Source organism: Callospermophilus lateralis, chromosome 4 (assembly GCF_048772815.1).
Source record: "Callospermophilus lateralis isolate mCalLat2 chromosome 4, mCalLat2.hap1, whole genome shotgun sequence".
Lineage (NCBI taxonomy): Eukaryota > Metazoa > Chordata > Mammalia > Rodentia > Sciuridae > Callospermophilus > Callospermophilus lateralis.
Window position 1 is genome coordinate 71,647,433 of NC_135308.1, and position 70,926 is coordinate 71,718,358.

Below are 70,926 nucleotides of genomic sequence, written 5' to 3' on the forward strand. Positions count from 1 at the left end.
ACTCCTGGAGGGATGTGGTTGAGTGGAGGATGTGGACCTGCAGTGTGTATGTGGGGGGATTCTGGATGCCCATGTCACAGGAGTTTTGAGGGACTGAGCCCTTTTTAGCATGGGTTGGATAGCCACTCTGGAGGCCTACAGCTCCTGAGTCAGGACCTCTGACAAGACTGCACTGAGGAACACTGAACTGACAAGAACACCAAGGACAGTCCTGTGGGGAGCGGCTTGGACATGCACTGTGAACTCAGAGAACCAGGATACTTAGAAGACCTCATGACCTAGGCAATGTGCAAGTACACACAAACATGTTCCTGTGCTTTGGGGAGGGATGCGCAGGATCCAGTGGCATGCAGAGCCTCTGCTAGGTGGCTTTGAAAAGTAAAGACTTTTCATTCCCCACTCTGCTGGGGACATCTGTGGAGAGGCTGGGCAGGGAATATACTATTAGTCCAATTCTGAGTTCTTTTCCAAATTCACTCCAGGGCATGTGGTAAGATTAATAGCACAGGCCTCCTTCCTTGCCAGAGCCCCAGTAATTCTCATATGCGTAGGGGACCCAGCCATTGCAGGAAGAGAAGACAAGGGTGTGCATCTGTTGAGGGCCAGGGACTTTCCACCCCTCCACCAGGCTCTGTTCCCACCCACATATTGAGAAATGTCAGAGAAGACTCTCTGACACTTGCTCTATAGGACTTTTATTCTGAAAGAACCAAGGCCCCTGGAGACAGGGAAGAGGTCAGGCTGGAGCTGGCCCTGACCCTCTACCAGCTCCGCCCTTCTGGGCAGTCTCCCAAGTCAGGGGACCCTTGGGGAGGGGCCTTGCTGTCTTCAGCTCTCTCCCTTGTTTGCTGGTCTTCAAGCAGAGATTGCTTCAGCCACTTCTGCTACTGTTACTTGCACACCTGCATGTTTTCCTCATCTCTTTATCCCTTGGCCTTGCATCCTCCATCTGTTTCCCTTTTCTTTTTTTTTAATATGTATTTTTTAGTTGTAGGTGGGCACAATATCTTTATTTCATTTTTATGTGGTGCTGAGGATCGAACCCAGGGCCTCACGCGTGCTAGGCTCTACCACTTGAGCCACAACCCTAGCCCCTGCTTCCCTTTCCAGTCCTTCTTGCTGCCTGTCTTTTCCAAAGTAGACACAGAGGCCAGGGCACTATTTGGAAGCTCCCAGACTCCCCATCACTGGCCAAAAGTCTCACCGGGTCCCATCCCTTTTCCCCAACATGTGGGGGGAAATGGCCAGGATGTCTTCAGATGTCAGTAAGCTGGATCCGTGGGACTGAGTGGTTGAGGCCATGCCTCTGACTGGGTTCTGTTGAGTACTTGAGGCTTTCTTGAGAATAAAGACAAAGAAACAAACAAGAAGTCTCTAACAACGGAGTACATTTAAACTCTTGAGCCAGTCACGGTTTTCCAAAAGATCCACCCGGATAGAATTTTCAAGAACATTTGAATGCCCAAAGTTTAGATTTTTTTTTTTCTTAGATGGAAAATAAGAGGCCAAATTAACTATAGAATGGAGGTAAGTTACTCTCAAGAGTCCTTTCCCCTTTGCCTTCTTCTGCCATCCAGGAGGCCAGACCTTGAACTGGAAGCGGGGTCATTATTGAGCAGTGGAGTGTGTGAGAAAGAAGACTTTGACCTGGGGGCTGCAGGTTACCGATTAACATGGGGTGAGGAGGGACCCACAGGGAGGATAGTGGCCGAGATGGGGATGCTGACCTGGCACAAGCTGGGCTTGAAAAGGGCACAAACAAGAGGGGCTTGGATGGGTGCTGTCGGGAGGGCCTCGGCTCCTCTCTGGCTATCTGACCTTCCTGAAGACCTGCTTGCACACCGCATCCCTCGCAGTCAGTTCCTGGGGGTAAAGGAGGACAGTGAAGAGGAGCGGGTTCTCACCAGCTGGGACTCCGACTTTCTCACAGTCCCTGACCTCACTTAATCCCTCAGGATACAGCAGCTAAAGCATTTGATGTATGGGGAATTGTATCATTGTTTCAAATCCTCAGTTTTTCACCCCAGAGGAAGGAAGGTCGCCGGGTCAGGGGATGAAATGGTGGTTTCCATATCTGCAGTGATGATTTGTGGGTATTCATCTGATTTTTAGCCAGGACCCACCTTGGCCACTCTGTATCTTTTTTTCCCTACTCTTACAAGTGCCCCACCCTACTTCCTTGGAGCAGACAGTGAGGGTGGGTTGGGGTGGAGGAATAGACTTTCTGGTTTTGGACAAGAGGACGCATCCTTGCTGGAGGTCCCTCTCCCAGCATCCCCCGCCCTGCCAACTTACCAGATGCAACTTCTCTCCCTCCAGCCAGTGTCTCCAGCCCCGGTTGGGGACCTCCCCCTTCTGCACACACACCAGCTGCTCCTCCTCCCAGGTTACTATGGTCTATAGGGGAAGGCAGGAATAAAGGAAAATTGGGGGGGAAGGACACCCAAAGACTTCTCAACTTACTCTGTTTTCTCTGGTCCCTTCATTCTGAGACAGATGCTCTGATTCAGCAGGACTCAGCCCCCTGATCCTAAAAGCCTTCAGAGAGGTTCACAGTTATCTATGGCAACCTTTGGTGGAGAGCAGGGGAGGAGGAGGATAACTAGGGTGAAACTGGGGAGGGCGTGATGAAGAATGGAAACTTTGTTCTCTGGATACCACTGACTTACCTTTTCAGAAAGAAGAAAGATTGGTTGAGAGTTACTCCTAGGTACTCTCCTTTCTTCTCATTCTTAGTTAACCTGTCCTTAGCACTGAAGGATCATCCCCTGTAGGCTTGGGCATTTCATCAAGATTTATGGAGCCTTCCCAGAGGATAGGTCTGCTAAACAAGGAATCTATTACCTGAGGATGGAAGAGGGAGGGAAAAGGCAAATCTTCAAGGAAGTTAGGAGTTAAGTAGATTAGAGGTAATGGGAAATTTCTTCCAAGGAAAGAAATAGCATAGAATTAAGAACGGAGGGCAGATAGTTCTCAAGGGCCCTAACTCCGTACATGGGAAAGCAATGAGGAGCTGGTCTGCTCTGTGAAACGTGTGGGCTTTATCTGAAATGTAATAGATCAGCACCAAAGGGTTTAGTCAGGGAGAGACATGGTCATTTTTACATTTTAGAGGATCCTGTGACTATAGTACACAGAATGGCTTCGAGGGGGTTTAAGATCGGGGACTAATTTGGGGCATCCAGTGAGAAAATTAAGGTGCTGATAGTGAGAAAGACTAGGAGGGAATGGATGAGACACATTTAGAAGAATGATGTACAACAGAAATAAAATGCCATATTTAATGCCAGGCATGGGTGGCATACACCGGTAATCCCAGCAGCTCAGGAGGCTGAGGCAGGAGGATTGTGACTTCAAGGCCAGCCTCAGCAAAAGTGAGGCACTAAGCAACTAATTCAGTGAGGCCCTGTTTCTAAATAAAATATATTAAAAAGGGCTTGGAATGTGCTCAGTGGTCTAGTGCCCTGGAGTTCAATCCCCAGTACTAAAAAAAAAAAAAAAAAAAAAAAAAGCCACATTTGCAAAACAATTATCAATTATGTGAGACTTATTAGGAAAAATTAATTAATTACTTTCTGCAGAACTGGGGATTAAACCCAGGGCCTCAGGCATGCAAGTCTAGTGATTTATCACTGAGCCACACCTCCAGGCCTTTTTGTTTTACTTTGAGACAGTGTCTTGCTAAAGTGCCCAGGCTGGCTTTGAATTTGTGATCCATCTGCCTCAGCCTCTTCAGTAGGCCTGCTCAGAATTGCAGGAGTACATGGCCATACCCAGCTAACTTAAATTTAAAAATATTTTATTTAATCTAAAATATTCAAAATGTTATAATTTCAGCATGTTATCAATAGTAAAAATATTCTGAATCTGGGCATGGTGGTACATGCCTGTAATCTCAGCAATTCATGAGGCTGAGGCAGGAGGATCAGAAGTTTGAAGCCAGTCTCAGCAATTTAGCAAGGCCCCGTCTCTAAATAAAATACAAAAAAGGGCTGGGGATGTAGCTCAGTAGTTAAGCACTCCTGTATTTAATCCCTGGTATAAATATGTGTGTGTGTGTGTGTGTGTGTGTATTTTGAGATGTTTACATTTTTTTAATATTGTTTTAAAATCCAGTGTGTATTTTGCACACATGGCACAATACTTGGTCTATTTCCATGTTAGTGTGCAGAAGTTATATGTAATTAGTAGCTACTATATTGGACAGTGCAAAAAAGTTATAAAGATTTATTTTTAAAAACAATTTTTTTGTAGTTGTAGATGGACAGAATTTTATTTGTTATTTTTTATGTGGTTCTAAGGATTGAACCTAGTGCCTCACATGGGCTACAGCCCCAACCCTGTAAAGTCTTCTTGATGTGGAGGTTGTGGGTTTGGGGGGCATAGGAGTAAGGAAACAAGAGACATCAACTGCATCTCCTGATTGACTGGTTATTGCCATTAACAGAGAAAGTAAATATAAAAGTGGAGTAGGTTTGGATAGGAAGATAATGAATTCGAGTTTGACCTTGAGGCACACAAATGGAAATGTTTTGCAGGCAGTTAAAAACATCGCCCTGGATCTCAGGAGATGGCTCTGGCTGGAAATGAATGTCAAGGACAGTTTATAGATGGTAGCAGAAAGCTTGGGTGTAGGTGATTTAGCCCATGGATGGTGTACAGGTAAGAAGGTCAAGAATGAAACACTATGAGGAAAACCCCAGTTTAAGGGATAAATAAGGAAACTAAGGGGACCAAGAAAGACCCTGGAAGAAGTAGGGAAAGCCACAGAAGACTAGGGTTATAGAGAAGAGACTGTGATGACCCACAGTGTCACAGGATAGAACAAATGTTTGCTTACCCTTGGGTGGCTTGCTCTGTTTTCCTCTGGGAGATGATAAGAGGGAGCAGGGAAGAAGGACGGAATGAGGGAAGGAGCAGAGTGTTCTAGTCCCAGAGCCTGGTATCCTAGGACCCCATGGCCTGCTGTGGTGGTCATTTTCCCTGGCTCTGATGTCTGAGAGAGGACCCTTTGTTTTGGTTCACATTATTAGGAGGCATCTGCTTGTCCTTCCTCTCCCCCTTCAGCCCGAGAGAAAGTACCTGGCATTTTCGTCCATCCACGATCCTTAAGTCCTCTTCAAACTCAACTCCCACCTCAAATTCCATGACATAGTTGCGGAAGGTGCTGAGCGTCTTCACTATTATGCGGTCGCCCTGGTGGTCAATCTCCTTGTCTGGCTTCAACAGCAACACTATTTTCCGCAGGGCCACGTTGATGTCTGTGGGGGTTAAGTCTTAGCAAGGTACCTGCCACCCAGCCAGGTACTCCCCTGCTGTAGCAGCGCCCGGCCTGTGGCTTTGAGCACTCCCTTAGTAGAGTCTGGCACTGGGGATTTACCCACCCGGTGTCGGAAACGAATCTCAAGTCAGCTGCCACTTGACAGAGCCTTTCCACAAAATCCAACCCCAGTGTGCCCCCTTCTTAGGGGGACCTAGAAGTAGCAAGGGAGAGAGAAGGAAAGTGAAAGAGGTATGGGAGGTGAGGTCATTACTTAGGGCCTGCAGGTAATCCTCCAAGTTCTTCTGGGAGACAAAGCGGTAGTAGCCAGTGAGGTTGGGAGGCATTGTTCCACTGGTCAGAACGGAGATCAAGATTTCAGGAGAATACAGGAGACACAGGCAGGCGGGTGAAGAGGCTAAAGAGTGCTGACAGACTTTGGCCAGTCCTCCACAAATACACAGGAGGGTGGAAAGGTCCCCTGGCCAGGGGTTTTATAGGGCTGGGCCCTGTTGCAATAAGAGTCTTTACCAGCCTTCCCTCCCCCATGACGAGTTGGGGGCTGGTGTCTATAGCTTGATGGAAAGTCTGGGACTTGGCAAAATTGAGCCTGAGCTCAGCTTTTCCTGAGGAAGGAACTTGGGGCAGGATTTGGGACTGTCAATCATCTAAAACTTGAGCCTTTCCAAAAGTCATTTTGGCTTCCACCCCATTTCTAGCAGGCTTTGGAACCTTCTTGGAATCCTGAGAGAGCAGCCTTCCCCAGAGGATGCAGCCATGGCTGCCCTGACTCAGTCAGATGGGGATAAATGAGTTCTAGGAGTATCCTGAGATCCTGAGACTGAGTCAGGGATATTGAAAGGTATGGGGGGAGGAGGGAGGGAAAGAGCCAGCTGGCCAGGAGCCACAGTGGAGAAAGCCCTGGAGCCCTAGTCTCACAGCTCCCTCAGACAGTTGGCTGAACTGGGACCCCAAATTGGCATTCTAGGATCTTGGTCCTGTTAGGTTGTAGAGAGGGTGGCAGAGAAACTGGCGGTCAGCATCCTCATGGGTATTGAGTTCAAGGTCTGGAGCAGGTGTGGGAGGGATTTGTCTGATTATTCTGAAGAAATTTATCCTCTTTGGCTTAAGACCCAGAATTTCTGTCTTGAGTTGCCAATGATACCACACCGCCCTCCCCCCACCCCGCCCCCCCCCCCCGTTGAAAAGCTTATTTTTACCAAATGTGTTCGCATAATGGTGTAGAGGACCCCTAAATTATTGTATGTTCCACCCCCAACTGCACATTTCTCTCTCAAACCTGCCAAATTCCCTGGCTTCAGAATCTCCTGGGCTGTTCTATCATGGCTTAAGTTGGGAAATTTGGAGAGGGAGGTAGAGAGAGTAGGCAGTACAAAAAGCTGCTGACGAACTGTCCCAACAGGGGTGTGAGTGTTGGGAGGCATGCACAAACCTCTCATTCTTGCTCCAGTCCCAGGGAGCTTTTCATGACCCTGACGACTCTCCTATGGTTTCTACAGAGACCTGGACTGGGACTTAAAATTTCTAGGATTTCTCATGTTCAGACTGAAGATTTTACTTAGCAGTTCCCAGAAGCACACAGCAGGGACTTGCTGATGGAAAGTGCTGTGAAAAGAGGTTAATGCAGAGTTGGGGGTGTGGTGATGTGGGTACCGCCCCTTCTGGCCACCTCGGGTCTCGGTGGATGTCTCCCTTCCCCATCCCTGGCTTCTAGCTTTTCCTTTCTCTCAATGTCCCCCTTATCTCCCATCCCCTGTATGGCTTTCCTGCTTCCTCCCCAGCCCCCGCAGTTCCTCTGCTCCCCCAAATTGCAGTCACGGGAAAAAGCCCTAACACATTCTCCCGCCCCTGCTCCCCAGTCCTATTGGTTCCCTCCCCCCCTGCAGCACCTGGCACCCCCAGTCACGCGATTGGCCAGCAGCCTCATCAATCCTTGCCTGGCTGTGCTGACGTCATCCTGCAGTAGCGGGGATGGGGTGGGAGTGAGAGAGTGAGGACGCTGGGCTCAAGAGGGAAGAGAAGAAGCCACTGCAAGTCCCCCATCTCAGCCACTGAGACTGGGGTCTGCCAGCGTGTGCTTTATGGACTAGCGTGGGCAGCGGGCTCCTTTCTGTCACTGCCTGCTGCCCTCCCCTCTGTGGAGAGCCCCGACATCTCTCCTCTGAGGTGGAATTAGCAGACTTGAGTCTCCCAGGGGACAGCGATCGCCTGGCCTGGCCCTGCCCCACACCCACACCATGACCTTCCTGCTGCTGCCCCTCTTGCTGGCCTTTCTGCTCCCACCCAGCTCTGGGAACAAAGGTGAGTGAGGTGGGGGTGGGGGCTCTGAATGAAGGGTATCAAGCAGAGCAATGTGGGGGTGGGGTGGGAAGAAGGTGTTGAGACTCTCTGGCACCTGACAGGTGGCCCTTCCTCTCTGACCATTCCTGTTCTTATCCATTTTCTCAGACCCCTTTCCTACCCCTCCGTCTTACTTCCCAGAGCCACATCTTCCTCTCTAACCCATCTCTACCCATGTGCTTCTCTTGCCAGTCATCCTGCTCCTATTTGGTTACCATTCCTGTCTGAGGGGGGGTCTCTTGCTTCTCTCCTCTCTCCCCCAATTTCTCCATACTAGTAGATATCTTAGGTCTCAGAAAGACTTGCCCCGAGGGGTGGTATACTTATCTCAATGATTTTCCTTTCCCACTGGGGTGTGCACACGCTAAGGGTGTGTGGCAGATCCATCTGGTTCCTTTCCATCCCATCCTGGGGAAAAACTGTTGGTTGCAGCTCAGCAATTCCGAGCACGTATGTTTTTGCGTGTTGCTCTGCATCCCTACCCTGTGCCTGCATCCGCTGGGCTGTGGGTTACCAGAGCTGCCCTCTCTGGCAGACAGCAGATAAATTCAGCTGGGTGAGGCTGTCAGAGGGATGGAGAGAGGGTGGGAGGGAGGGGTTGGGGCAGAGGGCTCAGGTAGGTGGAAGGAAGGGAGAAAGGCAGGGAAGGGCAGAAGTGGGTGTGTGGGGGTGCCAAGTGAGTGGTGAGAAGGAAAGCTGAGGTGGAGGAGAGGGAGGTGAGATGTGGGAGGAGGAGAAGAAGGGGATGGAAAAGGGTAAAGGTAGAGGCAGAAGAAAGGGAGGAATGAAAGGAAAATCAGGAAGAAAAGTGAGAAGAGAGGAGGCACACAGCCAAAGAGTCAGGGAGCCTAAGAATGAGTGACAGGGAAGGAAGGAAGGAAGGAAGGGAGACGGAAGGTGACCAAGAAGAGAGCAACAGGGGAACAGAGGCTCAGGGACCAGGAGGAGATGCGGGATTGGAGGGGTGAGGTCTGGAGAGGGTGCCCAGCCCTGCCCTTGCCATGCCTCAGTCCTTCCATCTGCTCTTTTCTCTCTTCAGGACCTCAGCCTGGCTTCTGAGCCTCCTGCCACTTCCTGTGCGGCCTTCAGTGCACCATCTTGTGGCTTTCTCTTCAGCCATTAGGGAAGGGGGTTATGGTGGTTATCAGCAAGAAAGGGGCAGGCATTCAGGTACCAGGAAGTGTGTTGAGGTGTGGTTGGAGGGGAGAGTAGAAATCAGGATTTCTTGCTCACCCACATTACTGGGGGTGAGATGCCCTTTGGTGACTCAGTTTCCCTCAGATGACACATCCTCCCACACACGTGTCCAGCCAATATGCCAAAGTGAATGGGCCTTTAAATCCTGGGTGTTTGCTTGACAAGATTAGATAGAATAAGCTGTGGAGGTTGGGGATGGGGGGTGAGGGAGAGGGGGAAGGGAACATGCTGAGCTCAAGGAACATGCTTCGGTTTCCCCACAGCTCCTTGCCAGGCCAGTGGGAGATTGGTCCTGCGAAGGAGATGTGATTTAGCTGAGCCTGGTAGGAGATGGGGAGAAGTGAGTCTGGCTGAATCTCACATTTATCCTGAATTGGCTGGTGGATGAAAGAAAGTGGGCTGGGGTAGACAAGAATTGGGATTAAATCATGGGTCTGTATAAAAAGTTGAGTCTGGGCTAGAGAAGTAGCTCGGTGGTACAGTGTTTGCCTAGCAAGAACAAGACCCTGGTTTGATCCCCACCACAGCAAGAAAAAGTGGGGTCCAGGGAGTGTGGGGTTTGGAGGCCTTATAGAGGACATAGAGATGTGCTGGTTGTAAATGTTCTCTTGGGTGTGGGGATGGGAAACAGGGAGGGGATTTGGCATTTTTCTAGGCCACCTCCATAATCCCTTAGGATGTCAGCTCTGCTGGTCCTGTCATTTGGCATTGATTCCTCTGCTCCATCCCTGCCCCTCTCTGTCCCCCTCCCTCTGTCCTATATATCTTCTCTTCTTTCCTTTCTCTTCTTCCTCTGCTCTGAGAGAGTGGCCTGAGGTTGGGGTCTGACTGGGAAAAGTGCAGAATGAAGGGATCAGGATAGAAATGGGGTTTGGAGTGTGTGTGGGAGGATAAACAATCAGGATGTTAGGAAACTTCTAGATTTTCTCTTTCTAGTCTTAACTCTGCCTGTAATTTATCCCTTCCCTTTCCAGGACCTTCTGAGGGCTCACTATTGCTTCCCGAGTCCCCAGTCTCCATCCTCTAAACATAGGAGGTCCCTAAAGAAGATTCTCCATCTCTAACTATGGTTCCCAGGGGAGATAGTGACCCCCTTCCCCCAGGGCAGGCAGTTGCCATGGAAACAGTCCAACTTGCCATGGGAGAAGGCTCTGATCTCCCACAGACCTTCTGACTTCTATAGTTGATTTCTTGTCTTTAGTCCTCCCTTTTGTAAGGTCCTCCAGCAGGGAAGGAGAGGGCGATGATACTGCAGTGTGAGTTGCTGGGATGGGAAGGGTTTGGGTGGGAATGGTGGTCCTACTCACAGGTGTTTCCTCTCCTCTCCCTGGGGTGGGACCAGCCAACAAGCACAAGCCATGGATTGAGGCGGAGTACCAGGGCATCGTCATGGAGAATGATAACACTGTCCTACTGAACCCACCGCTTTTTGCCTTGGATAAGGACGCCCCCCTGCGCTATGCAGGTAATTGGGGCTGGGGATGGCAATGCAGGGGCAGGACAGAGAAAAGTGGGTGGGAGAGCAGAGCGCAAGGGAGGGAGGGAAGAAAGTGGGGAGGAGGTCTGGGGAAAGTGGAAGTGGGCTCAAGGAGGGGCATGGGCTCCACTGAAGACGGAGATGGAGTAAAGGGTGCCAGAGTAGGTCATGGACAGGCAGGGGTTAAGCACATTCCAATTTTGCCAGAACTCAGGCCTGGTGGCTCTGAGAGGTGGCCGCTTGGAGAAGCTGGGATTGGAGTTGTATGTCTGATCACTGATGCTTTCCCAGGAGTTTGGGAGGACAGATGGTACTGGATCCACCTGATGTGTCAGTGTGTCTCAGGTGGGGAGGCTGAGGGCAGCAAGAAGTACCAGGTAGGGCAGGAGCCTCACCCCGTCTCTTCCCCACTTGGCCAGGTGAGATCTGTGGCTTCCGGCTCCATGGATCTGGGGTGCCGTTTGAGGCTGTGATCTTGGACAAGGCGACAGGAGAAGGGCTGATTCGGGCCAAAGAGCCGGTGGACTGTGAGGCCCAGAAGGAGCACACCTTCACCATCCAAGCCTATGACTGTGGCGAGGGTCCTGACGGCGCCAACACCAAGAAGTCCCACAAGTGAGGAAGGCCTTGTCCCCCACCCCATGTGCTGTGGGGACCCCCTTCCTGCTCCCAAGCCCCTCACCATCCTCTATCCATGACTCATTGAAAGTCTACCCCAACCCCCACTATTCAAAAGGTCTAAGGCCCATCAGTATGGCAGAGTTTACTGGGATAAAATTCTTTTGCCTCTTATGAACTTGGACAGTTTAGCTTTTTTGGACATGCTTTTTCTTATCTGTAAAATGGAGGGGAGTTGCTGTGAGGATCAATGGAGGTGGTTTGTGAAGAGGAAGAGAACAAGGTGAAGAGAATGAACACATTTAGCAAACATTAAAGTCCCTTTCAACTGCCCCCTCCAGTTTTTTTTGCAGTGTGTGCCATGCACACAATTCATAATACACAGACAGCCTTAGGTGAGAGGAAGGGGCAGGGGGTATTTAGAGCGGTAAAGAGGTTTGGGTCCCAGATAGCTACATCTGTTTCCAGTTCACTTCTCATTTGAGAATAGGAGAAAGAGCAGCAGTCAGGATTCCTGGGCCACTAAGAGGTATTAGAGATAAAATGCTCTTTGTGACTTAGTTTCCCATTTAGAGATAGGACCTTTTCCTCTGGGTCTGGATCCTGAGGAGGGCAGGGCTCAGCTTGTAGGACCTAGACCCAGCTCTGCTTGCCCAGGTAAGCGCATGAGTGAAGAGGGGCCACGGCTGACACACACATTTCATGCACATGCGGGAAGGCAGTCCATGGCTCACATGTACTATGTAGATATGTCAGGTGACTTACGACTTTTGTTTTTTATTTTGGTACTGCGGGTTGAACCCAGGGGTGCTTTACCACTGAGTCCTTTTCATTTTTTGAGACAGGGTCTCACTAAATTGCTGGGGGTCTTGCTAACTTGCTGAGAGGATGGCCTTGAACTTGTGATCCTCCTGCCTCAGACTCCCTAGTCACTGGGATTATAGGCATTTGCCATTGTACCCAGCTGATTTATAACTTGTACAAATGCCACTTCTCTTCTTTTGGCTGGTTTTAATTTGGCTTTTACTGTGCTTTTTTTTTTTTTTTTCCGGTACCAGGGATTGAACTCGGGCACTCAACCACTGTGCCACATCCCCAGCCCTATTTTGCATTTTATTTAGAGACAGGTTCTCACTGAATTGCTTAGCACCTCACCATTGCTGAAGCTAGCTTTTGAACTTGCAATCCTCCTGTCTCAGCCTCCAGAGCCGCTGGGATTACAGGCACGTGCCACCATGCCCAGCTTTTCACTGTGTCTTGATTATCCCATTGAATCTGACTGCTGTGAAGGAAGGACCTGCTGGGCTTGAGCCACCTCTGGTCATGGCAACCTAACCCATAGAATTTTGTACAGAAGTCATCCAGCTTCACTCCTGGTGTTCCTTATCCTTCACTTCAGCTACCCTTTCCTTGGGCCCTCTTCCTTCTGTGTCCCTATCTCTGGCATGATTTTGGCATAGCCCTGTGCTCTTTGGGGCAGGGGTGAGCAGTCTCAGGGATAGACTGGCTCCCTTCAGCTCCGACTCCCCATTTGGATTTCTGCTTGTACCTTGCTTAGCGTACAGAGACTGGCTAATACTTCCTTGTCTCTCCTCCCACTCTGGTGCATGCAGGGCAACGGTGCACGTGCGGGTCAACGATGTGAACGAGTTTGCCCCAGTGTTTGTGGAGCGTCTGTACCGTGCTGCAGTGACGGAGGGGAAGCTGTATGATCGCATCCTGCGGGTGGAAGCCATCGATGGTGACTGCTCCCCCCAGTATAGCCAGATCTGCTACTATGAGATCCTCACACCCAACACCCCCTTCCTCATTGACAATGATGGTGAGTCCACGCTCCCTGTGCCCCAGCTGCCCAGTCCTGTGCACCCACGTCCCTCAGGACAACCCAGCACTGTGCTCTCTACTTCTGCCCCCTGAACCCTCACTGCATCCTTCTTCCAAAATGTGGAGCCATTTTCATGGGGCTCCTTTTTTCTACTTTCTGCTGATAAATGCAGCTGCTGCCTTAACTTCCCCTTGCCCTCCTGGGCTTTCTGTAGTGCTCCTAACCCTATTTGTCCTCCCCCACTCCTGTGCCCCAGGGAACATTGAGAACACAGAGAAGCTGCAATACAGTGGTGAGAAGCTCTACAAGTTTACAGTGACAGCTTATGACTGTGGGAAGAAGCGGGCAGCAGATGATGCTGAGGTGGAGATCCAGGTGAAGCCCACCTGTAAACCCAGCTGGCAAGGTGAGGTGCTCAGCTCTGTGACCTGTCTTGTGAATTTTCTTTCACCTTAGCTTCTCTTTTTTGTCCCTCTTACATCTAAGGGGACTAGGCTAGGGGTTGGGGGACCTATTTGCAGCCAGACATGTACTCCAGCCAAGCCATTTTCCTAAAAGCCTGAGATTATTTAGTAGATATGGCGGGAGGGGAGTGGGTAGGAGAGGCTGCCTTACCTTCTCTCTCTCCACTGCTCTCTTTGTGTCTGTCATGCAGGCTGGAACAAAAGGATTGAATATGCACCAGGCGCTGGGAGCTTGGCTTTGTTCCCTGGTATCCGCCTGGAGACCTGTGATGAACCACTCTGGAACATTCAGGCTACCATAGAGCTGCAGACCAGCCATGTGGCCAAGGGCTGTGACCGAGACAATTATTCAGAGCGGGCACTGCGGAAACTGTGTGGTGCGTGTGCCCCCTCCCCCAGCAGTCCTCAGGCCTGTCCTTTCCCAACCATCTGCACCTCCTCTGTTGCTTTCCGAAGAATCCCCTTATGTTTCCTCTGGCCATTTGCATGTGGATATTCCCACGGGAGTTGTGGTATGGAGTTAGCTCTTGTGGGCTAAGGGTAGTAGCCATGTCTTTGGCAAAGATTATAATGGTTGCACTAGTCACCAGATATATTATAGAACAATGGTAGGGAGAGATGAAGAGGTGGAGGCTGGGTTGAGTTAATTGGAGAGCTATCCCCAGAAGAAAGGTCCATTCCTCTCTTGTCTTTCAAAGTTCACAAGAGGGAGTGAGACTGGTTGTGGGAAATCTTTTCCCATCAGTCCCTCTTTCCCTGCTTCCTTCCAGTTTCCTTATCTGCTGTCCCTTATCTAACACTTGTACCTCCTGGGGCCCCTGCAGGTGCTGCCACTGGGGAGGTGGATCTCTTGCCTATGCCAGGCCCCAATGCCAACTGGACGGCGGGACTCTCGGTGCACTACAGCCAAGACAGCAGCCTTATCTACTGGTTCAACGGCACCCAAGCTGTGCAGGTGCCCCTGGGTGGCACAGCTGGCCTGGGCTCCGGGCCCCAGGATGGCCTCAGTGACCACTTTACCCTGTCCTTCTGGATGAAGCATGGTATAACTCCCAACAAGGGCAAGAAAGAAGAGGAAACCATTGTGTGTAACACAGTCCAGAATGGTGAGCCTTCCTCAGAGCATGGGACTGAGAGTGAGAGACTAGCTTCTTGTCCTCAATCTGTCACTGTCCAGTGTTTGACTGTGGATAGGCCACCCCCTCTCTCTTCCTTTATGACACGCTTTGATAAAAGTGCTAGCTTTCACATTTGCTGAAATTCTGTGATTTATCCCCAACATGGCATGCTGAGATTCTACTGCTCTGAGTGTCATGGGACTCCTCGTGACCACTGCCATTCTCATTTGTAGTTACTCGATCAATCCCTCTGCATCCCCGATAGTTGACTGCCCCCATCTCTACTCCCATGAGCCATTGCAATGGAAAAGTTTGGGTAATGGTGTGCCCATTTCTTTCTCTTTATCCTCATGCCATCCTTCTCCTCCTCTAAGGCTAAGTGACTCTAAGGCTAAGTACCCCTCTTCCTCATCTGCAGTGGCACAGCCCCCTAGGGATTCTTAGCCTTGATCCACTCTTTTTTTTTTTTTTTTTTAAATATTTATTTATTTATTTATTTTTTAGTTTTCGGCAGACACAACATCTTTGTTTGCATGTGGTGCTGAGGATCGAACCCAGGCCGCACACATGCCAGGCCAGCGCACTACCGCTTGAGCCACATCCCCAGCCCCACTCTTTTTTTTCTAGCCACTTCTCTGGGCTCATTTTTCCTGATCTGAAAAGGGTTGTCACCCATGATGTGTGTATTAATCAAAGGACCAGTGAAGAGCTGGACCAGGGGTAGGAGCAGTTGGCCAGTGTTCCCCAACCAGTGCTTGAGAAGCTCTAGTCATCACTTGGACTGGAGTATGGGTGGGGAGAGGGGGAATTGTGGAGAGGACACTAGAGAGGGGCGAAATGAGAGCATATGAGAGGATCAACAGCATCCAGCATCTTCTTCCTACTGCTGTTCTTGCCTCTGGTCTTGACTCCTCTCCTCATTCTGTACCTTCAGAGGATGGCTTCTCTCACTACTCACTGACCGTCCATGGCTGCAGAATTGCCTTCCTCTACTGGCCCCTGCTTGAGAGCGCACGCCCAGTCAAGTTCCTGTGGAAGTTGGAGCAGGTGAGGCTGGTGCCCAGCTCCTGGGAGGGCCAGGTGGATGTAACTAATGTTCAGGGAGAGAGGGTCCCCTGGAGGGGTTGGCATGTTCTGGATTACCCTATGCCCCCTCTTTCACTCTTTCAATCATTCTACTCCTAGGTTCTTCTCCAAGGCTTGTGCCTTAGGAAAGAACTCCTAGATTCAAAGGAAATAGGCAACAAGTTACTACTAACACCAAGGTTGCCCCATTGTTTTATTTCATCTCTCTTAGGTAGAACCTTAGCAGTACATGTCCCTGACTCTCAAGAGTTACAACCAAGAAAATAAATAATGCCAAAGTACACAGATTAGTTTTGAGCCCTGTTGGGGTACTTGCTGGCTATCAAATCTTGATTAATATGTCTAAACTTTTGTAAGTCTATTATACAGAGATAAAAAGAATTCTATAGAGCTTGCCTAGCATGTGTGAAGCACTGGGTTTGATTCTCAGCCCCACATACAAGTAAATAAAATAAAGGTCCATCAACGACAAAAAAAAAAAAAAAAATTCTATATTCCAGGGTTGTTGTTGGATTAGATGATATAACAGAACTTTATAGATTAAAAAGCACTCCATACATGGTAATTCTCACTTTTTTGTCCAGAATTATGAGGAATTAATAAAAGTGAACAAAAAATTTAAATCCTCTCTTGAGCCAACAATTGTAGCTTTTTTTTTTTTTTTTTTTCTCTCTTGTGGTGCTGGGGATTGAACCCAGAGCCTTAGTGCATGCAAGGCAGGCACTCTACCAACTCAGCTACATCCTCAGCCCCATAGCTTTTTCTTTACTTAGTTTTTTCTCCAAGTTGAACATAAGGACCAGTGAAAACTAATTTGAGTTGCCATCTTCTATTTTTCTTGCAAGCCACAATAGAGTGCCTGAATAAGCACACGGCTTTTAAAAAAAGCAGAAAATAAGAGAGAGAGAAGAGAAATAAAGGCCTAGAAAATTTACAAACTGGATAATTCAGGGCATGTGCAAAAGCTTCGCTGTTGGTGGCACTCTTTTAAAGACAGTCTGCCATTGCTATTTTTTGATCTTTCCCCCACATTGCTAATAGTCTACTTTGCCCTTCCAATTCTTCTTTAATTTACTCTCACTTATTAAAACATCAATTAAGGGGCTGGGGTTGTGGCTCAGTAGTAAAGCGCTTGCCTAGAACGCATGAGGCACTGGATTTGATCCTCAGCATCACATAAAAAATAAAATAAAAATAAAAAATATGGGTATGCCCATTGTGGAAAATTCAGAAAATAAAAAGCATTTTTAAAAAAGTAATCAGTATTCAGATATAATCATGTAATCATTTAAAAAAAATCAATTAAGCTAGGCATGGTGGCACACGTCTGTAATCCTAAGGCTTGGGAGGCTGAGGCAGAAGGATCTCGAATTCAAAGCCAGCCTCAGCAACAGTGAGGCACTAAAGCAACTCAGTGAGACCCTGTCTCTAAATAAAATACAAAATAGGACTGGGGATGTGGCTCAATGGTCAAGAATCCCTGAGTTCAATCCCTGGTACTCAATTAAAAAAAATATATCAATTATGGGGCTGGGGATGTGGCTCAAGTGGTAGCCGGTAGCGCACTCGCCTGGCATGTGTGGGGCGCTGAGTTCGATCCTCAGCACCACATAAAAATAAAATAAATATATTGTGTCCACCGAAAAAACTAAAAATTAAGATATTTAAAAAAAAAACCAATTAGGGCTGGGGATATAGCAGGGTTGGTAGAGTGGCTTGCCTTGCAAGCACAAGACCCTGATTCAATCCCCAGCACCACAAAACAAAAACAAACAAAACAAACAAACAAAAAAAAAAATCAATTAAATGTCATTTAAGTTCTTGTTATTCTGCTGGATTCTGGGGATATAATGGAATAGAAAATGGAACTAAATCTTTGACTTCACTGAATTTACACTTGGTTGGGAGGATACATTTGTTTGTTCTTATTTTGCAGTGCTAGGGATGGAACCCAGGGCCTTGTGCATACTGAGCAAGTGATCTACCACTGAGCCATACCCCTAGACCCTTAAGAAGATAGGTTTTTAAAAACCAAATGGGGCTGTGTTAGCTCAGCGATAGGGTATGTATGAACTTAGAACGCCGAAGGGGCTGGATTTAATCCTCAGCACCAAACAAACAAAACCCACAAATCTAAAGCCATAAAAACCCATCAATTATGATAGATGCTGTAAAATTAACAGACAAGGACCTGGGATAGAATGTAGGGGAAGATAAGTGTGAGGAACTTAGATCGGATGTCTAGAGAAGGCCTGACTGAGGGGAAATTTTAGTTTGATGCTAGAGGAGAACTAGCTGACTTGAGAAGATAATAGGAAGTATTCCAGGTAGTGGGGGGAGCAGATACAAAGGTCTTGAGGCAGAAAAGAGGTGAGCATTTTCCAAGCTTGGAAGCAAGACGAGTGAGGCTGGGGCACAGTGAACAAGAGGGAAAGACTAGAGAGACGGGCAATAATCAGGTTGTACAGTAGACTTCATCCACTGGGGTTAGTGTAGATTTTGTCCTGTGAGAGATAGGAGGACTTTTTTGAAGGATTTAAAGGAGGAATGTCACCTGATCAGATTTACATTTCAACAAGATCCCTTTGGCAATGGTGGGAGGATTATACTGGAGAGAGAGTGAACAAACAGTCCCCACAAAGGGGCTGGGGAGTTGACTGGCACATGATAATGGAGATATAGAGACCAGCACAGGAATCCACAGCTGTCTGTTCTGTTTGGACCTGAGATCCACAGTAGCTGCTAATGGACTGGATGGGAGGGTGAGGGAAAAGAAAGTTGAAGCTGTCTCCTAGGCTACCACTTGGGCAACCAGTTTTACCACCTGGGGAAAACTGAGGGAATGGGGAAGGGGCATGGACTTCCATCCTCCACTTTACGTTCAGAGAACTGCGAGACATCCAAATGGAGACCCTAGGATGGGGATGAAGACTGGGGAATTATCAGCATAAACATGGTACTGTACCCATGGGGAATAGACAAGGTAAATCCTGGGAAGAGGGAGAGATCCTAGGTCTGAGCCTTGAGGGAACCTGAACTTTGGAAGTTGATAAGGCAGAGAACTCTCTGCTCTTCCTCTGCCATCCTCATCTGCAGCTGACTGACACTAGGAGAAAATGCAAAGGAGAGCAGTATTGGTCTCGGCAGTTCCTGTCGGGTTAGAAACTACCCTAGAGATTCTAGCGCCGTACATACACACATACATATTTTCTGGAAAAATTTATTCACAACATAGTTTTATATTTATAGTATTTTGAGATGAGATTTCCCTGTGTGGTCAGGCTGGCCTTGACTCCTGGGCTCAGGAGAGCTCCTCCTGCCTCAGCCTCTGGGACTCTGACTCTATGCATATATATTTAACTGCACTTCACTGAAATTTTATCGGTTACTTGTTGCTGTTGTAACAAATTACTACAAACTTAGTAGTTTAGGAAAACACAAATTGAGCCAGGTGTGGTGGCACAGGATTTAATCCCATTGGCTCCGGAGGCTGAGGCAGGAGGATCACAAGTTCAAAGCCAGCCTCAGCAATGGCGAGGCACTAAGCAACTCAGTGAGACCTTGTCTCTAAATAAAATACAAGATGGGATGGGGATGTAGATCAGGGGTTGAGTGCCCCTGAGTTCAATCCCCAGTACCCCCCCAAAACCACAAACAGTAAGATAATCATCTTACTGTTCCATGAGTCAGAAATCTGACAGAGTCTCCCTAGGCAAAGAATCAAGTGTCAGCAGAGCCTTCTTTCTGGAGGATGTCGGGAAAAAGTCATTTCCCTGACTTTTCCAGTTCCTATAGGCTTCCTGCGTTCCCTGGTGTGACCTCTTCCTGCATCTTCAAAGCCAACAAAGGCCAGCTTAGTCCTCACGGTATTTCACTCGCTGTAGTTTTAAAGATTTACTTGACTTAGTGGAATTTTCCATACTATGTTGGCTACCTGATAAGATTTTGGTCAATATTATTCCTTGACAGAAGGGAAGGCTGGGAAGGCAGCCCTGTTGGTAAAACTAAGAACATACTGGACTGTCCTCCTCAGAAGATGAGGTGGTTCTTGAGGTTAGTTCCCTGAAAAGGAAGTAACTGAGAGGTTCCTGCCCTCACCCTGCTCCCCCAGGTCTGTGACGATGAGTGGCACCACTATGCTCTGAACCTGGAATTCCCCACAGTCACTCTCTATGCTGATGGCATCTCCTTCGACCCTGCTCTCATTCATGACAATGGCCTCATCCACCCACCGCGAAGGGAGCCTGCACTCATGATTGGTGCCTGCTGGACTGGTAGGTCCCTCTGATCATCTCAGTGGTTTAGGGTTGGTGAGGGAGCATAGGCTGGTGAGGAGCAAGAGAGCAGCCTGACACTGCAGCTACGGCCATTTCCTGCATCTCCTTGCCATTGGGCAGGATGACTCTTAATGGTCTCTGCTGGAGGAGATCTTGACCTCCACATCGCCTCTAGTTCCATGGGTCATTACCTCTGACTCGGTGGAATTTCCTTCTGAGTGTCTCCAGAATCTCTCTTTTTGTGACTTCAGCCAGTTCCCACTTTGTTCCATTGAACTGACAGTGATTTCCATGCCCCTGCTGGAGGGCATTACCCCTCAGAGCCTCATCAATCTTCTAACTCCTAAGCCATTTCTTCCTTTTCTTTTTTTCTTCTGAGGGCACACATGTGTGTCTGACCAAGACCCTTGTGTTTCCCCAGCAATGTATTTGGGGGATGGTCTATAACAGAGGCCTGAAATTGAGACATGACAAAAGAAGAGGAAGACTCTCATTCTTCTCATCAATCTCTTCACAACCTAAGCTCACTGTCACTTCTTTTTTTTTTTTTTTTTTTTTTTTGTCCTCAGAGGAGAAGAACAAAGAGAAGGAAAAGGGAGGAGACAACAGCACAGACACCACCCAAGGTACTCCGTGTGTATGAACAGGAGGTCCAGCGAGTTCTCATTTTAGCTTTCGGATCTCTGTTCCCTTTTCCACCCAAGTCCTGTCCAGCCTGTCTAGTTGCTGCTTGACGGCCACCAGGGGGCAGAGCCGCAGAGAAATTCAGCAAGGCAGGGTCTCCCTGGAGCAATGAAGCTGGATGTAGCCTGCCTGGATTCTGTTTTTTCCTGCCCACAGAATGTAGGAAAGGGTTTCTCTTGCTGGTTTTTCGCATGGCAGAAAGGAGTGGCAGGAGTCAGACATGCAGAAGGGGAAGAGCTGGGCATCTGTGAAGTTCACACACATCCCTCCTGGTCTCCTTGCATGCCACTGTAAACACACCGTCTCTTGCAGTCTCCCTCTCTCCTTTCGGTTTTTCCACCAGCCACCCCCTCCTCCTGGTTTCCTTCTCTCTCTCTCTCCTTCTCAGAAGCTTTTCTCGTTTCCAGTTGCTTCTATTTTTTACCCTTCTTTCCCCCAGCTTCCTCCTGCTTTCATACTTGTGGTGCTGGGGATGGAACCCAGGGCCAGGCACATGCTAGGCAAGCTCTACCACGGAGCCGCACTCCCCTCCTGTCTTTTCTTTCATCTCTCTCCCTTCTCCATCCTGCCCCTTATCTGCACTCCTCTCTCCTCATTTCTTTTCTTTCCTTCTTTTCCATTTCCATATTTCTCCTTTTCATCTTCTTCCTCAAGTCTTCTGTTCACTCTCTTTCCCCTTTCTCTCAGCCCCTGTCCTGATTCCCTCCTCTTCTTTCCTCCTCTCACTGCCCGGCCTGCTCCTGTGTTCCTGCCCTAGGAGACCCCTTGCCGATCCACCACTACTTCCATGGCTACCTGGCTGGTTTCAGCGTGCGCTCAGGTCGCCTGGAGAGCCGCGAGGTCATCGAGTGCCTCTATGCATGTCGGGAGGGGCTGGACTATAGGGATTTCGAGAGCCTGGGCAAAGGCATGAAGGTATAGCCCCTTCCCCCGACCCTTTCCTTCCCGGCATGCCCCTGCCCCTCCCCTTGCCCACCTCTCTACCTTTGCTCCCTACCTCTCCTGCCTCCTGGTCCCGCTCTCAGCTGTGTCTGTGTCTGGGGCCCAGGTCCACGTGAACCCCTCGCAGTCCCTGCTCACCCTGGAGGGGGATGATGTGGAGACCTTCAACCATGCCCTGCAGCATGTGGCTTACATGAACACTCTGCGCTTTGCCACGCCCGGCGTCAGGCCCCTGCGCCTCACCACTGCTGTCAAGTGAGTGTTGGGTGGGCGGGGCAAATCATGGAGCGTAGTCAGAGAGTTCTCCGCTCCTGGGCCTAAGACGTCACCTAGAGTTAGTACCTCCCTCTCTGCCCCCACCTCCCCAGAGGACATTTGGTCTGCTGAAGGTCATATAGTAGTGTTGGTAAAAGAGTCTGGTCTAGATTCACAACCTATTCATTATTCTTTCCACTAAGCCACACTCTCGGGATTTTGAGGTTTTGTTCTTCTCCATACCTTTATGCAGATGCATTAAGTAGGAGCAAGAAGACTGGGAGCTGGGGACCTGACATTAATCATGACTCAACACTAATTGACTGGATGACCTTGGGCAAATAGTGAGCTCTAGTTGCTTCACTGAGCTCTTGCAAAGTCAAACAGGTTGATCCAAGCTAAGGGTTGGCAACCTGTGGACCCAGGTCAAATCTGGTCTGTTGTCTGTTTTGTAATAAAGTTTTATTGGAACACAGCCATACCCATTTATTGACATATTTTCCATGGCTGATTTCACAATAGGATGGTACTGCTGTGTAGTTGGAATTGAGACTATATGATTAAAAACTAAGAGAATATTTAGTATTTGGTACTTTATTGAAAAATTTTGCTGACCTCTGAATTATAAGTAAATTATTTTGAACTTCTTAAATGAATTAGATTATTTAAAGATTTAAGTACTTATTAGGAATTTGAAAATGAAGATTGAGAGGCAATGAAAACATAATAGTTAAGGACACTGGGTTTGTTACTAGCTTTTTAGCATTTGACAGACATTATAAAGTGGGGATATTAATAGAATCTAATTCATGGAATTGTTATGAGAATGAAATGATATATCCCAGATCAAATGCCTAGTAGAGCCTAGCAGAGTGCCTTCTGTAAATATTGACTATTATATGAAGGCGTTTTTACCCCTTATGGTCTATGGGGCAGTTTTGGGGAGATACTGCCATTTAGTGTGTGGATTTAGGAGTCAGGACTCCTGTGTTCTCACAGCTGCCCCTCAACTTCTCCATAAGCTATCTGAAGATCAACATCTCTGAGGTATCCTTATGTTGGTAGGGGCTGGAGGGGAGAGGGCTCTGTATTCTGCAGTGACTGGGCAAGATTATAACAGGCTTCACAATTAGAGCTGTAGAGAGAAGGCAGAGTCAATGACTTTGGGGAATTGGGCTGCTGGTCCATGGTGTGGTCATGGAAGGAGAAGGTTACGGGTCACGTGGCACAGATGAGAGAGCTGAGTGTGCACCCCACCATGCCCTAGTCAGCACTCTAGTTTGTTAAGAGCTGCCATCTGATTATGAAGGGCTTAATCCATCAGAGACCAAGGAATTGTCCCATTCCCTTCACTGTGCTCAGGAGCCATATCAGAAGGGAGGGCTGTCTTTTTGATCCAGGGTGGAGCTCTGCAAGCACAGGGGGAAGAATTGACATCCTTCTTGTTGACTGTCTTATTTGAATTCCTTCCACCTCTTTCATGTCTAGGATAGAGGCTTAGCCAAGGGCTTTGATCTCGACTTTGATTCTTCAGGAGAGGGAAGGGGCCTTGAGGTTAAGAATGAGAGCTCTTTTCTCTCCATTTCTAAGGCTACCACATGGTTGGTGCTATCCTTATACTTCCCTTGAGGGAGAAAAATTTGTGTATGTGTGTGTGTGTAACAGGGAGAGACAGAGCATAGCAGTGCCTCCCTTTCTTAGATGCATATGCTTATCCTTGCCCATGTGATTTCCCTAACTTCTAGTATTCAGTTCTTGGATCTCTGTCCATTTAAAACCAGATTTGTATGACTGGTTAATACTTAAATGCAACTTTCCTCTAAGATTAAATTTTTTTTTTTTTTTAATTTTGTTGCTTAAGGAGGCCTGTCGATTCATGGCCTGAGCCCTGGAACAGATGGAAACCAGATCTTTTCCTCCAACTTTGTCTTCTTTCCATATCTTTAGAATTTACACCTGCTTTCTGTAGCTTCTATCCAGATGATCTGCCAGCACCTCTACCCAAATGAGCTAGTGCTGAAAAAATGAACTTTAATTAATCATTGCCCAAAAGTAGCTACTCCCCTAACTTCTGTTTCTAAAGGCGTCTGTGCTTGACATAACCCAGGCTCGGAACCCCTTAGTCGTCTTTGGTCCCCCTGTCTTTATCCTCCACATGTCAGGTGGAGTTTCCAGAGTCATCTAGCGTGCTGGTGTTTGCAATCTGTTTTATCTTTTCCCCATTCTGTTCTCACCCCTCCCACTGAAGCTCTCCTAACCTCTCACCTGGCCTATTGCCTCCTAACTGACTAGCTCTAGTACACCCCGCACCCTGAAGCTAGGTAAGTGATCTTAAATCCAAATTTTGATGAGCATGCTCTCCTGATGAAAAAGATATTAATGACATTTTGTCCATGACATGAAGCTATAAACTGAATTCTTACCATGGCATTTAAGGCTCCGAGCCATCTGGCTCTGGTTTGCCTTCCTTGCCTCATGTCCCTCTGCTCCGGTGCACCATCCTCTCTACCTTTTGCATTGGCAAAGTCCAACCTTCTTTTAAAGCTAGCTCAACTAATTTTCCTGACTTATTCCTACCTTTCTTTTTCAAGTGCCCTACTCCATTCCCTTTCCTCTGTTGGTTTTTCCCCCCTTTGGTCCATTTGGGTCTAAGGTTTGTGTGCCATATCTAATCTCTTAACCAAACTGTGAGTACCTTTGGGTCAGAGACAGGCTCTTATTCTTATTTGGGTGCCCCAGAGCAGTAATGTACGACAGGGTTGCTCACTGCATTGGAGATGCCTGCTGGAGTTATTTTTCAGGTATGGGAACTCAGTAAGTTCTGGGCATTGGTAACTTCAGGGACTCTGGGCTAATCATACCTGTTGAGAGTATGCTTTTTTCATTTTGGCTCCAACAGCCAACCTGGGCATGCTCAGTAATACTGATAATTACAACCTCTCTGCAAAATCATTCCAATTAGTACAAGCATATGGAGTCCCTACACTGCCTTGTGAAGATTGCTTGTTCAAAGGGGAATGTCTTAATTTTGTGCTGCTATAACAAAATACCTGAGACTGGATAATTTATAAAGAATCGAGTTTTTTCTTTCTTTCTTTCTTTCTTTCTTTCTTTCTTTCTTTCTTTCTTCTTCTTCTTCTTCTTTTTTTTTTTTTTTTTTTTTTTTATAGTTTTAGAGGCTTGGAAGCCCAAGATTGAAGGGCCATCATCTGGCTAGGGCTCCTTGCTGCATCATTCCATGTTGGAAGGACAGTTGTGTGTGTGTGTGGGAGGGCAAGCAAGCGAGCAAGAGATAAAACTCACAGCCTCAAACCCTTTTATAATCAGCATTAATCCATTCATGAGAATGGAGCTCTCATGACCTAAAGACCTCCCATTAGGCCCCACCTCTGGACACTGCTTCTTTGGGGAGTAAGTCTCCAACACATATGTTTTGGAGGACGTGTTCAAACTATAGCATTCTGTCTCTGGCCCCCCATATTTGTTTTCCTCACATGCAGAATATATTCATGCCTTCCCAACAGCCCCAAAGTCTTATCTCATTCCAGTACCAATTCTAGAGTCTAAAGTCCAGAGTTTCATCTAAATCAGAGATGGGTGAGATTCAAGGCATGATTCATTTGCAGCAAATTCCCTTCCATCTGTGAACCTGTGAAATTAAACAAGTTTTCTATTTCCAAAATACACTGATGGGACAAGCATAATATAGACATTCCCATTCCAAAAGGGAGTAACAAGAAGGAAAAAGGGTAACTGGTTCAAACAAGTCCAAAAGCAAACAGGACAAACAACATTAAACCTTTAAGAATCCAGAATAGTTTCTTGACTCCATGTGCTGCCTCCTGAACACACTAGGGTGGGGATTCAGTTCCCAAGGCCTTGAGTAGTCCCACTCCCAGGGCTTTGCTGGGTCCAGCCCATGGGGAGCTCTTACAGCTTGGAGTTTCATGCCTGTGTTCTCCCAGGTTGTGTTGGAGGCAGGTAGCTCTGTAATTCTGGGGTCTCCATGGTGATTTCATTTCCATGGCTTTACTAGGTATGACCTTAGTAGGGACTCCTTGTAGGGGTGTTGAGATGCAATTCCACTTAGCTCTTTGTAGTGGCTTTATAGCTTCCTGAGTTCCCTGCCGTCTGGGACATGCTTTGACATATAGGCGAAGGAAGCCATGCCCCCGAAGCTCTTGCATTTTGAACCCCTGCAAAGTCAGCACCATGTGGATGCAACCAAGACTTATTGCTTGTGCCCTTTAGAGAAGTGGTCTGAGCTGTGTCTGGGATGGCTGAGCCACGGCCAAGGTGCTGCACCAACATGTGGGGAGCAAAGACATGTGGTGGCACAGAGCTGAGGGTGATGATTTCTCTTGAGTACCCTGGGTTGCTCACTTGGGGGCTGCCTCAAGATCTCTGAAATGCCTTTGGGGACATTCTCTCATTGTCTTGATGCCTAGCACCTTCTTTCTTTTATTTATTTATTTATTGGTACTAAGGATGGAACCCAGGGACACTTTTTTTTTTTTCTCACCCCCCCCCCCCCCCGCCAGGGACACTTAACCACTGAGCCACATGCCCAGCCCTTTAAAAAAATATATTTTATTTAGAGACAGGGTCTTGTTGAGTTGCTTAAGGCCTTGCTAAGTTGCTGAAACTGGCTTTGAACTTGAAATTCTCCTGCCTTAGCCTCCTGAGCTGCTGGGATTACAGGTTTATGCCATAGCACCTGGTTACCTTATTTCTTTCTATTCATGCTAATTCCTTTTTCAGAGGGTTACTTGGTCATACTTTTGCATTTACTTGGCCAGGCTGTGTATTCTTCAAATCCCTTAGTTCTTTTTCCCTTTTGATTATAAATTCCATCTTTATTTATTTGTTTTCTGGCACTAGGGATCAAACCCAGGGACACTTTACTACTGAGCTACATCTCCAGCCACTTAAAATTTTTATTTTGAAACAGAGGCCTGCTAAGTTGAGGAGGCTGACCCTGAACTTGCGATCTTCCTGCCTCCTCCTCCAGAGTTGCTGGGATTATAGATGTGCACCACTGCACCAGATTATAAATTCATCTCTAAACAATTTCTTTCTTTTCTCATTTTACTCTGTGTGGTTAAAAATAGTTACGCAACTCTTTCAATATTTAACTTAGGTATTTCTCCTGCCAGATATTTCAGTTCATTGCTTAAATTCTTCTTTCCACAAAACCTCAGGCATGAATACAGCTCAGTCAAATTCTTTGCCAATTTATAAGGATTACCTTTACTCCAGTTTCTAGTAAGATAGTCCTCATTTCGGTCTGAAATCTCATCCAAAAGGCTTTACTCTCCTACAAGCATTCTGATCAGGTCCTCTTAAATAATCTCTAAAAGTTCTATACTTTCCCTGTAGTCCTTCTTTCTGAACCCCCACTAGAATCACCCTTAATGCTCCATTCATAGCAATAAAGGCCTTTTTTCAGGATTGACTTCAAAACTGTCTCAGCCTCCACCCATTAGCTAGTTCCAAAGCTGCTTCCATATTTTTAGGAATTGGTTAAGCAGTACCCCACTTTTCTGTTACTAAGTTCCTTAGCTGATTCTGTGCTGCTGTAATGGAACAACTGAGACCAGGGAATTTATAAATAGTAGAGATTTGTTTCTTATAGTCCAGGAGACTGGGAAGTCCTAGATTGAGGGACTGGCATTTGGTGAGGGCTGTCTTGCTTCATCATCTTATGGCGGAAGGGAAGAAAGAGTGAGAGACAGAGGAAGAGATCAAATTTATAGTATGAAACCTTTTATAGTCAGCATCAATTTGCTCATAAGGATGAAGCCCCCCAAATTTAAACCCCTTCTGTTAGACTCCACCTCCTAGCACTGACGTACTGGAGATTAAGTTTCCAACACATACTCTTTTGGAAATATATGAAAACTATATTATGGAACTTCTTTATAAATAAATTTTGTTGGTGAAACTTGATCCCTAAATGATGGCTTCGGTTTAGTGGAAAGATCAGTGGACCTCAGTTTAAAATCTTGACTCTTAAACTGTCAAGTTTGTGTGGCCAGATGTGTGATCTAAGAGCTTAGGTGCCTTCTCCCTATTTTATGGCATTGAAGCCAAGTCTGTTATGAAAGACTGTGGGCAAAACGCTTAGAATCTGGCTAATGCTATGTGATTGTGAGGTGTCATTAATATTGGCAAAAGGAGGGGTTGGAGGTGCTCTGGGAACAGCTACTGAGCAGCTGTCCTGTAGTTTGATTTGGCTTGGCAGAGTCCTACAGGACTGAAGCCCAGGCTGCAGGGGGTGGATCTAGGTCCAAGGTCAGATTATTTCACCTCCCTGTCAGTTTCTCTCATATCAGGGAATGGAAGACACACCAAGGAAGAGGACATCCCTTGACAGATTTTTCCACCTTTCCTCATGTTTTATATTTCAGGGCACATATCTGCCAGATATTATACTGAACCCATGTACATTTTACCTCCCTGGTAAAGAACTGGGTGTGTATACACATTTTTATCAGTTCACTTTATTTTTCATTAAAATATAATTTGACAGACATTCCATAGTTTTGGGGCATGGCAAATTGATGATGTGATCACGCCCACAAGTTGGGGCCATCTCCCCTCTGTCCCTGACCTTTCCCTTCAGTGACATTCTATTAGGGAAGGAGACCTTCCCTCCGGCTTTGATGGGGGTTGGGGGCAGAGACACAATCCCTCCCCAACCCCTCTCTAACTTGGGTGCTCCACTGTAGAAGAGGAGGCCCAGAGGGGCGAAACAGAATATCGATTTTTAAAGGAGGGGGCATTGGGGTCGCCAGCTGCCTCTTTCCCTTTTCTCACACAGATGCTTCAGCGAAGAATCCTGTGTCTCCATCCCTGAAGTGGAGGGCTACGTGGTGGTTCTTCAGCCCGACGCACCCCAGATCCTGCTGAGTGGCACCACTCATTTTGCCCGCCCAGCTGTGGACTTTGAGGGACCTGAGGGGGTCCCTTTGTTCCCTGATCTTCAAATCACTTGCTCCATTTCTCACCAGGTGGAAGCCAAGAAGGACGAGAGTTGGCAGGGCACAGGTGAGGATGATCCAGGGAATGACATCATCCAGAAAAAAGGCCAATGTCTGGAACCAGAATAAGGGAACAAGTCTGGGGCTAGAAATGGAGAGTGACTTCCTTCTGTGTTTCTGTGGCTAGAATAACTTACCCTTAAGAAATAGAGCGATGAGGGGCCGGGGATATGGCTCAAGCGGTAGCGCGCTCGCCTGGCATGCGTGCGGCCCGGGTTCGATCCTCAGCACCACATACAAAGATGTTGTGTCCGCTGAAAACTGAAAAATAAATATTAAAATTAAAAAAAAAAAAAAAAGAAATAGAGCGATGAGGGGCTGAGGCTATAGCTCAGCAGTAGAGTGCTTACCTCACACATGCAAGGCACTGGGTTCGATCCTCAGCACCACATAAAAATAAACAAAGATATTGTGTCCATCTACAACTAAAAAATAAATTAAAAAAAAAAAAAGAAAGAAATGGAGTGGTGGGAGGCCCATGAGTATGAAGAAACTATTGTGGAATGATCATGAAAACAAAGGTTGACTACCCTCAAGGATGTCCCTTGGGGTGGGGGCAGTGGCCATAAGGTGATGACCCAACTCTGACCCAGACTCTGACTCTCTTCACCCAGTGACAGACACGCGCATGTCAGATGAGATCGTGCACAACCTGGATGGCTGTGAAATTTCCCTGGTGGGGGATGACCTGGACCCTGAGCGGGAAAGCCTGCTCTTGGACATGGCATCTTTGCAGCAGCGAGGGCTGGAGCTCACCAACACGTCAGCCTACCTCACCATTGCTGGTCAGTGGGGCCTGAGAGCCTCTCCCTGTGATTAAGCACTTAGGAAACCCAAAGGGTCCTTTTTCCAGGCCCAGGGATGTGACCAAGTGTCAGCTTGTACCTTCCCAGCTAGAAGATCTCTTGGCTTCCAGATTGCCCATAGGGAAAGTGAGCTGGGGTGTGAGCTCTAGCAATTTCTCTCCCCTTCTCCTCTCCATAGTCTAGGTCAGCTCTACTTCTGCTTCCACTTTCGTTTTCCTTCAGATCTCTTTTATCCCTCTCCTCCTCTGGCTCAGTCTTCCCAGACTAGCTTGCTCATCTAGCTGTTTCGTATCACCTTCTCTGTCTCATGCACACACTTAAGTTAAGTGCTCATCTCATATTGAATAGTGGGGAGTGATGATTTGGTCATTTGCAAAAGAAACCTCCTGTTCTCTGAAGGGCCCTCCTCAGGGAGAACGAGAGAAAGTAGCTATCAAGCATTTATTAAGCACCTATAAGGTACTAGCACTGTCTTAAGATGCTATTTGGGATATAAAATATTATAGGACAGATACAATACCAATTCCCTCCTCTTGTCATTCTCTCCCAGAGCCTCACGGAGGCTGTGTGTTCCCTATTTATTTTCTGTTGGCCTCCTCCCTTCTGTTTTTCAGGATGTCCTTATTTTCTCCTTTCCATTCTTATCCAGAAACCACTGAGTTACTTGAGAAGGGCAAAGCAGAAAACAGCTTTGGTTGCTTTACCCAAGTCCATCCAAGTAGGGTGGAAAGTGGGGGAGAATTTCTTCCCTGTTGAGGGATGGGGAGAACCCCTTCTATGGCTTTGTCAGCTGGTGGGAGTCCAAGAGAGGGGCCAGGCCCTGCACTGAGCCTCTTCCCTTGTCCCCAGGGGTGGAGAGTATCACTGTGTATGAAGAGATCTTGAGGCAGGCTCGTTATAGGCTACGGCATGGAGCTGCCCTTTACGCCAGGAAATTCCGTCTCTCCTGCTCAGAAATGAATGGCCGCTACTCCAGCAATGAATTCATCGTGGAGGTACCCAGAAAGTCTCTTTCCTTCCACAGCTTCTATCTCCTGGCAAGGAGCCAGGGTGGGATGGACTCAAGCCAATAGTGGTGAAGGGCCCTGAAGGCAGGACATGGCAGCATGAGGACTTCTAGACCTGGCAGTGGGTAGAGAAGGAGATGTGGGACAGCAGTTCAGAGATGGAGCTGGGCTCTAAAGGGGTGAGGAGGGGTCTGGGGAGAAGCATGGTGCCCATGGAGCCTTCCCTCTGCCTAGGTCAACGTCCTGCACAGCATGAACCGGGTTGCCCACCCAAGCCATGTGCTCAGCTCACAGCAGTTCCTGCACCGTGGTCACCAGCCTCCTCCTGAGATGGCTGGACACAGCTTGGCCAGCTCCCACCGAAACTCCAGTAAGTAAGGCTAAGTGGGTCCAGGCGAGAGTGGTGGGTGGCAAGTGAGGGTTGGGCACTAGCGTCTCTTCTACCCTTGGGAGGAAAGAAGGAAGAACAGTTGTTTCTGTTTCCTGTGGTACCTGTTTTAGTTGACAGCTGTGGACTAATCCCTTTATCCCACTGAATCATTAACTCCCTTGTGACAAGGGGTGCCCTGAATCATAAGTCAGTGTGTGGTATAGGTGTCTGTTATTCCTGCTGACCAACCTTCTCCCAAATTAGCTCTGGGCTTAGAGATCCTCTGCAGTGGAGCTGTCAAGCATTTATTAAGTGCCTACAAGGTATTCGCACTGTCCTAAGATGCTATTTGGGATATAAAATATTATAGGACAGATACAATTCCTGTCTTCAAGGAATAAGTTGGTACTTTTACATGTGTCATTATATGCTTTCTGTAAAGAAGTAAGAATATTTCTAGAACAAAATATGGAAAGTTTCACCTCCAGATGGGGTGTTGCCTTTAAAGCAATCTCAGTTCCTGACCATGGTCTTTTCCAGTGGTATGATTTTTACTTTCCAGTACAAATTGCTCAGCTGTAGAAAAACTAGAAAATACCAACATACAGAAGAAAAATCTGCCTTACTTTCATCCCAGAGAGAGGAGAACACTGTTAATATGGTGTATCATGTTCTAGTCCTTTTTTCTATGCCTATTTTTCTCTTTTTATAAAATTGAGATTGATCTATTTTGTAATTTGATGTTTATACTGGGATTACAGGTGTGCGCCTCTGCACCTGGCTATACTTAATACCCTAAAACAAGTCTTCATTACTGAAAAAATGAAAAATGATGCCGACATTGCCGAAAGTAATGTTTGGAATCCCTCTTTAGAATTTTTTTCAAAGCTCACTCAGGAGGTGCATTTATTTTTGTCACTTTTGGGGCACACTTTGCTTTTGGCCTGGTTCAGTATCATCCAACTTCATCATCTACTTTTGCCAGAGTTGGCTCTGGAGATCATTCTACTTTTTTAAGCATTAAAACCACTACCAAAGGCCACAGACTTGTCACTTTTGGAAAAATGTCAAAGGGTTGTATCACAGGCTCTGAAACCAACTCCCTAGGGAGTTCCATGAATGCCTTCTGGGGGGAAATTCAGGGTCACTGAACAGTACCATGAAGGCAAGCACTCATCTCAGTATTCGTAATGGTAATACCACAAACAGAGCTCTCACTGGGTTACTGGGTTTACATATATTAACTCATTTAGCCATTACAAACAAAAAACGAAATAGATGCTCTAACTGTTCCCTTTAAATGTAAGGAAACAGAGGCACAAAGAGGTCAGGTACCTTACCCAAGGGCACACAGCTAGAAAAAAGGTGGAGCTAGATTCAAATCCAAGCAGCATGATTCCAAAGCCTGTGCACTAACCATGGCCCTTAACATCCTCCTCAGGCTTCCCAGAATTTCTACCAAAGGCTAGCTACCCTGGTGCTCCCAGGGATTCATTCTGGTTTCCTCTCCTGTGCAATGGCCACCACCTACACAGTTTCTGTGTCTCTGGTTGTCTCCACAAACAACTGCAGAGTCCTTCCTGTCAGTTCTACTATGATTTGTTACAGCAAAGTAGATAGGAATAGAAGGGAGGAGGGGATATAAGGCATAATCAAGTTGCAAAGGTTCAAAGACCCTTCACATAGTATTTTAGATTTATTAGCAAATGAAACCTGTTTTTTTTTTTTTTTTTTTTTTTTGTGAGTGTGTGTGTTTAGGATTTTTTAAACACTTGGGGCTAACCATATATATCTCCCTGTGACTCCTTAGTTCTTTTCTTGGAATCATCCCACTCAATCTTTTCCCGGTTGCATATTGGATCCTGCTATTACAATTAGGCTCAAGATAGATCTGGGTATGCTTCTGGGCCTAGTAAGGTTCTTGATCTTTTTTTCCTTTGGTAGGAAGGCCCAGATGAGGGAGTCCTTGTTCTTTTTATTAGTTGTAGTTGGACACAGTACCTTTATTTTATCTATTTATTTTTACGTGGTGCTGAGGATCGAACCCAGGGCCTTGCATGCATGGTGAGCGTTCTAGCACTGAGTCACAACCCTGCACTATCCCAATCCTTGTTCTTAATGTTACAGAGCTTCCTCCCCAGGGTGTCCAGTTGCCCTGCAGTGACTGGTCCCATAAGCAGCTTTTCTCACCCACCATACCCCAGAGCTGCCAGGGGTGGGACTGATGTTTATAGATGTTAACTCCTTCTCCTCATGACAAAGCTTAGGCTCCCTGTCTTTTGTTTTGAGCCAGTGTCTAGGTCAGCTGAGCTTTCTGCTGGAGATTTGGGGTGCGGAGATACTGGGGATTGAACCCAGAGGCATTTTATCTCTCGGCCACATATCCAGCCCATTTTATTTATTTAATTAATTATTCTATTTTATTTTTTGGTACCAGGGATTGAACCCAGGGGTGCTCGACCACTGAACCACATCCCCAGTCCTTTTTTATTTTAGACAGGTTCTCACTAAGTTGCTTGGGGTCTTACTAAATTGCTGAGGCTGGTTTTGAACTTTCAATCCTTCTGCCTCAGCCTTGTGAGTGAGTAGCTGGGATTATAGGTATGCGCCACCACACCTGGCTCCTCTAAGATTTTAAATAGCGTAGCAGCCTGCCTTTCCTTCTTCCCTTATTTCCACCTGAATGGGCACAGGGTTCATAGTTTCCCTGGGGACATTGCCTGTGCTCCTCAGGTGACCTTTTCACATGCCTTTTCTGACTCCCCAAGGTGTTCCCTCCCTTTTACATCTCAAGTCCAAAAGTGTGTTGCAGAACTGTGGTTTCACAATATCAAACTATAAACATGCAGAAGCAGTTAGACATGTGATCTTAAGGCTCATTTCTCTGCAGCTCCTAAGATTGATGTGTATTGAGATAGTCAGGGAAGGTTTTATGGCATATGTAAAGTTTGAACTTGGACCACAGGAAGAAGAAGGTCTCCGAACTAGAGAAGCATGAGAGAGAATGCAAATTTGAGAATTTGGGAGGGTGATTAAGAGGGTTTATGGTTAGGAAGAGCAAGGTTGTCTGAGACAAGATGATGAAGACATTATTTATGTAGTTGTCCCAAACTTTGATGTATATCAGAGTCAACTGGGGAGCTTTAAAAACTTCTGGTGTTTATGTGGCATCCAACTGATGAGATCAGAGTGTCCAGGACTAAGAGCACCAGGTATCAGTGGATTTAAAGACCCCCACTTGAGTCCAGTGTGCAGCAAAGTCAGGAATTATTCTACTTTGTTTCCTCAAGTATCTGAAAGCTTGTTGAAAGACCCATGAAGAAATAGGATGAAAAAGAAAATGAGCCAGCATGGTGGCATTGGCTATAGTTCTAGCTTCTCAGGCAGCTGAGGCAGAAGGATCACTTGAATCCAGGAGTTCAAGGCCAGCCTGGCAGCAAAGTAAGACCATATTTCAAAAAACAAATAATACCAACTAACCAAACCAACCAACCAACAAACAAATAGCAACAACACAACGGGTGTGGTGACATGCCTGTAATACCAGCTCCTGAGGAGGTAGAGGCAGGAGGATTTCAATTTTGAGATCAACCTAGGCAACTTAGTGAGACCCTGTATAAAAATAAAATAAAAAGGGTTCGGGCTATAGCTCAGGGGTATAGCATTTGCTTAATATACATGAGGTCCTAGGTTTGATTCCCAGTACTGCAAAACAAAAACAAACAAAAAACCAACATGTAATAAAAAGGATACGAATTAGGCAATAAATAGAAAAGGATAATGATGAAAGAAGAATAAGATGAAATAAGAATAAAGTCAGTTCATAAAATACATACTACGAGAAACAGCACAATTGTAAGGGTAGGGCAGAATTTTGATTCTGAACTTCCTTGGGGCTAAAGCAAAAGGAAACCTGAGGAGTTTTGGAAGTCATAGAACAGGGGCCAATTGGTATTGCAAGGGAAATCCTGGGACTGAGATCAGAAGACTTCTCTACTGAGGCTTTTTCTTCATAGAAGGCACCATGTGGGGCTGCGGACAGGGCTTTCAACAGTGCCATTCTGATGACATGGGCCGTCTGCTAAAATACCCCTTAAGTTCAGCCACAGAGTGTTATGCTCGAATTCGGGACCCCCAAAGACCACCAGAGACCCAAGATCGATGTAAGCAGCAAAGAGGTGTTTATTGCGAGCTAGCTCGGTCCTCCGCGCACACACATAGCAACTGGTGACGCTGACAGGCCCCGAGCACAGGGTTTGCAGCAGTTTCATACATTCTTTGGAGAGGGCAGGGACTTCACATACATCATAGCAAATCATCACACACTGCGGGAAAAGCAAATGACAACTCTAAAACATGATTAGCACATTCACTGGAGGGAACAAGTTGGGTAGGGGTGATTGGTCAGTACAAAAGGGGTATTCATTTGAACTGATTGGTTTAAGCCAAGAGGGGTGTACATGCTGAACTACATGGTTTCCCAACTTGTTATCAACCACCATAAACTGCTGGGAGGGTTATCTGGCATTCCAGGTATTTCCCTGTCTCATGCTGATTGGTGGCTGCTAGGGGACTGCTATGGATCCCCACCTAGCCTGACTGAGTCAGGGACACCTGGCGCAGCAGATCTCTCCTGTAGATAAACAACTTAGCAGGATGGGAATGTGCCTAGGAGTGCTCTGTGGGTTTTTCCAAGGACAAAGGTCATGTCCCTTCCTTGGACAGGCTTTGCTCTGAGGTAGAGGCTGGTTTTTCAAGAGGCCATTCAAGGGCAGAATCTGCTAGGATCTAATGCAGCAAGAAAGGTTGGTTGGACTTCTTAAATGCTAATTTTTATCTGTAGCTAAAAATCCTCCCATCTTCCTGGTCTCGTGGTTTATCTTTTTTTTTTTTTTTTTTTTAGAGAGAGAGAGAGAGAGAGAGAGAATTTTATTTTAGTATTTATTTTTTAGTTTTCGGCAGACACAACATCTTTGTTTGTATGTGGTGCTGAGGATCCAACCTGGGCTGCACACATGGCAGGCGAGCGCTACCGCTTGAGCCATATCCCCAGCCCCTCGTGGTTTATCTTAACCTAATTAATCAGACTTGTCTGCCTACAGAGAAAAGTATCTACATTTTCTTTCTGGTGGTCATTTCTTACTTCTAGTAATTAACTTGTCATTTCCTTTACTAGGCCAGGAGCTCAGAGGGACAAATTTTATCTATCAATCTATTTATTTATTTTTATTTTTTGGTACTGGGGATTGAACCCAGGGGCACTTAACCACTGAGCCACATCCCCCACCCTTTTTATTTTTTATTTAGAGACAGGATCTTACTATGTTGTTTAGGTTTTCACTAAATTGCTGAAGCTGGCTTTGAATTTGTGATATTCCTGCCTCAGCCTCCTGAGCCTCTGGGATTACAGGACAAAAGCTTTTGATTAAGGTGCTCACCAGAAACTGTGGCTTGTTCTTGTTGTGGCCATAGTGCTAGTTGACCTGCTGTGGCCCCACTTTGAGGATAGGGTTGCCATTCCTTCTAGAGCCTGGGCTTAGCCACAGTGGGCATCTGCTGGTGGGGTCACGCTCCAATAGGTCTTTTCCTTTGACTTGGAGACCTGCGAGGCACTATTTGGGGCAGCTCTATCCCCTTTCCCTTCCTCCTTATCCCCAGCCAGATGGAATGCTGATCCAGCCAGGCTGATCTTTGCCTTGGAGCCAGCGCCCAGGGAGCCTACCAGCTCTGCCCCTGCAGAGCCAGCTGTATTTTGCAAGTGGCCCCAAGTAGGCTATGGGTCGGGTCAGGATGGGGATCAACTTGGTGGAGAGCCATCAGGGTGGCCTCAGGGAGGTCTGTGGGTGGCAGGCCTGCCTAGGCAGTATGTTTTCACTCACCTGGTTGGCCCTAAAGCAGGTGGCAGCAGGAGAGTTTGACTGCTGGTGAGGAGGGGTCTGCAGCAGGATGTGGTAGTGGTGGGGGGCTCTGGTGCCACATGCTTTTCTATGCTCTGTCCCTTCTCTTGACATGTTATGTGGGTAAATTTGAAATTGTGCTGGAATATAATTGTGTATGTGTGAGTCCATGCACCTCTAGGGGCTTGCTTATGTGACTGCTAATTGTGTGTGTGTGTTTGTGTGTGTGTGTATGTGTGTGTGTGTGTGTGTGTGTGTGTGTGTGAGACACACACATGGACTAAGCCCAGGGTTGAGCTGCCATGCAGCTGTGGGAATCCATGTGGCGTGTAGTGACCCAGATGCCCCCAAGGGCCCTGGGCCTGGTGTTGTGTCGGTGGGGTCTCTACCTCCACTTGCTGTCCCTGAGACTGTGGGCTCTCCCTCTTTTCTTCCTCATGCTTCTCCGAGTGCTGTGTGTGTGTGTACAGAAAGGAGGCAGAGTTGTATACAGGGCTGTTTGTTCTGCAGTCCTTCTGGTCCAAGTCTGTACTGTTTACATCTTTCTTCAGGGTCTTGCTTGGTCTGCTCAGCTGGCAGGGAGCTGGGTGACACTGCACATATGGCTCTTGTATGCCTTGCTGGAGACTCTGAGACGCATTCCATTAATTCTGCTGTGTGACCAGGCTGCCAGGTGGCTGGTGAGGGCAAGTGTGCAGGCCTGCAGAAGCCTGGCTCAGTTGAGGGGCATGGCAACCCTTGTCCTGCTGTGTGCCCACACACTCTTCCTGGGCATGTACCTATGCATGCACATCTTCTTTGCTACCATCAGCTCAAGGGTCCACGTGAAAGTGCTTGCGCCCTTCTGTTTCTCACTGCCTGTTAGGCTCCGTGTCCCTCTGGACCTGGGCATTAAAGTGAGGCTGCAGGGCCAGAGGCATGGGAGGGCCGAGGAGGAGGCAGTGAAGCCTCAGGGGGAGATGGTTGGGGAGAAGAAGAAGCCCCATACCTCCAGGAGCCTCCGGCCCTCAAGAAGACGGGAGCTGTCACCTGGCAGAAGGGAGCCCAGTCCAGGTGGGTAAGAGAAGGGGCCACTCCTTGTCCCTGGGACCTGTCCCCAGTCTTGGGGCCTAAACCTCCTTTCAAGCAGCTAGGCTAAGCTTCCCCTCTGCCCATCAAGCTCCTGTAGTGCTCCTCTCTGTCCCCTGTGGGTACTGGGCCATCTCTTTCTAGACTGAGTGATCTCTGTGTAAGGCACAGGCAGAAAGACCAGGCAGATCCCAGTCCTTGTCCCCTGTCTGTGCTGATGGTGGTTCATGGCAGTTCGGGGTCAGGAGCCTTCTTTTCCCCTGCCCTTGCCTCCCTTTTCCCACCAGTCCACTGTCCATGGCTCCCTTTGGCTCTTGCAGTAGCCATTCAGCTTCCTGCCCTCTCCTGTTTCTTGCCCTGCCTAGTGGGCTCTGTTTCTCTTCCAGTTTCTCAGTTTCTTCTTCTGGGCCACCATGGACGCTGTCTTGTCTTAACTCAGGAACTTCCTCTGCTGGGAAGCCTCTTCCCCCAGACCTCCCCCCACTCCTCCCTCGTGTGTCATTTCTGCTGACCTCCCCACTCTCCCTACTCTCCCCACAGTGGTCCCCAGTGCCGCGACCCTCATCATTGTGGTGTGTGTGGGCTTCCTGGTGCTCATGGTCATCCTGGGCCTCGTGCGGATCCACTCCCTTCACCGCCGCGTCTCAGGGACTGGCGGGCCCCCAGGGGCCTCCAGTGACCCCAAGGACCCGGACCTCTTCTGGGATGACTCTGCTCTCACCATTATTGTGAATCCTATGGAGGTGAGTGGCTCTGAGGAGTGGGGGAAGTCTGTGGAGTCAAGACGCTCCTGGAACATGCCCAGTAGAGACCCCTGGGTCCCGTGTGAAAGCTCGTGGTAGAGCTGTAATGAGCAGAGAGGAAGAAAGTTCTGACTGGGATGAGGTGGGGGGGGGGTAAAGGGACTGAGGGAGGCGTGGCTCCTAAAGGAGAGGCCCTGGGGTGTGACCCTTGTCCTCTGTGTGCCCACCCTCTCCAGTCCTATCAGAATCGGCAGGCCTGTGTGGCAGGGGCTGCCGGTGGCCAGCAGGAAGAAGAGGACAGCAGTGACTCAGAGGCAGCTGACTCCCCTAGCAGTGATGAGAGACGCATCATCGAGAGCCCACCACACCGCTACTAAGGCCCACATCCCGGACCAGAGAAAGAGAAAGAATTCTGCCCTGGTGGGACAGAGACGCCCAGGAGAGAAAGGAAGAAGGACATTCTGAGAGAAGAGAGACCAAGAGGGAGAGACCTCTCTCTAAAAGAGCTGTCCTTTAGTCTCAAAACCCCAGTGGACCCCACTGGAGTCACCCCAACCCTTTCCCCTCCCTCCTGCTCCTCCTGCCTCTGGGCAGTCACTCCCTGTGGCATCTGGGCTGGATGACTCTGTCTGTCCTTTCTGCCTCCCGTGGCAGCTGCCCCCTTAGCTCACCATGTCTTTGTCTCTCCCAACCAGTCATGCACTGAACTGGGGAGAGGGTGGCATTAGCCATGGCCGGGACAGGGCGGGATTGAGGGAGATCCTCTACTCTGTCCTTCTCTACTCTGTCCTGTCCAAGGGATGCCCTCCTCCCCTGGGCTCTGTGGGGGAGGAAGGCCAGGCCTTCTCTGGCTCTCTTCTGATCCCCTCTTCTATTTCCATTTCACTCTGGGGATCCCTGCTCCTCCTCCTCTCCTGATTTCCTTCCTTCATTGTCCTCTTTCCTCCTGCCTTTGCAGTCCTGAGGTCCTGCAGCTCCTGCCCCTTCCTTCATGACCTGCTTGTGGCTAGGTTGTGGGGATGGGAGAGAGAGTGAGGGCCCCGGGTGTATTATATATAATGTATATTTTTTCAATGTTGTCGTGAGCGCAGCCCCTGTGTTCCTGTGTGCAGCTCACAACCTTGTGTGTGTGTGTGTGGCATCGTCATGTCCTGGGGTGAGGGTAGGGGATGGGTGTGGTGAGGGAGGGGACACACCCTAGGGTTTTCAAATAAAATAAGAAAAAAGCTCCAGGAGCTGCCTTCTACCTGTCTGATCCTGTGTGGGCCTGGGTAGCAGGCTTTTGGTCCTTCAGGCTGAGTGAGGGGGCAGAACTGATTATCTCTTATACCCTGACAGATAAATCCCCAGGGTTCCAGGCTAGTGGGAAGGTCAGATGGGGGCAGGTGGCTTTCACTGTCTCTTTCCCTTAGCATCCCCATAAAAGAACAGACAACTCAAGGAATGCCACGGGCACCTTGAAAGATGCTGAGTGCTTTGTAGGGGACACTGTCAGCCCCTCCTCATCACTTGGAACATCCTGCCTGACCGCATGGGCTCCAAGCCCTGGAGTTCAAGGGAGAAGGCAGGCAACCCTGCTGTTTGGAGCTAAAAGAGATCTGCAGCTCTCTTTGCTGACCAGTTTGTGACCCTCAGCCCAGGGAACTTCTGCTTTGCCTCTGTTTACGTGGCTCTCCTGACATGGCTGCTGAGTGGCCTCTCTTCATGCTGACCTGGCAGCCCAGCCTGAGGTCAAGCAGATTCTGGTCCTTCCTCAGCCTTTTGGGACACTGGTTTTCTGGTCCAGGTGGTAAAGGAACAGACCAGAGGGATTTATCTAGAAGAATGAGCCACTGGTGGGAGCATCACTCCTATGCTCTCCTTGTCCTGGGAAATACCAGGGGCCCCAAGCCTAGGTTCCTTTCTATAGAAATAAGGGAGTGAGAGTACCATTAAGATTTCTCCTAGTTTTCTGTAATACAGTGGGGTGGAGGTGGAGCTCTCTGGTCTTATTCTCACTTCCACCAGGTGACTGTGTCCTAACCCATGGCTTCAATTACCAGCTATTAATGCTGCCACATTTTTATCTCCTGCTCTGGCCTCTTTCCTTACTGCTATTTCCACCTACCTATGGTCCCTCCACCTGGGCATCCTGTGCCTTGAACTCACCTTTATATTCACCTAGTTACCTAAGCTAGAAACCTGGAGGCCAGTCTAGATTCCTCCCTCCTTCAACCCTATGTCCAAATGGTGACTAACCAGTCATTGCTACACCTTAAAATCTCTCCAATATGACGTTTCCTCTTCCTCTGCTGTTGCCTTGACTCATGCCCTCTTCTTCATTTTTTGCCTAGTCTATTCCAAGAGCCTCCTACCTGCCCTGGCCCCGTGTCTTACTCCATTCCATCCCATCTTTAATTCTGGGGCTTGTGACTCTCTGATTATGCCACTCCTGCTTGGAACCTTCCAAAAATACCTTCCTGTCACTGTTTGGGTCAAGCCCCTTGGCAGGACCCTTAGCCCAGGTGGATCAGGTCCTGCTTCCCTGATCTCTTTGCTGTCACCATCCCTTCCTGCCTTGCATACCCTTTCACCATCGCCCAGCAATCTTATCACTGAAGACCCAGTTCAAATGTCACATCTTCCAGAAAGTTGTTCACATTTCCATGACAGCACTCTCCATGAAGCTGCAGTACATGTTTATGAGAGATTCTCTGTGTCTTCAGCAACTCACATGGGGCCTGACACACAGTAGGGGCTCAGGAAATGATGAATGAGGTTGTGCCTGGTTCTCAGACTAAGAGAATATTTGCCAGTAGGCAGTGAGAGAGAGAGAGAGAGTTGCATAGGTGATATGCTGGCCTGGGGAGTTAGGGGACAGCGGGTGACAGCAGCCTCTCCCATAGTGGTCTGCCTTCACATCAAGCTATTCTGTCAGTGCCTTCTCACCATGTGAGAAGCAGCTCTACCTGTTCACCCTGGAATCCCTCTGGAGCTCCAGGTAGAGGTCAGAAGCTCGAGACAACAGAGAACTCTAGTTCTCAAAGGCATATGAACTGCAGGTTTTAGTTTGTGGCCTTGAATTGCAATGTGTTCAATCCCCTTTCCACTCTCTTCTCATTCTCCTAATCATTCACCCTGGCACTGGAGGCCACAGCTTCCCACTGCAGAGAAGTGAAACCAGGTGGGATCTATTATTTCCGTTGGTACTTGGAGTACCCTACACCATAGCTAAGACTTGTAACTTGGAGTTTTTATTCACCTCCAGTTCAAGCTTTAGGGGCAGAAAGGCTGCAGGTGAGAGGGTAAGCTGGCTCTTGATGTGCGCATACCTGCAGACTGCCACATGGCAGCATATAGTAGCATATCATAGCATCTGTCCAGCCTCAGCCCAGTTCTTGGCCCTCCTAGATCATCTGTCCCTGGGACTGATGATTTTTTTTTTTTTTTTAATGTAACCATTCTACATTAGTTTCCTTGGAAACAGTCTCCAGAATCAGAATCATTGGCCACTGATTATTGCTTGTAGATGTAACCTCCCCTATTTCTTCTTTATCCTTAGCATCGGATACACAGGGCCCAGTCCACTCTCTCCCTCTATGACAGATGGGCAGGTCACGCGGGGTGTGTATGTCAGTGGGGTCCTGGAGGCCTGCGAAGACCTTGAACTCTTTATACCAATACATGCCCTGGACTGTTCTCAATTCTCTGTCTTCCCTCTCTCAATTTGTCTCTCTCATGCGTGCATGTGCTTGCAAACACACACATGCAGGAATAGGATCAAGTATGAGGCAAGATGCTAATTCCAATGATGCAGGCAAAGAGCAGCAGGCAGGAGTCCAAATTGGTTTTTATTTATTTATTTATTTTTCGAGATCTATTGGAAAGATGTTCCCTAACCTCCCTCACCGAAGCTGGCAAAGCCTCAGGATGTCGAACTTGGCAGGGTTTCCAATTCACCTATTTCCAATTTAATTAGAAACAGCATACGCATTTCCCTTGGCTCCACTCAAAATTTTCCTCCTGAGATGGGGGGTTGTTTTCCTCTCAAGTCCACTCTTTGCAGTGAAAATTAATTAGCTTCTCAAAAGGTGCATTAAAAAGAGCTATGCCTTTGGGAAAAAAGCCATTCTGTAAAAGCAGATATGTTAGCTACCAGTTCAGGAACAATGTGTGTCCTTCCTGTTACCCAACCAGAGATGTGAAAACTCACCTTTGTGCCATTGGGGTAAATGGGCGCAAACATGTGCAAAGGTGTGGGTCTGCCCACTTTGAGATTTCACCCCATAGCCTTTGTGGGCTGATGCACTGATGAGCAATACTTATAAGATCACCCATCAACCCCCACCTTGGGAGTTCTACAGATCTGCTCCCAATCTTCTAGAAGCCATGGAAGATCTCATTTCCTTCAGATTTTACCTCTATGTCAGTGCTTCACTGAAGCAGATCCAATAGGATCCCTAAAGCTAACATAACTCAGTGCTTCTCTGGGCTGTTTGATCCACTGGATCCTTGAGACCCTGAAATATTTCCTGAGGATATCTGTAAGCATGACATGGAGATGAGCTGATTGATGACCATTAGATTCCTCTGTGCCCTGTGGGTACTGGTTTCCTCAATGCCACCTCCCAGGGAACCCTTTCCTCACTCAGGGTCCTGTGGAGTTCCTGCTCCTTCATGCTGCCTCCCTGGTGAGCCCTTGGCAGGCTGCTGTCTGAGAGAGGAGGAGCTGCCATGTTTACCTGCATGAGGCTGAAGTACTGGCTCTCCTGTGGCACCATGCTGCTGAGAGCTTAAAATACCAACGTCCTACAGGAAAAGGACAGATGAGGGTCTAAATTTAGTGACAGTTGGTAGGAGGGGGCGGGGGATGGAGCCTCTGGGATGTGGTTGAGCTAGCTTTGTTGGGAAAGGAGTAGGAACCCTGTGTATCCTGAGTGGGGATTCTAGTCCCAAGGATAAGGGAACCTCTGTCCCCAGTATTCAGTCTCAAGACCTGACCCCGATTTTTGCAATACCTCTTCCACCTTCCCATCAGTTGGGCATTTTCCCCATAAATCCTTGTGTAACACTTTCTTCATGTTCACAGTGTGGCTGGTACTGGGGGGCTGTTAATAGGTACAAAACACCTTTGAAAAGATCCCTGATTTGTAGTGTTATGTTACTAAAAGGAGAGTTTTTGTCCACCCCCGACCCTTCCACAATACTACAGAGAAGAAAAATAAGTCCAGTGAAGAGAGGGAAGCACAATTTACAGATGGTGGCATGGTTTTCTTGTGATGGGTGTTGTTTTCCTCTCAAGTCCACTCTCTTCAGTGAAAATTAATTAGCTTCTCAAATGGTGCATTATAAAGAGCTATGCCACTGGGAAAAAGCCATGCTGTAAAGGCAGATATGTGAACTACTAGTTCAGGAACAGAGTGTGTCCTCCTTCCTGTTACCAAATCAGAGACGCCACTGGGAAGGTGGACAAAAACACAGTGGGTGGCTGGGTGCAATGGCGCACGCCTGTAATCCCATTGGCTCAAGAGGCTGAGGCAGGAAGGAGGATCACGAGTTCAAAGCCAGACTCAGCAAGGGCAAGGTGCAAAGCAACTCTGTGAGACCCTGTCTCTGAATAAAATACAAAATAGGGCTGGGGATGTGGCTCAGGGGTTGAGTGCCCCTGAGTTCAATCCCTGGCACCCCCCCCACACAGTGGGCAAGCCCCAGAGTATCAGGCCCAACCCGGCCTTGTGCTGCTCATGCAACCTGTCCCCTTAAAGTTGAACAGTCCCACACAGACCTCTGGGCTAATGACCTTTTACTTCAGGAACCTACCCTATATACTATCTTACTGCTCTGAGGAAAGCCCAAAGCACCAAGGTGGTAGGGAGGAGGTCCAAGACTAAAGTGGTCATTATATAAAATGACGCCCATGTCCATATCCCAGCAACTTTTGTTGTCTTGGCCTTAAACTTCTCTAAGCTTCAGTTCTTTACCTAAAAGAAGTGTCTTGGGCTGGGGATGTGGCTCAAGCGGTAGCGCGCTTGCCTGGCATGCGTGAGGCCTGGGTTCGATCCTCAGCACCACATACAAACAAAGATGTTGTGTCCACCGAAATCTAAAGAATAAATACTAAAAAAAATTCTCTCTCTCGCCCTCTCTCTTTAAAAAAAAGTGTCTTGATCTATTTTCTGCTGCTATAACAGAATATCTATCACTGGGTAATTTAAAATCAACAGAAATTTGTTTTACGGTTTTGGACCTAGAAAGACCAAGAGTATGGTGCTGGCATTATGTGGGGTCTTTCTGCTGTGTCCCATCCCATGGCAGAAGGCAGAAGGGCAAGAGATGGTGAGATGAGAGGGAAGGGGGTCCGAACTCATTCCTTTTCTTGAGAACATACTGCCACAATAACTGACCCATTCCCACAATGAAAGCAATGGTGAGGTGCTAAGAGTGGAGCCCTTCACTAGAGTGGAGCCCTCATAGTCCCACTTTTCTTTGGAATTGGGGGGTACTTGTAACGCTAAGACATTATGTATGTGTGCAGCTGCTGAATTTGGCAGGTCATATCCAATAGACAATGAAGATACTCTCTTTATATAAAATAGCATTTATTTTAGTAATAATATGGAAGCAAGAGCAAAAGCAAAAGTCACAGCAAAAGAGAAAGAAGAAAATACATCACCACATCAGGGGAAACACCACTACCTGAAGGGATGCAGCTGGGGTGTCCTGGGGCAGATTTTCAGGGTCTTGACTGGGATGTCCTGGGCAGAGAGTCCTCTCCATAGGTGAGACTCCAAAGTCTTATTACAAGTGGGTCTCCTTAAATACAAATTAGAACAAAGAAAGCTCCATTCTAACAACCTGTGTGACCTAATGATCTCCTCTAGGACACTTTGTTCCCCCAAGGATTGGCAAGATCCCCAAAGGGAGAGAGTGTTAGCCTTGAGATAAGTGAATAATTCTGAGTTCTCATGAGTGAGCCAAACTCTTCAGTAAGTCAGCATTCTTTAGATGTTCCATCCAAGGGCATGTGAAGGTCACAGCAGACAATGGATGGAGAATTTAATATTTTCCTTACCCCTTTAATACTGGAAATTGAGCCACTGAGCTACATCCTCATCCCTTGTTATTCTGAGACAAGGTATCTCTAAGTTTCCCAGGCTAGTCTTGAACTTGTGATCCTCCTACTTCAGCCTCCCAAGTCACTAGTATGCCTGTCTTGGTCCAACTTCTTCTTCTTTTTTAAAAAATTTTTTAGATATCTTTATTTTATTTTGCTTATTTATTTACTTAATTTTTATTTTTTATTTATTTTTTAGTTGTAACTGGACACAGTATCTTCATTTTATTTATTTTTATGTGATGCTGAGGATCGAACCCAGGGCCCCGCACATGCTAGGCGAGCATTCTATCATTGAGCCACAATCCCAGCCCTTATTTTGCTTATTTATATGTGGTGCTGGGAATCAAACGCAGTGCCTCATGTGTACAAGGCAAGCGCTCTATCGCTGAGCTACTGTTATGCTCGAATTTGGGACCCCCAAAGACTACCAGAGACCCAAGATGGATATAAGCAGCAAAAAGATGTTTATTGCGAGCTAGCTCGGTCCTCTGCGCAAACACACAGCAACTGGTGACGCTGAGAGGCCCTAAGCCCAGGGTTTGCAGCAGTTTTATACATTCTTTGGAGAAGGCAGGGACTTCACATACACCATAGCATCCCTTAACAAATCATCACACACCGCGGGAAAATCAAATAACAACTCTAAAACATGATTAGCACATTCAATGGCGGGAACAAGTTGGGTAGGGGTGATTGGTCAGTACAAAAGGGGTATTCATTTGAACTGATTGGTTTAAGCCAAGAGGGGTGTACGTGCTGAACTACATGGTTTCCCAACATGTTATCAACCACCATAAACTGGGAGGGTCTTCTGGCATCTCATGCTGATTGGTGGCTACTAGGGGGTTGCTATGGATCTCCACCTAGCCTGACTGAGTCAGGGACACCTGGTGCAGCAGATCTCTCCTGTTATTTGTAGATAAACAACTTAGCAGGGTGGGAATGTGCTTAGGAGTGCTCTGTGGGTTTTTCCAAGGGCAAAGGTGATGTCCCTTCCTTGGACAGGCTTTGCTCTGAGATAGAGGCTGGTTTTTCACTACAACTCCAGCCTGCCAACTACTTAATATCATCAAAATGGCAATTAAATTTCAACCTTCAACACACGGACCTTGGGGGGACACTTATCCAAACCATAGAACTTCCTTGATTCCTTGAGCAAATCTGATTCCTAGATTTAAAATGTTTTGAATACAGGTCCTTTAATTGTTTTCTTGAAACTCGGAGTTTGTAGTAACTTTGATTATCTCTCTATTTTAAGAAATTGGTGAAGAAAATGATTCCTAATTACATACTATTTTCTTCAGGTAGAGAGATAATCAAACTTACTGCAAACCCAAAGGCTCAGGGAATCAAGGAGAAACTAATTAAAAACAACAACAATGTGAGGGGAAAGGAGGGAAAATATAAGGGGGAGAAATGAAGTACAGTAGAGGGGGTAGAGAGAGAAGAGGGGAGGGGAGGGGGGAGGGGGGATAGCGGAGGATGGGAAAGGCAGCAGAATACAACAGACTCCAGAATGGCAATATGTAAATCAATGTGCAACTGATGTGATTCTGCAATCTGTATATGGGGTAAAAATGGGAGTTCATATCCCACTTGAATCAAAGTGTGAATTATGATATATCAAAAACTATGTAATGTTTTGAACAACCTACAATAAAAATTAATTAAAAAAAAAAAAAAAAAAAAAAAAAAACAACAACAATGACAAAACAACATAGGATTTTTGTTTTTCAATTTGAGACAGGGTCTTGCTATGTTTCTGAGGCTGGCCTTGAACTTGTGATACTCCTGCCTGAGCTTCCCTGGTCATGTTTATGGTCTTTGAAGTTAGGTATATGAAAGAGTGTGAGGCAGGCCAGGCAAGGAAAAAGGAAAGGGAAAAGGAAAAGGAAAAGGAGATGTTTATGTTGACCCTAATTAAAAGATTGAAAAAGAGGCTGGAGATCCAACATGGCAGCGGGTGGAGAGGCAGCGCTTTCAGTAACCCCTCAGTGATGGGGTCAGAGAGATGCATAGATACGCTTAGATTCTACCTGCAGAGAATCTCCTAGCAAAATTCCACTGAAGAGAGACCGGCCGGGAGTTACTAGGACTTTTGGAAGTGATAGTTTGCCCCAGACTAGTGAATCCCCACCATGAGACGCAGAGGTCCAGAACTGCCAGCCGCTGTCCGCCCGCCGCGGCTCGGCTGCCCGTCCACAGCCACCGTGACTGCCTCCGAGATGCAGCTTGGCAGGAAGAGGTCTTTAGACAAGCCTTCATGAAATAGCGAGCCAGGAGCTGAGGCCAACTGGGGATGGACCAGTCCCACCCCTCCCTTCGGACACTCTGGCAAGGAGCCTGGGGCCCGCCATAGCAGAGAGGTGGCATCATTGGAGTTCGGCTGATGGAATTCCTTCCCAGGAGAATCTACTTTAGCAGGTGTGTGATTCCCACCCCATCCAGATACAAGCATCCAGGAAACCTCAGGGATCTTTCCGGGGGCGTGTCTGTAGGGAAGCAGAGGGGTTTCCCGACCCCCAAACCCCATATCACCAGCGGCGACTCCCAAGGTCTTAGCCACAAGTTTACCACAGCACTGGGGTTTAAATGAGACACGTGATGGGGCTGAAAGTGTAACTAGATCTTTGGGGAACCGCTTCTGGTGAACAAGACCTGGCTGGCCAGCTGACAGGAGGAAGGGGGGGAGGGGCTGGAGAAGTGAAAGTCTCTGGACTGACAAGATTGAGAGACTCCCAGGAGCCGCCTTACAGGGATTGCTATTGGCACGTAGAGGGCAGAAGCTCGGCTCGGAGGGCACAGCTCCGCCGACTGGAAGAGAAGAAAATGGATCTCTAAGACTTCAATTTTTTTTCTCTTCTCTCTCTGTTCCTTTCTCCCCTTTTCCTTCTTTTTTTCTTTCCTGTTTCAAGTTTTATTGTTCTTTTCATTCTCCTCTAATCTATCTATCTCTCTCTCCTTCTTTCTTTTTAAGAGCACCTTCCTTCCCCTACCCCCCAACTTTCATCCTAAGCATTACATCTTCCATTACGTATAATTGTCTAAATGCAAATAGGTGAATGTATCAAGGCTGTCTATAGGGCTCCTAAATACCTAGCTACTACCAAAACTCTGATCCAATCGCCTGTTAGTACCCCCCTTCAGTAGAGCAACCTTCTAAAGCAGCCAAGACGTACTAACACTCAAACCATCATAGCACCTAACCTAAACATAAAGTCCTAAGAACAAACAACAAATCACTATATGCATACAGAACCCGGAAGCCTTTTATGAATTGAATGAATCAGCTTAAAAGTACAATAAAGCCCAATATTTCTAGGCATAATCTCCCACCACAAAGGAGAGACAACAGAGATATACAAAACCAAAACAAATTTATAGGAGAAAGCAGTTACACAGCAGTCAAACAGAGCTGGAAAGTAACGTGAACAACATGAAAAAACAAGGGAAAAAAAGGATTACAAACAATGCAGGACAACTTAAATCTACATTAGAAACATGGATAGGGAAAGAACTCAAGGCATACCTAACTCAGATGGAATGGAATATTAGAGAAGACATGAGACAGCAAGCCCAAGCAATGAAAGTATATTTTGAAAATGAATTAAACAAACAAATTCAAACTGCAAAGAACGTGCTTTACCAGGAGATAGAGATTAAAAAAAAAAAAAAAAACAAAAAACAAAAAACAAAAAACAAACAGTAATCCTAGAAATGCAGGAAACCATAAACCAAATTAAAACTCTAACGAGAATATTACAAATAGACTAGATCAAGTAGAAGTCAGAATATCAGATAATGAAGACAAAGTTTATCAATTTTAAAAGAATATAGTCGACACAGAAAGGATGCTTAAATCCCACGAGCAATCTATCCAAGAGATATGGGATGTCATAAAAACACAAACTTGAGAGTCATTGGGATAGAAGAAGGTATAGAGGTTCAAACCAAAGGAATGGACAACCTATTAAATGAAATAATCCTAGAAAACTTCCCAGAGATGAAAAATGGAATGGATTGCATGACCCCAAACATTCAAAACTGTAATAGACCAACTCCAAGACATATAATTATGAAGATAGTCAACATATAGAACAAGGAGAGAATATTAAAAGCTACGAGAGAAAGGAGGCAGATTACATTCAGGGGTAAACCAATTAGGTTAACGACTGATTTTTCATCACAGACTTTGAAAGTGAGAAGATCTTGGAACAACGTATTTCAAACGCTGAAAAATAATGAATTCCAACTAAGAATACTGTATCCAGCAAAATTAAGCTTCAGATTTGACAATGAAATTAAAATATTTCATGATAAACAAAAGCTAAAAGAATTTGCAGCCAGAAAATCAGCACTGCAGAGCATTTTGAGAAAAATACTACAAGAAGAGGAATTGAAAAATAGCACCCAAAACTAACAGTGGGAGGTATCTCAGTAAAGGGGGAGAAAAATAATCAAAGAGGAAAAACTAGCCAAACTAAAATAAATAAATAAATAAACATGACTGGAAGTACAAACCATATTTCAATTGTAACCTTAAATGTTAATGGCTTAAATTCACCAATCAAGAGACATAGGCTAGTAACCTGGATTAAAAAAACAAATCCAACAATATGCTGCCTTCAGGAGACGCATATGATAGGAAAATACATACACAGGCTGAAGGTGAAAGGTTGGGAAAAATCATACCACTCACATGGCCCTCAGAAGCAAGCAGGAGTGGCCATACTCATATAGAATAAAATCAACTTCAAACCTAAGTTAATCAAAAGGGATAAAGAAGGACACTATATACTGTTAAAAGGAACCATCCACCAACAAGACATAAAAATTATCAATTTGTATGCACCAAACAATGGTGCTGCAACGTTCATAAAACAAACTCTCCTCAAGTTCAAGAGTCAAATAGACCACAGCACAATAATTATGGGTGACTTCAACACACCACTCTCACCATTAGACAGATCCTCTAGACAAAAACTAAATAAAGAAACTATAGAACTCAATAACGCAATCAATAACCTAGACTTAACCGACATATATAGAATATATCAACCATCATCAAGTGGATACACGTTCTTCTCAGCAGCATATGGATCCTACTCAAAGATAGACCATATATTATGCCATAGGTCAGCTCTCAGTAAATATAAAGGTGTGGAGATAATACCATGCACCATATCTGATCATAATGGAATGAAACTGGAAATCAATGATAAAAGAAGGAAGGAAAAATCCTGCATCACCTGGAAAATGAACAATATGTTACCGAATAATCAATGGGTTACAGAAGGCATAAAGGAGGACATAAAAAAATTCTTAGAGATAAATGACAATACAGACACAGCATACCAGAATCTATGGGACACAATGAAAGCAGTTTTAAGAGGGAAATTCATTTCCTGGAGTTCATTCCTTAAAAAAAGAAAAAAACAACAAATAAATGAACTCACACTACATCTTAAAACCCTAGAAAAGGAAGAGCAAAACAACAGCAAATGTCATAGAAGACAAGAAATAATTAAAATCAGAGAGGAAATCAACAAAATTGAAACAAAAAAAATTGAAAAAATTGATAAAACTAAAAGTTGGTTCATTGAAAAAATAAATAAGGTCGACAGACCCTTAGCCATGCTAATGAAGAGAAGAAGAGAGAGAACTCAAATTACTAACATACGGGATGAAAAAGGCAATATCACAACAGACACTACAGAAATACAGAAGATAATTAGAAAGTATTTAGAAACCCTATATTCCAATAAAATAGAAGATAGTGAAGATATCAATAAATTTCTTAAGTCATATGATCTGCCCAGATTGAGTCAGGAAGACACACACAATTTAAACAGACCAATAACAAAGGAAGAAATAGAAGAAGCCATCAAAAGACTACCAACCAAGAAAAACCCTGGACTGGATGGGCATACAGTGGAGTTTTACAAAACCTTCAAAGAAGAATTAATACCAATATTTTCAAGCTATTTCAAGAAATAAAAAAAGAAGGAGCTCTTCCAAATTCATTCTATGAGGCCAACATCACCCTGATCCTGAAACCAGACAAAGAAACTTCAAAGAAAGAAAACTACAGACCAATATCTCTAATGAACTTGGATGCAAAAATTCTCAATGAAATCCTGGCAAATCAAATACAAAAGCATATGAAAAAAATTGTGCACCATGATCAAGTAAGATTCATCCCTGGGATGCAAGGCTGGTTCAATATACGGAAATCAATAAATGTTATTCACCACATCAATAGACTTAAAGGTAAGAACCATATGATCATCTCGATAGATGCAGAAAAAGCATTCGACAAAGTACAGCATCCCTTTATGTTCAAAACACTAGAAAAACTAGGGATAACAGGAACTTACCTCAACATTGTAAAATCTATATATGCTAAGCCTCAGGCTAGCATCATTCTAAATGGAGAAAAACTGAAGGCATTCCCTCTAAAATCTGGAATAAGACAGGGATGCCCTCTCTCACCACTTCTATTCAATTTAGTTCTTGAAATACTAGCCAGAGCAATTAGACAGACAAAAGAAATTAAAGGCATAAAAATAGGAAAAGAAGAACTTAAATTATCACTATTTGCGGATGACATGATAATATATCTAACAGACCCAAAGGGTCTACAAAGAAACTGCTAGAGTTAATAAATGAATTCAGCAAAGTGGCAGGATATAAAATCAACATGCATAAATCAAAGGCATTCCTGGATATCAGCAACAAAACTTCTGAAATGGAAATGAGGAAAACCACTCCATTCACAATATCCTCAAAAAAAAAATAATAAAATACTTGGAAATCAACCTAACAAAAGAGGTAAAAGATTTATACAATGAAAACTACAGAACCCTAAAGAGAGAGATAGAAGAAGATCTTAGAAGATGGAAAAATGTACCCTGTTCATGGATAGGCAGAACTAACATCATCAAAATGGCAATATGACCCAAAGTTCTCTACAGGTTTAATGCAATGCCAATCAAAATCCCAACGGCATTTCTTATAGAAATAGATAAAGCAATCATGAAATTCATACGGAAAAACAAAAGACCCAGAATAGCAAAAGCAATTCTAAGCAGGAAGTGTGAATCTGGAAGTATAGCGACACCAGATTTCAAACTGTACTACAGAGCAATAGTAACAAAAACAGCATGGTACTGGTACCAAAACAGGCAGGTGGACCAATGGTACAGATTAGAGGACACAGAGACCAATTCACAAAATTACAACTTTCTTATATTTGATAAAGGGGCTAAAAGCATGCAATGGAGGAAGGATAGCATCTTCAACAAATGGTGCTGGGAAAACTGGAAATCCATATGCAACAAAATGAAGCTGAACCCCTTTCTCTCGCCATGCACAAAAGTTAACTCAAAATGGATCAAAGAGCTTGATATCAAATCAGAGACTCTGTGCCTGATAGAAGAAAAAGTTGGCTCTGATCTACATATTCTGGGGTTGGGCTCCAAATTCCTTAATAGGATGCCCATAGCCCAAGAATTAATAACTAGAATAAACAAATGGGACTTACTTAAACTAAAAAGTTTTTTTCTCAGCAAGAGAAACAATAAGAGAAGTAAATAGGGAGCCTACATTCTGGGACCAAATCTTTACTCCTCACACTTCAGATAGAGCCCTAATTTCCAGAATATACAAAGAACTCAAAAAATTAAACAATAAGATAACAAATAACCCAATCAACAAATGGGCCAAGGACCTGAACAGACACTTCCCAGAGGAGGACATACAATCAATCAATAAGTACATGAAAAAATGCTCACCATCTCTAGCAGTCAGAGAAATGCAAATCAAAACCACCCTAAGATACCATCTCACTCCAGTAAGATTGGTAGCCATTATGAAGTCAAACAACAATAAGTGCTGGCAAGGATGTGGGGAAAAGGGTACACTTGTACATTGCTGGTGGGACTGCAAATTGGTGCGGCAAATATGGAAAGCAGTATGGAGATTCCTGGGAAAGCTGGGAATGGAACCACCATTTAACCCAGCTATTGCCCTTCTCAGACTATTCCCTGAGGACCTTAAAAGAGCGTACTATAGGGATACTGCCACATCAATGATCATAGCAGCACAATTCACAATAGCTAGACTGTGGAACCAACCCAGATGGCCTTCAATAGATGATTGGATAAAAATATTGTGGCATTTATACACAATGGAGTATTACTCTGCATTAAAAAATGACAAAATCATGGCTTTTGCAGGGAAATGGATGGCATTAAAGCAGATTATGCTAAGTGAAGCTAGCCAATCCCTAAAAAACAAATGCCAAATGTCTTCTTTGATTTAAGGAGAGCAACTAAAAAGTGAGCAGGGAGGAAGAGCATGAGGAAAAGATTAACATTAAACAGAGACGAGTGGTGGGAGGGAAAGGGAGAGAGAAGGGAAATTGCATGGAAATGGAAGGAAACCCTCAATGTTATACGAAATCACATATAAGAGGTTGTGAGGGGAAAGGGCGGGGGAAACAAGGGAGAGAACTGAACAACAACAGATGAGGTAGAGAGAGAAGATGGGAGGGGAGGGGCGGGGGGATAGAAGGGGATAGGAAAGGTAGCAGAATACAACAGTCACGAATATGCCATTATGTAAAAATGTGGATGTGTAACTGATGTGATTCTGCAATTTGTATTTGGGGTAAAAGTGGGAGTTCATAACTCACTTGAATCAAATGTATGAAAGATGATATGTCAAGAGCTTTGTAATGTTTTGAACAACCAATAAAAAAAAAAAAAAGAAAAAGGGAGGATGTTCTGGTTTGGATAAGTGAAGGACTGGTCCCCAGACTGTGGTGCTATCGGGAGGAAGTGGAGTCTTTCAGAGGTGGTACATATTGGAGGACATGAGATCACTGGGGGTGTGCCTTTGGAGGGAACTGTGGCACTCTGGTCTCTCTCTCTTTCACTTTTTTTTTGGTACCAGGAATTGAACCCAGGGGCGCTTAACCACTGAGCCACATCCCCAGTCCTTTTTGTGTTTTATTTAGAGACAGGGTCTCAACTGAGTTGCTTAGTGCCTCACTTTTTGCTGAGGCTGGCTTTGAACACCTGATCCTTCTGTCTCAGCCTCCTGAGCTGCTGGGATCACAGGTGTGCGCCAGGGCCCTGGCTTTCTTTCACTTCTGATTGCTGTGAGTTAAGCAGCTTCCTCTGCCATGTGCTCCTGCTGTCACATGCTGCCTTGCCACAAGCTCAAAAGCAATGGACCCAGTTGATCATGGACTGAAACTTTCAAAACCGTGAGCCAAAATAAACCTTACCTTTTTAAAGTAGTTTCTCTCGGTTATTTGTAAAAGTAATAGAAACTGACCAACACAGAGGCCATTGGCAGGCCTATAGAATCTGGTAGGACAAGAAAAATACAAAGGGCATGCAGAAATTGTCAAGTGAGAAAAGTTTACTGAGATCTATGTAGAGTTCAGTAGTATCTATCTACCCAAGATGGGATAAGCTGTCATGCAAAAGATGCCTTGATGGTGTGAACTGTGAAACAGTGCATCTGAAAGCCGGAGCATGAGGCCCGCAGAAGTAAATCTACCAGGTGAGTGCTCTTTGCAATCACCAGTGAGAATGACCTTGGTAGCATATGGCCCTGAACTTTCCTGTCCTGCTCTTCAGTCTGATAAGTAACTGCTTTATGACACTGTGCTACAGTGTGGATGTTGAATGTCAATATTGAGTGTTGAATTTAAGGTAGCTTAAATAACATTTATTTATCACAGTTCTGGAGGCTGGAAGTCCAAGATCTGTGTGCCAACTGATCCAATGTCCAGTGAGGGCTTTCTTCCTGATTCGTGAGTGATTTTTATTTCTGTATTTTCATGTGGCAACAAACAGAAAAAGTGAGAGACTGTGATTTACGATTTTGATATAAGAATTTGAGAGGGTGGGGACACAAATATTCAATTCATAACAGATACTATTATTTTGTTTTTCAGTACTGGTGACCAAACCTAGGTTCCTTTATACTAGGCAAGTGCTCTACCACTGAACTATACCCCCAGTCACACTAATTGTTAAACTTAATAATTTCAAAGCTGGGTGTGTGGCGCACACCTGTAATCCCAGCAGCTTGGGAGGTGGAGGCAGGAGGATCCCTAGTTCAAAGCCAGCCTCAACAATTTAGGGAGGCACTAAGCAACTCAGTGAGACCCTGTCTCTAATAAAATACAAAATAGGGCTAAGGATGTAAATTCCTGAGTTCAATCCCTGGTATCAAAAAAAAAAAAAAGAAAAAAGTATGAGTTTAAATTAAGCCTAAATTTAAATTAATCTTCTGTTTTTCTAGAATCATGATGTTTAGTTACGATGCTACTCAAGCTTGTAAACAGTATTACAACATTTAAGAGAAATCAAACACCTGAACATGGCAAATCAAGTAATTAGATTTATAAGAGTTGCTTAAGCTATGAGAAAAATTTTGCATAATAAAAAGGATTCTAAGTCTACCTTGTCAGGCAATTGAAGTACATGAGAAAAAGAATCAGATATATTAAACATGTGAATATGGTCTAAAACAGTTACAGAAATTTAACCAAGTTTTTAAGTAGAACTAATTGCTAAGGGAATTTAAATCTGTTCAAGTTGAGTTAAATGTCAATCAAAGAACAAGTGAAAGTGATTTTTAAAAACCACATTTTGTACATTTATACACAGAATTTCAAGATTTATAAGTTGAATTTAGTAGGTTAAGCAAAATCAGGTTTTCTACTTATGATTTCAATAAAATATTAAATTAAAACCTAGGTAACTGGAAAATCATCTTTTCCCCACACATTACACACTAAAAATCTTCACAGTGATGGGTGTGTGTGTAGGGCTTATATTGGATGTTGGATCAGAATGAGTAACACAATCAAAAGAAACACAAGTGGGCTGGGGATGTGGCTTACATGGTAGCGCGCTCGCCTGGCATGCGTGCGGCCCGGGTTGGATCCTCAGCACCACATACAAACAAAGATGTTGTGTCCGCCGAGAACTAAAAAATAAATATTAAAAAATTCTCTCTCTCTCTCTCTCTCTTTCTCTCTCTCTCTCTCTCTCTCTCTCTCACACACACTCTCTCTTTAAAAAAAGAAAAAAAAAAAGAAAAAAGATAAAAAAGAAACATAAGAGATGAAAAAGTGGCCCAGAAAGATACCCTAAGGATGCCCAGGTTCACAGCACAGCTGAGGTATAGCTTGTCAAAGTGGCTGTCAAGTCCATTGTCCAATAGGAAGACTGAAACAGACACACCAGCCTTTGAATTTGATTTTTTTTAAGTACAGAGTGTTAAACCCAGGGCCTCACACATTGCTAGGCACGTTGTCTACATACCATCCTTTAATTGTGAAAAACCAGCCTCTACCTCAGAGCAAAGCCTCTCCAAGAAAGGGACATCATCTTTGTCCTTGGAAAGACCCACAGAGCACTCCTAGGCACATTCCCACCCTGCTAAGTTGTTTATCTACAAATAACAGGAGAGATCTGCTGTGCCAGGTGTCCCTGACTCAGTCAGGCTAGGTGGGGATCCATAGCAACCTCCTAGCAGCCACCAATCAGCATGAGACAGGGAAATACCTGGGATGCCAGATGACCCTCCCAGTAGTTTATGGTGGTTGATAACATGTTGGGAAACCATGTAGTTCAGCATGTACACCCCTCTTGGCTTAAACCAATCATTCAAATGAATACCCCTTTTGTAGTGACCAATCACCCCTACCCAACTTGTTCCTGCCAGTGAATGTGCTAATCATGTTTTAGAGTTGTTATTTGATTTTCCCACGGTGTGTGATGATTTGCTAAGAGATGCTATGATGTATGTGGGGATCCCTGCCTTCTCCAAAGAATGTATAAAACTGCTACAAACCCTGGGCTCAGGGCCTCTCAGCGTCATCAGTTGCTGTGTGTGCGCACAATAAACACCTCTTTGCTGTTTACATGGATCTTGGTCTCTGGTGGTCTTTTTGGGGTCCAAAATTCAAGCATAACAATTGGAGAATCCCTAGAGCTCTAATATCCAGAGTATACAAAGAACTCAAAAAATTAAACAATAAGATAACAAATAACCCAATCAACAAATGGGCCAAGGACCTGAACAGACACTTCTCAGAGGAGGACATACAATCAATCAACAAGTACATGAAAAAATGCTCACTATCTCTAGAAGTCAGAGAAATGTAAATCAAAACCACCCTAAGATACCATCTCACTCCAGTAAGATTGGCAGCCATTATGAAGTCAAACAACAACAAGTGCTGGTGAGGATGTGGGGAAAAGGGTACACTTGTACATTGCTGGTGGAATTGCAATTTGGTGCAGCCAATTTGGAAAGCAGTATGGAGATTCCTTGGAAAGCTGGGAATGGAACCACCATTTGACCCAGCTATTGCCCTTCTTGGACTATTCCCTGAAGTCCTTAAAAGAGTGTACTATAGGGGTACTACCACATCAATGTTCATAGCAGCACAATTCACAATAGCTAGACTGTGGAACCAACCTAGATGCCCTTCAATAGATGAATGGATAAAAAAATGTGGCATTTATTTATTTTTATTTTTATTTTTTTAAATTAATTTTTATTGTAGGTTGTTCAAAACATTACATAGTTCTTGATATATCATATTTCACACTTTGATTCAAGTGGGATATGAGCTCCCATTTTTACCCCATATACAGATTGCAGAATCACATCAGTTGCACAACCATTGATTTACATATTGCCATTCTGGTGTCTGTTGTATTCTGCTGCCTTTCCTATCCTCTACTATCCTCCCTTCCCCCTCCCCTCCCCTCTTCTCTCTCTACCCTCTCTACTGTAATTCATTTCTCCCCCTTATATTTTTCCTCCTTTCCCCTCACTTCCTCTTGTATGTAATTTTGTATACCCCTGAGGGTCTCCTTCCATTTACATGCAATTTCCCTTCTCTCTCCCTTTCCCTCCCACCTCTCATCCCTGTTTAATGTTAATCTTCTTCTCATGCTCTTCGTCCCTATTCTGTTCTTAGTTACTCTCCTTATATCAAAGAAGACATTTGGCATTTGTTTTTAAGGGATTGGCTAGCTTCACTTAGCATAATCTGCTCTAATGCCATCCATTTCCCTGCAAATTCTATGATTTTGTCATTTCTTAATGCAGAGTAATACTCCATTGTGTATAAACGCCACATTTTTTTTATCCATTCGTCTATTGAAGGGCAAAATGTGGCATTTATACACCATGGAGTATTACGCAGCACTAAAAAATGACAAATCATGGCATTTGCATGAAAATGAATGGCATTAGAGCAGATTATGCTAAGTGAAGCTAGCCAATCCCTAAAAAACAAATGTCAAACGTCTTCTTTGATATAAGGAGAGCAACTAAGAACAGAGCAGGGAGGAAGAGCATGAGGAAAAGATTAACATTAAACAGGGACCAGAGGTGGGAGGGAAAGGGAGAGAGAAGGTGAAAAACCAGCCTCTATCTCAGAGCAAAACCTGTCCAAGGAAGGGACATCACCTTTGTCCTTGGAAAGACCCACAGAGCACTCCTAAGCACATTCCCACCCTGCTAAGTTGTTTATCTACAAATAACAGGAGAGATCTGCTGCGCCAGGTGTCCCTGACTCAGTCAGGCTAGGTGGGGATCCATAGCAACCTCCTAGCAGCCACCAATCAGCATGAGACAGGGAAATACCTGGGATGCCAGATGACCCTCCCAGTAGTTTATGGTAGTTGATAACCTGTTGGGAAACCATGTAGTTCAAGCATGTACACCCCTCTTGGCTTAAACCAATCAGTTCAAATGAATACCCCTTTTTGTACTGACCAATCACCCCTACCCAACTTGTTCTTGCCAGTGAATGTGCTAATCATGTTTTAGAGTTGTTATTTGATTTTCCAGAGGTGTGTGATGATTTGCTAAGGGATGCTATGATGTATGTGAAGTCCCTGCCCTCTCCAAAGAATGTATAAAACTGCTGCAAACCCTGGGCTCAGGGCCTCTCAGCGTCACCAGTTGCTGTGTGTGCACGTGGAGGACTGAGCTAGCTTGCAATAAACACCTCTTTGCTGCTTACATCGATCTTGGGTCTCTGGTGGCCTTTGGGAGTCCTGAATTCGAGCATAACGTAGGGAAATTGCATGGAAATGGAAGGAGACCCTCATTGTTATACAAAATTACATATAAGAGGAAGTGAGGGGAAAGGGAAAAAAAACAAGGGAGAGAATTGAATTACAGCAGATGGGGTAAGAGCGAAGATGGGAGGAGAGGGAAGGGGGGATAGTAGAGGATAGAAAAGGTAGCAGAATACCACAGTCACTAGTATGGCATTATGTAAAAACGTGGATGTGTAACCGATGTGATTCTGCAATCTGTATACAGGGTAAAAATGGGAGTTCATAACCCACTTGAATCAAATGTATGAAATATGATATGTCAAGAGCTTTGTAATGTTTTGAACAACCAATAAAAAAAATTGGAGAATCCTTTTAACAGAATTTAACTTCATCGTCACCGGCAAGACCTAACACTGGGGACAAGAAGGGTGGACTTTAGTAGAGACTGACAGCTACTGGCATATCCTAGAGATCCAGTGAATCTTAGGCACACAGCTAAACTGCTTTTTTCCAGCCTCTTGCTGTTAAGGTGGCCATATGACTGTTATCTAATGGAACCTGAGCATTCAGCCATACCAACCTCTGGATTGTGAAGCCAGATTTACAGATAGGTAGTTAGTGTAGTTAGGTAAACCAGGTCTAATATGAAGATGAATAAAATGAAGGCCATTATTGAAAATGGATACAGGAAACCAGAGCAGCACTTGGGGGAATTGAAATGTTAATGTCCCCAAGTCTTGGAGCCCATCCCAAGGAAATGTTAATCAAGCAGCTCTGGAAAATCAGGAGATGCTAATCCAAACCCTCCCTGCGCAGATTACTCCTTCATCCCACCTGTCCCACATTCTTTGTACCTTCCACCTAAATCCCATCACTGCAAGATAACAGAACAAAGGACAGGAATGCGGGAAAGCTGAAAGTAGACCTTAGCTATAAAAGAGGGAAGACCTCCCCCTTCCATGGATTCCACCTCTTGGGTCCCCTTCTTCCTCCGGGAGAAGTCTTTTCTGCTGTCCTTTAATAAAGCTTCAACTTTCCACTCTAAACTTGCCTCGGCGTGCTTCTCTGGTGTTATACTTCAGCATTGGGGAAGCAAGGACTAGCGGTAACAATTGGATAATCCTCTCAATGGAGTTTAGCTTCATAGTTATAGGCATAGTTTGCCTGATACTAAAACAAATATTATGGACTTTGGCTACACAGTTATACAGTCCCTTACCTGCAATTCTGAAATACACAAAGTTCTGAAAACCAAAACCCAAAAGCATTTATTCATAAATAATCAATACTATAATAAACACTTGAATGATTGTGTTGCCAAAATATATTTGTAGTAACACAGTCCTATTTCTATTATATTTCTGAGGCAATTTGTAGATTTCATCTTTATCTCAGAGTAAAAATTCGCATATTTTGCTGAAGTTTCAGTATGCTTAATTCTAGGGTTGTAACAGTGATCCACTTCACTTTTTGAATATAGCCCTCAATGCTTATTTTATTTTTTGTACCAGGGATTGAACTCAGGGGCACTCGACTGCTGGAGCCACATCCCCAGCCTTATTTTGCATTTTATTTAAAGACAGAGTCTCACTGAGTTGCTTAGTGCCTCACCCTTGCTGAGGCTGGCTTTGAACTCCTGTCTCAGCCGCCTGAGCTGCTGAGTCAATGCTTACTTTAAAAGAGACATATTTTTCTTTTCTTTTCCTCCCTCTCCCCTTCCCTAACTTGGGGGTGGGGAACATGATTACCTTGAGTTATCTGTCCTAGAGCACACACCCACCACAGAAAGGAACAGCAGAAGATCTAGAAGATCTAGGAAGTTACTATCTCCCAAATTAACAAGTGAATTTCAACACAATTATTATGGTGCACCTGGGACCCCCTCTCAGGGCACCAGGCACATAGCCTTTGAAGAGTTTTTCTTAAAGCCCTCTGTTTTTCCTGATAGACAGAATCACAATCTCTGGGACAGCTGTGCTTCTCCTTTACTAGCAAAGCAATAAAACTTCTTTTTCCTTTTTACCAAAACCATGTCCTCGTTATTGGATTGGCATCAGGGACAAGGACCGAGCTTTCCATGTGTACAGGAGATACACAATTAACATATATGAACATGTAATATACATAAAACATGTATTCATGTAGTAATTCATTACCTAATTAAAATCCCCAATGTCTGCATATCAAAGCATTCAAACATTCGTGGCCTCTAGAGTTTCAGATAAGGGACTATGAATCTAAGGAAACGTGGGTCTAGATTGTATAATGCATTGTCCTGAATTATGGGAACACTATTTGAATTAGAGACTCAGGCTACTTCCACTTGGTATCTCTGTATTTTCAATGAGGTTTCCAATGTCACTGTGCATGGATGGTTGGATCTTATTGGAAAGGGCAAGAGTCAGAGGACAGCATATGGTATTGAGAGCCACAGCATTTTGCCAGAAGGAGTGGTTGAGAGGTGACACCAGCAGCCATTAAGATGATGATAATTAAGTTAAGCTGTGTATAACTGCTGTGACTGGATGCTGCTGTATTGAAACAGGCTGTGTATTCAGTTGTATATAGACCCCTGCTGTCCGGCAATAGGGCTGCTCCTGTTGCCTCGGGCGCCCACTACTTTTGAGTTCTCACTGGAGTTCCCATTGAGTTCTTGCAGAGCCTGGTGGAGGGTGAGTGAGTTCCTGGGAAGCATGCGTAGAGTGCAGGTGAGAGTTAGGGCAATAAAGTAGTTCCTGTTTGAACCTACAAGTGCCTCGTGGCGACTTGGTTATTTTGTGCCCAGCCATACTGCAGCATTTGGTGGCCTGTGCGGGGGACACCTGAAGCTTTGGGGAAAGTGAAATTGCTCACCCCTGAGGGAGGGTGAGAGAATGAGTGACCATTTAAAAAAACAATGTGTTCTTGTTTTGATTTGTTTTGTTTTTGTTTCAAGCTGCCTGTCCCTAGAACTTTCTCAGGCAAACTGGGGAAAATGGTTGGCTCAAGGTTTGAAGTTGTTTGCCTCTGAGGAAGAGATAGAAATAGACCACAAATGCACAGGTCAAGAAAATAGAAAAATTGATACAACGATTTATTGTTCTGTTTTTGTTTCATTTTGCTTTGGTTTTGTTTTGTGTTAATCTTGTTGGGTTGCGTTATTTTTATAGCAGAAATATGGAATTAAAAATTAGTAAAAAACAAACCGAAAGAGTGTTAAGTAAATTGTTAGAGGAAGGAGGCACCCCAGTAAAATCAAGATCAGTTGGGCATATGTTGATACAATACAAAAATGTAGCCCATGGTTCATTAAAGAGGGGTTATTAAATATATCACAATGGAACCATCATGGTGAAGATTTAAAAAGGATAGAAAAGGAAAGCCCAGGAACTCTGCCAGTTGGCACATTACTGTTATGGACGTTGGTACAATCTTGTTTGCTTAGTCAAGGAGAAGACTTTCAGATCAAGTAAAAGAGAAGGTCTCTCAAGCTAGGCAGACAGAGGAAGAAAATTTAAAGGAAGAAAGGCTATCAGGGGAAAAGTTACAACAGGAGGCTGCTACTAACACCTTTCTATCACCAGAGGGCATAAGTGTCCAACCAACAGCTCCACCTATGGATACAACATATGCTGGGGGGCCCCCAACCCCCGTAGTTGATAGATGGGATCCTGAGACAGGACCTCAAAGATTAGCATGCCCTGTATTTGAGCAGGCAGGAGGGCAGTGAATTCACTGTGCTTTAGATTTCAAAACAGTGAAGCAGCTGAAAGAGGCTGTAACAACCTATGGTCCCCAAGCACCCTTCACTGTAAGTATGGTCAAATCCATTACCAACTTGGACATGACACCAGCAGATTGGACTAGTATGTGCAAAGCTGTGCTAAATGGAGGACAATATCTGTTATGGAAGGTTGCCAATCAGGAATTTTGCACGGAGACGGCTAGGCAAAATGCAGCAGCCGGTTATCCTCAGAGAAATCTAGATATGTTGCTGGGAAAGGGACTTTATGAGGGTCAGCAGCAACAAATTGGATATGATCCTGCCATATACTCACAAATTGCTGCAGATGCAGTTAGGGCATGGAAGACTTTACAAGGACATGGAGATTTATAAGGTCAATTATCTAAGGTAATACAAGGAGCTAATGAACCTTACGCTGAATTTGTAGATAGGCTTATTCAAATAGCTACCAGAGTTTTGGGGGATACAGAACAAGCAATGCCATTAATTAAACAGCTAGCCTATGAACAAGCAAATCGATGGTGCGAGGAGGTCATTAGACCATGGAGACATGAAGATTTAAACACATATATTAAATTATGTAAAGACATTAATGAACAGGGGCAAGTCTTGGCAGCTGCAGTACAACAGGCTTTAGGTGCCAGGCCAAAAACATGCTACAATTGTAGACAAACAGGACATTTTAGAAGGAGTTGCCCCATAGGAGGAGGGTTTAACAAAACTGAATATGATCAAAGGGGTAGAATACTGGGTATTTGCCCACGATGCCATAGAGGGAGACATTGGGCTAATGAATGCCATTCTCAAACCACCATAGAGGGTACTCCATTATCAAAAAACGGACAAGGACCAGTGTTTACCCACGATATCGTGGAGAAAAGAATCGGGTTCCATTGCCAAAAAACGGACAGGGGGGGCCCAATGCTCTGGGGCCCATGACCACAAATATATGGGGCAATGGAGGAACCCAGCAACACCATCAGGGTAGTGCCCAGGACACATTATCCATTAGATCCCTCATTAGACAAACCAGAGGGAGCGCAGGATTGGACATCTGTGCCTCCGCCAGAGCAGTACTAACTCCAGAGATGGGAGTTCAAATCATTCCCACAGGAGTAAAAGGACCTCTTCCCCAAGGAGCAGTAGGCTTATTATTGGGACACAGTTCTTCTACTCTAAAAGGACTTATGATAAGTCCTAGGGTAATTGATCCCGATTATGAAGGTGAAATAAAAATTATAGCCAGTTCTCCAAGGGGTATATCAGTAATTTCACCAGGAGATAGAATAGCACAGTTACTAATAATACCCAGCCTACATGATAAATTTTCCAGCCATACTATAGAAAGAGGTTCCAGGGGATTAGGCTTCATAGGTATAGATTGGGCTATGCTTTCTTTAAATTTAGATTCTCGCCCCATGCTAAAACTAAATATTCAAGGACATGAATTTAATGGGCTACTGGATACAGGTGCAGACCTTACCATCATCTCTCGTCAAGAATGGCCAAAACATTGTCCATTACAACAAGCCACTCAAACGCTTCGAGGCCTAGGAGTGGCAACTAATCCCCATAGAAGTGCAATGGTATTAGATTGGAAGGATCCTGAAGGATGTAAAGGAACTATACAGCCATATGTATTGGATCATCTTCCTATAAATTTATGGGGATGAGATGTCCTAGATCAATTAGGACTAACATTAACAAATAACATGAATCCAAATGCGCCCACTATTATGGCTAGACAAGGTTTTAGGAAAGGAGAAATATTAGGAGAACAAGAACAAGGTATAGCAGCACCAATAGAAATAGATCAAGGAACAGACAGACATGGGTTGGGTTTTCAGGAGGGGTCACTGAGACAATAAAAATTATTCCACTTTTCACTGAAGATGCCCCGAAATACTTTTTTGTTAAAAAATGGACTGAGAGAAGTTTTAGGTTCCCTGAAAACATTAGCAGGGAGCACAATAAACCTCTCCCAACTCCGGCCTCATCCAGTCTCAACATCGATCGATCACCAGATGTGGTACATTTGTCACAATGATGAACTGACTTTGAACCATTATTATTACACAAAGCCCATAGTTTTTATTAGGCTTCACTGTTGGTGTTATACATTCTCTGGGTTTTGACAAATATACAATGATGAATATCCACACAGTTTCATCACCCTGAAAGTCCTCTCTTCTCTGTCTATTCATACCTCCTCCCTGACCTCCATACGTTGGCAACAGCCGATCTTTTGACTATCACTATAGCTTTGCTTTTCCCAGAATGTCTTATAGTTGTAATCATATAGTATATAGCCTTTTTGGATTGGTTTATTTCACTTAGTAAATGCATTTATGCTTTTTCCATGTCTTTTCATAACTTGATAGCTCATTTCTTTTAAAATGTTGAGTACTATTCCATTCTATAGATGAATGAAGCAGAGTTTATTTGCTTATCTACTGAAGGACATCTTGGTTGCTTTCAAGTTTTGGCAATTATGAATAAAGATATACAAGCATTTGTGTAGATGTGAGTTTTCAGATTATTCGGTTAGATGCCAAGGAACATGATTGCTGGATTGTAGAGCAAGATTGATTTGTTTTGTAAGGAACTGCCAATATGTCTTCCAAAGTGGCTGTACCAAATGTAGTCCCACTGGTAATGAGAATGTCTGTAGATCCACATCCTTGCCAGTATTTGGTGCTGACAGTGTTTTGGATGTTGACCTTCTGATAGGTATGTAGTAGTATCATATTGTTGTTTTAACTTGTATTCCCCAATGACATATGATGTTGAGCAACTTTTCGAGGTACAATATGAGACATAAGCATAGGTAGAAAGAAGACATGGAACAAAACAGGAGCGGCCACTATTAAAAGTCCACATTTAAAGGTTACTCACATATTTTGATCATAAATAGCACTATTAAATCAGTCATTAGACCTTATCTGCAGGTCCGTAAGTAACTTGTTTCCTGACCTAGACCTAAAAAACCAACCTAAACAAACAGGTTCTAGAATGCCTTTGCTCAACAAGTAGGTATTTTTCTAGTTTTACTTTTAGGACCTGGTTACTTACTCTATATGTCATACTCTTGATCAAATCCTCAATGTTACACCAACATAGTACTGTCTAAGTTCACAAAGCTGAATAATAAAACACCCTCATGGAAAAAGGGATTTTTCATCAAAAACAAAGAAGAAAATAACCCTGAATAGGTAATGGTTAACATGTACAGTTACCAACATGAAGGAAGGCTAAAAATACCTTCTTACAATGTATCTCTGTACTATGGATTTTATATATGTAAATATGCCTAGCTAAGATGTATCTGGCATGTTCCTTTCTAACACCTGCATTCTATCCTGTCTTTCAGAGTATGTACCTCTTTCTTTCTCACCGGTTCCTCATTTTGACCTGTCCTTAAATTCTCTTCTGTGATGATGTCAAGGGCTCTGATGGCTTGTGTTGAGGTCTACCTCCCTTTTGAGGGACCTCCTCAGGATCCCTGTCCTGGTGACATTTTCATATTTCTATTTGACATGTGTATATTTCTTTGGTGAGGCTGGCCATGTCTGTAGCTTTTTTGGTCTTTTCAGGTATTTTGTTTATTTTTACTTTGGATTGTTTGTTTTCTTCTTGTTACATTTTAAGAGATCTTTTTATATTTTGTACAGCAGTACTTAATCATGTATGAATTTTGCAAATATTTTCTCCAAGTCTGTGGCTTTCTTCTCATTGTCTTGAAGTAATGCTTTTTAGTATCAATGAATATATAAGTCCCACAGGAAGCTAGGTAAGGAAGCAGGGTAAGGGCAGCCTGTTTTACAAGAAACTCACAGGTAGTGGTACTGTGATAATGGCACTGGTAAGATTAAGCCCTGGCAGGGGATTTAAAGAGAATGTAAATATCAAGGTAAATGCCTAGTACCCATGTAATAAGGAATTAGGAAATTAGCCTAAGGATTTGTGCTTAAGAGGTGGTAAATACATGCTGAATTATTGAATTGAAATGAACAATGAGACTGGCTTTTATGCAAGGTGTCTGATGCTGCGGACAACATGACATTCACAATTTAATATTGTAGATTTTAGAGACAAGGACTTTTAGAAATTTTTAAAATTTTAGATTTCTAAAAGTCTATCCTTCCTTCCTTCCTTCCTTCCTTCCTTCCTTCCTTCCTTCCTTTCTACCAGGGATTGAACTCAGGGGCACTCAACCATTTTGTAGTTTATTTAGAGACAGTGTCTCACTGAGTTGCTTAGTGCCTCGAAGTTGCTGAGGTTGGCTTTGAACATGCAATTCTCCTGTCTCAGCCTCCCAAGCCACTAGCAGTGCTTGGCTGTGGTAATTTCTTTATAGCTGCAATAGAAAAGTAATACATGCAATAATATAGCATTCTGGGTTTAGTTTTTTTTTTGTTCAGGTGTAGATGGACACAACACAATGCCTTTATTTTTATGTGGTACTGAGGATCGAAACCGAGTCCTACCCGTGCTAGGTGAGTGCTCTACCGCTGAGCCATAATTCCAGCCCTACTTCTTTTTTTGAGATAGTGTCTTGCTAAATTGCTTAGACTGGCTTTGAAATTGTGATCCTCCTGACTCAGCCTCCCAAATTTCTGGCATTACAGGCATGGGCTAGTGTGTCTGGTGATTTTTTTTCTTGAACACTTTGGAAAAGTTGTCTCATTTCTTTCTGGCTTCCATAGTTTCTGATGAGAAGTATAAAATATGATGTTATGTGTACTTTCCCCCCACCCCAAAGATGTAATTTTTCTTTGGTTGTTTTCAAAAGTTTTTTTTTTTTTTAAGTTTTCAGAAGTTTAATTATGTATCTTGGTATGGATTTGAGTTAACTCTGTTTGGGATTTGCTAATCTTCTTTAATCTATAGGTTTATATTTCTTGCCAAATTTGAGAAACTTAGCTGTTATTTCTTTGAGTAACTTTTAGCCCTACTCTTTTTCCTCTCCGTCTAGCATTCTGATGATATAAAGGTTAGCTCTTTTGTTTATAGTTCCAAAGGCCCTGAGGTTCTATTTTTTTTCCCTGTAATGTGTGACTAGATAATTTCTATGGTTCCATTTTCTAGTTCACTGATTTTTTTTTTTCCTCTGTCCCATCCATTCAATTGTTGAGCCTATCCACTGAACTTTTTATTTTGGTTATTGTATTTTTCAGTTTTAAAAATTCCATTTTTGGGGCTGGGGATATAGCCCAGTTGGTAGAATGTTTGCCTTGTATGCACAAGGCCCTGGGTTCAATCCCCAGAACTTTCTTTGCTGAGAAAATATGACTTTTGTTTGTTTGAAGTGTGTTTGTAATTGTTTAATGTAGCATTTTTAAATGATAGTTACCTTCAAAGAATGCTAATATGCCAGGTATGGTGGCCCATACCTGTAAAACCAATGGCTTGGGAGGCTGAGGCAGGAGGATTGTGAGTTCAAAGCCAGCCTCAGCAATAATTTAATGAGGACCTAAAGCAAATTAGGAAGACCCTGTCTCTAAATAAAATATAAAAAGGGGGCTGAGGATCTGGCTCAGTGGTTAAGTGCCCCAGCACAAAAAAAAAAAATTACATTCTCTTTAAATCCCCTGCCAAGGTTTAATTTTACCGATCCCTTTGCCAGTGCCATTACCACAGTACCATCACCTATAGTTATGTCATCTTGGAGCTGGCATACACTGGTTGACATTTTTCCACTCGAGAGTGTTAGGTAGTAGTTAGTAGTGAACAGTGAAATATGAGCCAATAACACAGCAGGGTTGTGAGACTTCTTTGAATTGCCTTTAATGAACAATCTAGTAGCTTGTAGAAAAATAACAGGTACACTAACCCTGAGAATAAACACATGGGGACAAACAAAAGCCAATTAATAAATGTTAAGAAGCAAAGAGCAATGGGGCTAACTCCTGGCAGGGTCTATTGCTTCACTGTAAAGTTAGGATTTATAGCCACAAGTTTTTTAATGTATTTCAGAAGGGAAATTTCATTAATAGTGCAAGTACATTAAGATGAAGTCTGGGTTCACTTTGGTGACACATACCTATAATAACAGCGACTGTCTTGTATAAGTTGCTGTCATTTTACTGCTAGGGAAGGTTGAGGCAGGAGGATCACAAGTTCAAAGCCAGCAATTTAGCAAGGTTCCAAGCAACTTAGTGAGACACTGTCTCAAAATAAAAAGGATTGGGGATGTAACTCAGTGGTTAAGCGCCCCTGGGTTCAATCCTTGGCACCCCCCACCCCCCCAAAAAAGGTGAAATCTGCTTGGTCATTGACACCAGCACCTGCATTACCATAGCATTGACTTATACAAGAAGCCCTCCTGAATGGGATGGTTACCATGACAGTTCTGGAGATGACCAAGTAAGGTCAAAACTCTCCTGCCCTATGTGAAAGAGGAGATCAACATCTGATTAGTGAACACTACAGAAGGTAGGCCCCAGCTCTCATGGCAAGCTGTAAATTTGGAAGTAGCATTGTTTTGTTTGTCATTCCCTGCTTGGAGATGACCCACTCTTGAGAATATTCTTTGCTTGAGCCTAACTTTACTTTCACCCCTAATAAAATTCTCTTGCTTGACTTTTTGAGTCTGACTTTAAATTTTTATTCTTCGGGACACAAGAACCTTCAACTCCTCACTCTTCTGTGACAAGAAGTTCTGGTTCTTGGTATAATGAAGGATTTTTGATTGAAAACCAAACATTTGTGCACCATGCTATGAGACTCTGGGTTTTATTTAAGGCTTCTATTTTAATTGCATTATAAAAAAATATTTATTTATTTTTTTAACACCACTTTGACAGGAAAAATAAACTGCCAGGTGGAAGTAGAAGTCCAGCTTCCCTATTTGGCCTTGGGTCTTAGATCCTGCTCCTCACATGGTCTGCACTACACTACTGGGGGTTGAGGAGCCTTATTACTGGCCTGGGGGATGACATCCTAGTTCTCTACTTGGCTTTCTCTGATACCACCCCAGGGTGGACATTATGGTATATTAGTACAGTCTTGTGACGATAGAAATCTAGGGTCCCCTCTAGATCTTAGCTGAGTTTGTGGGTGGGATCATTTTCATTTGGTGTTTTGGTAGAGCAGAGTGGTTATTGTCTAGAAGTTTCTGTCTTGAAGGCAGAAACTTTGAAGGCTGCCCCTTTCATGGTTCTTTGGTTAAAGAGAGCAATCTTTTTCTGAAGCTTATTTTGCCTGTGCATGTTAGCATTTCAGGTTGCAGATCTCTCTAGCACCCAGTCTGGGATATATGAGGCAAAAATAAAATCTAGGGAACTCACATATTGTTTCTGGGATCCTATGGTCCTAAGTCTATCTATTTTCATTTATTCACCTTTGAATCATCCTCTCCTCCTCCTCCTCCTCCTCCTCCTTCTTTTTCTTCCAATGTAGATAGATACAATATTTGTATTTATTTTTATGTGGTGTTGAGGATTGAACCCAGTGCCTTACATGTGCAAGGCAAGTGCTTCACCCCAGCTTCCATCC

General features: G+C 44.9%; 2 protein-coding genes and 1 long non-coding RNA gene across 6 annotated transcripts; 1 reads left to right on the forward strand and 2 right to left on the reverse strand.

Moving 5' to 3' along the window:
- Positions 1–1,368: 1,368 nt before the first annotated feature.
- On the reverse strand, positions 1,369–21,592 carry Rbp5 (retinol binding protein 5). 4 transcript variants are annotated; one of them, XM_076854106.1, is made up of 4 exons: positions 21,448–21,592; positions 5,083–5,261; positions 2,296–2,397; positions 1,369–1,863 (listed from the first exon to the last, which is right to left on the reverse strand). In XM_076854106.1, the coding sequence occupies exons 1-4, from the start codon at positions 21,491–21,493 to the stop codon at positions 1,810–1,812; spliced, it is 381 nt and encodes a 126-aa protein (XP_076710221.1). In that variant the 5' UTR covers positions 21,494–21,592; the 3' UTR covers positions 1,369–1,809. The 4 variants fall into 4 exon arrangements, 2 of the variants coding, with proteins under 2 accessions (XP_076710221.1, XP_076710220.1); XM_076854105.1 differs by lacking the exon at positions 21,448–21,592 and adding an exon at positions 5,535–5,614; XR_013091196.1 differs by lacking the exons at positions 1,369–1,863; positions 2,296–2,397 and having other exon boundaries at positions 5,175–5,261; positions 21,365–21,592.
- Positions 7,519–39,730, forward strand: Clstn3 (calsyntenin 3). The gene is made up of 18 exons (XM_076854107.1): positions 7,519–7,582; positions 10,161–10,283; positions 10,715–10,910; positions 12,527–12,735; positions 12,995–13,144; positions 13,394–13,579; positions 14,027–14,308; positions 15,255–15,367; positions 19,518–19,680; positions 20,253–20,309; positions 21,125–21,282; positions 21,416–21,564; positions 28,388–28,614; positions 29,222–29,392; positions 30,263–30,408; positions 30,655–30,790; positions 38,296–38,498; positions 38,735–39,730. The coding sequence occupies exons 1-18, from the start codon at positions 7,519–7,521 to the stop codon at positions 38,873–38,875; spliced, it is 2,874 nt and encodes a 957-aa protein (XP_076710222.1). The 3' UTR covers positions 38,876–39,730.
- Positions 28,100–36,447, reverse strand: LOC143397711 (uncharacterized). Its single transcript, XR_013091197.1, has 3 exons — positions 36,229–36,447; positions 28,745–28,868; positions 28,100–28,661 (listed from the first exon to the last, which is right to left on the reverse strand). It is a non-coding gene; the product is annotated as an uncharacterized LOC143397711 (long non-coding RNA).
- Positions 39,731–70,926: the final 31,196 nt, after the last annotated feature.

Excerpts from the sequence above, each read along its gene's own strand:
- Rbp5 (XM_076854105.1), bottom strand. The coding sequence starts at position 5,607 with ATGCCTCCCAACCTCACTGGCTACTACCGCTTTGTCTCCCAGAAGAAC. Across the intron at positions 5,262-5,534 it reads GGATTACCTGCAGGCCCTAA|ACATCAACGTGGCCCTGCGG; the intron begins GTAATGACCTCA and ends TAACCCCCACAG. Across the intron at positions 2,398-5,082 it reads TGGATGGACGAAAATGCCAG|ACCATAGTAACCTGGGAGGA; the intron begins GTACTTTCTCTC and ends CTTCCCCTATAG.
- Clstn3 (XM_076854107.1), top strand. The coding sequence starts at position 7,519 with ATGACCTTCCTGCTGCTGCCCCTCTTGCTGGCCTTTCTGCTCCCACCC. Across the intron at positions 19,681-20,252 it reads GATTGGTGCCTGCTGGACTG|AGGAGAAGAACAAAGAGAAG; the intron begins GTAGGTCCCTCT and ends TTTTGTCCTCAG. Across the intron at positions 21,565-28,387 it reads CGCCTCACCACTGCTGTCAA|ATGCTTCAGCGAAGAATCCT; the intron begins GTGAGTGTTGGG and ends TTTCTCACACAG.